Source organism: Pristiophorus japonicus, chromosome 1, assembly GCF_044704955.1.
Source record: "Pristiophorus japonicus isolate sPriJap1 chromosome 1, sPriJap1.hap1, whole genome shotgun sequence".
Taxonomy (NCBI): domain Eukaryota; kingdom Metazoa; phylum Chordata; class Chondrichthyes; family Pristiophoridae; genus Pristiophorus; species Pristiophorus japonicus.
In genome coordinates, this window is record NC_091977.1 from 503,008,490 (window position 1) to 503,080,578 (window position 72,089).

Here is a 72,089-nt window from a genome sequence, read left to right on the forward strand (position 1 = left end):
TAGTCTGTCTCTCTGTTTTTACCACCAAAGTGGATAACCTCACATTTATCCACATTATACTTCATCTGCCATGCATTTGCCCACTCACCTAACCTATCCAAGTCGCTCTGCAGCCTCACAGCATCCTCCTCGCAGCTCACACTGCCACCCAACTTAGTGTCATCCGCAAATTTGGAGATACTACATTTAATCCCCTCATCTAAATCATTAATGTACAGTGTAAACAGCTGGGGCCCCAGCACAGAACCTTGCGGTACCCCACTAGTCACTGCCTGCCATTCTGAAAAGTACCCATTTACTCCTACTCTTTGCTTCCTGTCTGACAACCAGTTCTCAATCCATGTCAGTACACTACCCCCAATCCCATGTGCTCTAACTTTGCACATCAATCTCTTGTGTGGGACCTTGTCGAACGCCTTCTGAAAGTCCAAATATACCACATCAACTGGTTCTCCCTTATCCACTCTACTGGAAACATCCTCAAAAAATTCCAGAAGATTTGTCAAGCATGATTTCCCTTTCACAAATCCATGCTGACTTGGACCCATCATGTCACCTCTTTCCAAATGCACTGCTATGACATCCTTAATAATTGATTCCATCATTTTACCCACTACCGATGTCAGGCTGACCGGTCTATAATTCCCTGTTTTCTCTCTCCCTCCTTTTTTAAAAAGTGGGGTTACATTGGCTACCCTCCACTCCATAGGAACTGATCCAGAGTCAATGGAATGTTGGAAAATGACTGTCAACGCATCCACTATTTCCAAGGCCACCTCCTTAAGTACTCTGGGATGCAGTCCATCAGGCCCTGGGGATTTATCGGCCTTCAATCCCATCAATTTCCCCAACACAATTTCCCGGCTAATAAGGATTTCCCTCAGTTCCTCCTCCTTACTAGACCCCCCGACCCCTTTTATAACCGGAAGGTTGTTCGTGTCCTCCTTCGTGAATACCGAACCAAAGTACTTGTTCAATTGGTCCGCCATTTCTTTGTTCCCCGTTATGACTTCCCCTGATTCTGACTGCAGGGGACCTACGTTTGTCTTTACTAACCTTTTTCTCTTTACATATCTATAGAAACTTTTGCAATCCGTCTTAATGTTCCCTGCAAGCTTCTTCTCATACTCCATTTTCCCTGCCCTAATCAAACCCTTTGTCCTCCTCTGCTGAGTTCTAAATTTCTCCCAGTCCCCAGGTTCGCTGCTATTTCTGGCCAATTTGTATGCCACTTCCTTGGCTTTAATACTGTCCCTGATTTCCCTTGATAGCCACGGTTGAGCCACCTTCCCTTTTTTATTTCTATGCCAGACAGGAATGTACAATTGTTGTAGTTCATCCATGCGGTCTCTAAATGTCTGCCATTGCCCATCCACAGTCAACCCCTTAAGTATCATTCGCCAATCCATCTCAGCCAATTCACGCCTCATACCTTCAAAGTTAGCCTTCTTTAAGTTCTGGACCATGGTCTCTGAATTAACTGTTTCATTCTCCATCCTAATGCAGAATTCCACCATATTATGGTCACTCTTCCCCAAGGGGCCTCGCACAACGAGATTGCTAATTAATCCTTTCTCATTACATAACACCCAGTCTAAGATGGCCTCCCCCCTAGTTGGTTCCTCGACATATTGGTCTAAAAAACCATCCCTTATGCACTCCAGAAAATCCTCCTCCACCGTATTGCTTCCAGTTTGGTTAGCCCAATCTATGTGCATATTAAAGTCACCCATTATAACTGCTGCACCTTTATTACACGCACCCCTAATTTCCTGTTTGATGCCCTCCCCAACATCACTACTACTGTTTGGAGGTCTGTACACAACTCCCACTAACGTTTTTTGCCCTTTGGTGTTCTGCAGCTCTACCCATATAGATTCCACATCATCCAAGCTAATGTCCTTCCTAACTATTGCCTTAATCTCCTCCTTAACCAGCAATGCTACCCCACCTCCTTTTCCTTTTATTCTATCCTTCCTGAATGTTGAATACCCCTGGATGTTGAGTTCCCAGCCCTGCTCATCCTGGAGCCATGTCTCCGTAATCCCAATCACATCATATTTGTTAACATCTATTTGCACAGTTAATTCATCCACCTTATTGCGGATACTCCTTGCATTAAGACACAAAGCCTTTAGGCTTGTTTTTTTAACACCCTCTGTCCTTTTAGAATTTTGCTGTACAATGGCCCTTTTTGTTCTTTGCCTTGGGTTTCTCTGCCCTCCACTTTTCCTCATCTCCTTTCTGTCTTTTGTTTTTGCCTCCTTTTTGTTTCCCTCTATCTCCCTGCATTGGTTCCCATCCCCCTGCCATATTAGTTTAACTCCTCCCCAACAGCACTAGCAAACACTCCCCCGAGGACATTGGTTCCGATTCTGCCCAGGTGCAGACCGTCCGGATTGTACTGGTCCCACCTCCCCCAGAACCGGTTCCAATGCCCCAGGAATTTGAATCCCTCCCTGCTGCACCATTGCTCAAGCCACGTATTCATCTGAGCTATCCTGCGATTCCTACTCTGACTAGCACGTGGCACTGGTAGCAATCCCGAGATTACTACTTTTGAGGTCCTACTTTTTAATTTAGCTCCTAGCTCCTTAAATTCATTTCGTAGGAACTCATCCCTTTTTTTACCTATGTCATTGGTACCAACGTGCACCACGACAACTGGCTGTTCTCCCTCCCTTTTTAGAATGTCCTCCACCCGCTCCGAGACATCCTTGACCCTTGCACCAGGGAGGCAACATACCATCCTGGAGTCTCGGTTGCGGCCGCAGAAACGCCTATCTATTCCCCTTACAATTGAATCCCCTATCACTATCGCTCGCCCACTCTTTTTCCTGCCCTCCTGTGCAACAGAGCCAGCCACGGTGCCATGAACTTGGCTGCTGCTGCCCTCCCCTGATGAGTCATCCCCCTCAACAGTACTCAAAGCGGTGTATCTGTTTTGCAGGGGGATGACCACAGGGGACCCCTGCACTACCTTCCTTGCACTACTCTTCCTGCTGGTCTTCCATTCCCTCGCTGGCTGTGGACCCTTCTCCTGCAGTAAGACCAACTCGCTACACGTGATACTCACGTCATTCTCAGCATCGTGGATGCTCCAGAGTGAATCCACCTTCAGCTCCAACTCCGCAACGCGGACCGTCAGTAGCCGGAGGTGGACACACTTCCCGCACATGTAGTCGTCAGGGACACTGGTGTTGTCCCTGTGTTCCCACATGGTACAGGAGGAGCATATCACGTGACCGAGCTGTCCTGCCATGACTTAACCCTTAGATACACTTAAATTGCCGACAACAATGTTAAAAGTTACTGACTAATAAAGAAAAAGAAAAACTACTCACCAATCAGCAGCCAATCACTTACCACGTTGGCTGTGACGTCACCTTTTGATTTCTTTCTACTTCTTTTTTGCCTTCTCTCCCAGCTGGAGCTGCACCGGTATGTCTCTTTCGACTCCCGCCTCTCTCGACGCTCCCCGGACTGCTGAGCCTTTTATAGGCCGCTGCCTCTCTCGACTCCCGCCTCTCTCGACGCTCCCCGGACTGCTGAGCCTTTTATAGGCCGCTGCCTCTCTCGACTCCCGCCTCTCTCGACGCTCCCCGGACTGCTGAGCCTTTTATAGGCCGCTGCCTCTCTCGACTCCCGCCTGTATGGTCCTGTATGGCCTCTGCCCCTGTTTCTAGGTTTAGTTGCTGTGCCAAAAGCTTTTTTTCCCACTAGAATCACGATTTTCCTCCATGGGAAAGTAATTTCCATTCCATCTACTTTAATTTAGGATAATTAAAGTCACCCATGGGTAACATCCTTCGTTTCACAGAAGTCCCCTCCTAATCTCCTCAAACAACTCCACATCAATTTGATTACTTCCCCATGGAAGTTACTGCAGTTCCCTGTTAGGCTCTTATGCTTGCAGTTACAGACTTTTACCCAAATTGGCTGTGACAATTGTCCCACTGAGGATATGTCTATCCTTTTGTTAACTGTCAGATTCACTATGACTAGCGACACTACCCTTTACCCACAATATGTTTTGCATTCTTTTATTGGAATAGCTGATTATGTCAACTTGATAGTGAATGTATACATTTAAAGAACGACCTTCTTATTCCTCATTCTCCTTCTAAACACTTGTCTTCACTTTTGTAAAGTGTTACATACTTGTTACCCCTCTTTTATTGTTAGCCTCTTTCATTTAATCTCAGTTTATTTTTAGACAGTCAACAGCTCCTTTTTCTCCTCTAATTAATATTTCTTCTGTCATTTTTAAGAGACCTCCCATTTTCTTGTTTGTTATTATAACTCCCTCTGTTACATATCCTGATTATTTTGTATGGTTTAGTCTTGGCTTGCCAAGGTCACAGTTATACATGGAAATACATAGAGAAATACATGGAGGTTACAACATAGCCATGTGACCCAAATAATTTGTATCACCTTTACTATCCATACAGGCAAATGGTACTAATCACATTTACCCTGTTCCCTTTTAAAGAGGTAAAAAGAAAGACTTGCATTTATATAGCACCTTTCACGACCTCAGTTTTCCTAAAGCACTTTACAGCCATTGAAGTACTTTTGCAGTGTAGTCACTGTTGCAATGTGGGAAACGCAGCAGCCAATTAGCGCACAGCAAGCTCCCACAAACAGCAATGTGATAATGACCAGATAATCTGTTTTTAGTGATGCTGATTGACCTTTACCTTTAGTACCTTTAAATGTATCCATCTATGCAATCTAATCTTGAATGGTGACATAGTTTCTGCCTTAAAGTATATTGATAAATTGTGGGTGCACATTGATTCTGTACAGCTTGGAGTCACATGGCAATCTGATTGCAAAAGGCATTAAAACCAAGTGGAGTTTAATACCTAACCCACAGACATGAGGATACTTAACACAACTTTGAGGTTGTACTGGTTGCAGTATAACTACAGATTGGTGCAATCCAACAGTTGAAAATATGTCCAGGCAGTGCATGGGAACTTTAAAGACGTCATAAGGAACTTTTGAATAAAAGGAGAAAGCGTGCATTCCATTTTTACATCAGCTTAACATAAAATATTTGTAGATACTTTATAGATGACATGAGTGCAGTCTGTTGATACTGCATTGTACTCCATACATACTGGTCTGAGAAGATCAGTTTTGGGTATACTACAATAACTTGCATTTATATAGTGCCTTTAATATAGAAAAGAACATTGAGGTACTTCACGGAACCTTGATTAGACAAAAATTGATACTGAGCTAATGATATTAGGAGGGATGATTAAAATCTTGGTCAAATAAATAGATTTCAAAATGCTTTCAAGTACAAAATGTCATTGTTAAAGTGGTAGAAAGAAAGACTTACATTTATACAGCACTTTTCACAGCCACCGGACTTCTCAAAGCACTTTACAGTCAATGAAGTACTTTTGGAGTGTAGTCACTGTTGTAATGTGGGAAACGCGGCAGCCAATTTGCGCACAATGAAGCTCCCACAAACAGCAATGCGATAATGACCAGATAAACTGATGTTGATTGTTATATCGAGATGAAAGAAAGCATGCCAGAGGAATCACGTGAACTAGGAGAACACACGAACCATCAGATCACAGGCACCAGGAGATCACAGCAACAAAGAGATTACAGGCACCAAGAGAGCAGGGGTGCCAGGGAGATTACAGGCACCAGGGAGATCACAGGCACCAGGAGGTTATAGGTACTGTTATGAATGTATGTAAACCTTACCAAAATGTAAGACTTGCCATAGGGGTCACACCTGTGGGAGACCCAAGGGTCACCTGTGCACCCTGGGGCAAGCAGGTATAACAGGTGATTCACCATGCTACTTTCCCACTCTGGAGTCTGAAGAAAGAGACCAAGGTCACAACAGTTTGAGCTTGCGATATAGTCCTGTGGATTTATTCTAAACATAACAAATTGGCGACGAGGATGGGATCACGAACTTTCATGCGGTAATGGCTGCTGTTGGTATTCTTGAGAGATTTGTTGTGGGTGACGATTGGGAAGCCTTCATTGAGCGCCTCGACCAGTACTTTGTGGCCAACGAATTGGACATGGCTGAAACAGCGATCAAGCGCAGGGCGATTCTCCTCACCGTATGTGGGTCATTTTGGTATATGGCCTCCTAAAAATTTGCTGGCACCAGTCAAACCAACGGACAAATCTTACGCAGAGCTGTGCACGCTGGCTAGGGAACACCTCAAGCCAAAGGAGAGCATCCTGATGGCCAGGTATCGCTTTTACACGCACTGTCGCTCCAAGGGCCAGAACATGGCAAGTCTTGTCACTGACCTAAGACGTCTTGCAGGGCAGTGCGAATTTGCAGGATCCTTGGGGGAAATGTTGTGGGATGTTTTCGTGCTGGGAATTGGCCACGAGGTCATTCTTCGCAAACTGCTGTCTGCCGAATCCCTAGATCTGAGCAAGGCCATCACGATAGCCCAAGCCTTCATATCCACGAGTAATAACACAAAACAGATATCGTCACAGAAGCTCACCGGCAAGTACTGTGCATAAAATAATGTTTTCAGCAGGCAAATCTGTGCAGGGCACGGCCCACACGACTGCAGAGGCCAGATCTAGGCCTAGAGTGACTCAGAATCTGCTGTGGGGTGTTAATGCGTATCCATTAGCACCATGGCGCTGCGGGGGCAGCCATAGAACTCATCAATGTCGATTCAAGCCCTGCGTGTGCAAGGGCTGTGGAACAATGGGTCACCTCCAGCGAATGTGCAAACGATCTCTGACTCACCACGTGGCAGAGTCAGGAGAGGACGACCGATCCAGCGAGGATCACGATGAACGAGCAGGAGAGGCAGCTGAAGCTGAGGATGAAGAGGAAGTATATGGGATACACACCTTCACCAACAAAAGCCCTCCGATAATGTTAAAAGTTGAACTTAACAGCACTTCAGTCTCCATGGAACTGGACACGGGGGCGCGTCAATCAGTTATAAGCCAGAAGGTATTCGAGAGGCTGTGGGGCGACGAAGCACATCGACCCAAGCTGATCCCGATTCAGGCAAAGCTGCACACCTACACCAAGGAACTGATACCAGTTATTGGTTGTGCGAACATAAGAGTGTTCCATGAAGGAACAGTGCACGATTTACCACTGTGGATTGTTTCAGGTGATGGGCCAATGCTGCTTGGCAGGACGTGAATGGGGAAGATTCGATGGAACTGGGAAGACCTCTGTGCATCTTCTCCGGCGAACGACGTCTCCCCTTCTCAAAGGCTGAGCAAACCCCCACCTTCAGCTGCATCAGGCATCAAAGTGCAGATTCATTTGCACAGGCCTCTCATCATGACCATGAGGAGGTGAAGATCAACCGAGCAGCAGTACAGGCGCGGTATCCACCACCTGAAGCCGACGACCTCTTCGCGGCGATGGAAGAGGTTCCAGGTCGACCATGCGGAGTGGGACTCCGGCCGAAATGATCTGAATGTGTCTCCCTGACGCCAGAGGCCAAATCCCTGGGGAGGAAGATCGTGGCAGTCGATATCACGGACATGGACGAAAGTGCGTTCAGACCATGAGACACGAGTGTATCCAGACCATGGGATGATGGTGCGTCCAGACCATGGGACGATGGTGCGTCCAGACCATGGGATGAAGGTGCATCCAGACTATGGGACGAGAGAGCGTCCAGACCACGGGAGTCGTCGCAACGGAACAGAGGACTGTGTCACCCAGCAAGGAAGATGGCTGGGTTTGGGGCAAAGGTAAAAGGGCGGCCGCTGAGAAGGCCAGGGACCCACAACGCTCCAATAAATTGTGTGCATTATGTAACCCTTGTGAGCGGACTTTCGCGGCAAATGATGTACCATTATATGGGGTTGGGGGTACCTTGCAACAAGCCAAAGTAGCGGGCGAACACCAACCGGTCCTGTATGTATCTGACAAAGTGCTTGTAGCAAGTGATGTGTTATCACACAGGGTCGGGTGTGTTGTATAGCAAGCCAAAGTAGCGGGGGAACTCCAACCAGTTGTATATGTATTTATCAAAATATTCGTAGCAAGTGAGATGTTACTGCACAGGGTTGGGAGTGTTGTGCAGCAAGCAAAAGCAGTGGGCGAGCCCCAAATGATTGAATATGTATCCAATAAGTTAAACAAAGCAGCAGCCTGTATTCATGGGACTAAAGAGACGTACCAAAGAGTGTCCCAATATGTGCTCGAGTCAGACAAGCTGCTCATCCCACAAGCTTGGGAGAGCATAGGCACCATTATCGATGCGTTGTTTCGAGAATGTCTAACACTGTCTGTGCACTGTAACATGATCTGCCATGGGCCAAGCATTGAGAACAGCACTAATGTCCTCAGTTGGCAACTGTTGCCCACCACTGGGGTGGAAACGGTGCAGCCCGCAGACCCACTCGCGGGCGTGGAAGTGCTAGAAAGCAATGGGTCAACCGTAACGGCCCCCCAGCTTAGGACCTGCCAAAGGTGAACCACTAGATGTGATGTGGCAACCTATCCGTCACAGAGACGAAAGACTCAACCCAACGTTGCAAAGTAAGGCAGGGCAGCTACACATAGTCGGTGGTCCGATGCTCCCATGCTATGGCCCAAGGTCCACGGGGACCACTTGGCCTCCCGCCACTACCAAAAGTCTCAAGGCTATTGCGGCCATCCGGGGCTTGCTAGACCTCAGGGTCAGCGACACTAGCCCCGGGGCAGGCAGCCCAAATTATGTGTGTCACGGTAGACTCCCTACCGACCCGGCTATCCTGGGTGCTACCCAGTCACCAGACAGAATCACTCAGAACCGAGCCTTCCGTATGCCATCAGCAGAGAATGCACCATAATTGCACGGCCCCCCCACGCAACTTCAGAATAAGTGATGTAGACCACGTTCAGGGCCCCAGTTGGGCTGCGAGCACTGCATGAGCCAAATGGGAGAATGGAGTGTATGTGATGATAAAGGAGCGTTTGTTGTGAAACTATGTACTGGGCTAATGAGTAAAGCATTTGGACAAGACCAAACTGCGAACTACCAATAACCAGGAACCACTGTGAAAGGACCTGGCCTCCAGCGACTCACTAACATGATCAACTTTGACGTCAATCAGGAGGATGAACCGACCACGTCAGAACTTCAACCCAGGCGACTGACCTGGGGAGGCGGGACGCCAGATCGCCTCAACTTGCAAATAACTTGCACAATAAGACTTTGGAGGGAAATGATGTTATGTATGTATGTAAAATTTACTAAAATATAAGACTTGCCACTAGGGGGCACACTTGTGGGAGACCTAAGGGTCACCTGTGCACCCTGGGGCAAGCAGGTATAAAAGGTGATTCACCATGCTGCTTCCCCACTCTGGAGTCTGAATAAAGAGACCAAGGTCACAACAGTTTGAGCTTGTGATATAGTCCTGTGGATTTATTCTGAACATAACAGGTACCAGGAGATCACATGAACCAGGAAATCATAGGTACCAGGAGATCACAAACACCAGACTGAGTCTGCCATTATGCCACCAACCATATCTGTAGACTGCAGCACACCAACTTTGCAATGACTGAGGATACCTGCCTCTTCAGTTTCTGGGTCAACAGGGAAACATTTACAGAACTTTAGCCAACTTGCAATATATGGACTTGCAGCTTGCAATCAATGCTCCCCTGCTCTGACTCTGGGTCCTTCCAGGCTACCATAGGTATTATCTGCAATTCCAATCAATGTGTTGCCCATACATGTATCAAACAGGTGAAAAAAGTTTTGGTCATGCTGACCAAGGCATTAATCACTTTTTCAATGAATGGCAATGGGACCTGAACAATTTCACTACTTTGCTGCATTGCCCAAAGTACGGGTGGAATCGTTGATGGCAGCCATGCAACAATCCAGGCATCAGGTTCCTGCCCTCCCCTTACTATTCACTGTGACTTGTCCAGGATAACATCCTCAACCTCCCTAACTCTATACTTTGAGTTTCATACATTACTGATCTGGTGCTTGAAAATGTTGGTAAAATAAACTTAAAAGTATAGTGTTGTATCCATGACCAGCCTCAGTGTGGTAGACTTTTATTTTGACTTATGATGACAGGAAAGCAAAATAAAAAATGTAAGAATGCTAGCTTCAAGAGATACTTTCAAACTGAACTAATAAGAACATAAGAACGCAAGAAATAGGAACAGGAGTAGGCCATACGGCCCTAAAGCCTGCTCCATCATTCAATAAGATCATGGCTGATCTGATCATGGACTCAGCTCCACTTCCCCGCCCACTCCCCATAACCCTTTATCCCCTTAAGAAACTGTCTATTTCTGTCTTAAATTAATTCAATGTTCCGGCTTCCACAGCAATCTGAGGCAGTGACTTCCACAGATTTACAATCCTCTGAGAGAAGAAATTTCTCTGCATCTCTGTTTTAAATGGGTGGCCCCTTATTCGAAGATCATGACCTCTAGTTCTAATCTCCCCCATCACTAACATCCTCTCTGCATCCACCTTGTCAAGCCCCCTTATAATCTTATACATTTTAATAAGATCACCTTTCATTCTTCTGAATTCCAATGAGTAGAGGCCCAACCTACACAACCTTTCCTCATAAGTCAACCCCCTCATCTCCGGAATCAACCTAGTGAATCTTCTCTGAACTGCCTCCAAACCAAGTATTTCCTTTCATAAATATGGAAACCAAAACTGGCCTCACCAATACCTTATATAGCTGTAGCAAGACTTCCCTGCTTTTATATTCCATCTCCTTTGCAATAAAGGCCAAGATACCATTGGCCTTCCTGATCACTTGCTGTACCTGAATTCTTTTGTGTTTCATGCACAAGTACCCCCAGCTCCTGCAGGACTGCGGCACTTTGCAATCTTTCTCCATGTAAATAATAACTTACTCTTTGAATTTTTCTGCCAAAGTGCATGACCTCACACTTTCCAACATTATGCTCCATCTGCCAAATTTTTGCCCATTCACTTAGCCTGTCTATGTCCTTTTGCAGATTTTTTTGAGTCCTCCTCACATTGCTTTTCCTCTCATCTTTGTATCGTCAGCAAACTTGGCGACGTTATACTCAGTCCCTTCTTTCAAGTCGTTAATATAGATTGTAAATAGTTCGGGTCTCAGCACTGATCTCTGTGGCAACCTACTAGTTACTGGTTGCCAATCAGAGAATTAAACATTTATCCTGACTCTGTTCTCTTTTAGTTAGCCAATCCTCTATCCATGCTAATATATTACCCCCAAACCCATGAACTTTTATCTTGTGCAGTAACCTTTTATGTGGCACCTTGTCAAATGCCTTCTGGAAGTCCAAATACACCACATCCACTGGTTCCCCTTTATCCACCCTGTTTGTTACATCGTCGAAGAACTTCAGCAAATTTGTCAAACATGACTTCCCCTTCATAAATCCATGCTGACTCTGCCTGATCGAATTTTGCTTTTCCAAATGTCCTGCTATTGCTTCTTTAATAATGGACTCCAACATTTTCACAACCACAGATGTTAGGCTAACTGGTCTATAGTTTCCTGCTTTTTGCCTGGCTCCTCTTTTAAATAGAGGTGTTACATTTGCAGTTTTCAAATCTGCTAGGACCTCCCCAGAATCCAGGTAAGTTTGGTAAATTACAACCAATGCATCCACAATCCATGCCGTTACTTCTCTTAAGACCCGAGGATGCAAGCCATCAGATCCAGGGGATTTATTTGCCTTTAGTCCCATTATCTTACTGAGTATCACCTCCTTAGTGATTGCGATTGTGTTAAGTTCCTCTCTCCCATAGCCCCTTAACTATCCACTGTTGGAATATTAACATAGAAATGTGGAAAGTAGGTGCAGGAGTAGGCCTTTCGGCCCTTCGAGCCTGCACCACCATTCAATATCATCATGGCTGATCATGCAACATCAGTACTCCATTCCTGCTTTCTCTCCATACCCCTTGATCCCTTTAGCTGTAAGGGCCACATCTAACTCCCTTTTGAATATATCTAAGGAACTGGCCTCAACAACTTTCTGTGGTAGAGAATTCAACAGGTTCACAATTCTCTGGGTGAAGAAGTTTCTCCTCATCTCGGTCCTAAATGGCTTACCCCTTATCCTTAGACTGTGACCCCTGGTTCTGGACTTCCCCAACATCGGGAACATTCTTCCTGCATCTAACCTGTCCAATCCCGTCAGAATTTTATATGTTTCTATGAGATTCCCTCTTATTCTTCTAAATTCCAGTGAATATAAGCCCAGTCGATCCAGTCTTTCTTCATATGTCAGTCCTGTCATCCTGGGAATCAGTCTGATGAACCTTTGCTGCACTCCCTCAGTAGCAAGAATGTCCTTCCTCAAATTAGGAGATCAAAACTGCACACAATACTCAAGGTGTAGTCTCACCAAGGCCCTGTACAACTGCAGCAAGACCTCCCTGCTCCTATACTCAAATCCCCTCGCTATGAAGGCCAGCATTCCATTTGCTTTCTTTACTGCCTGCTGCACCTGCATCCTTCCTTCAGTGACTGATGTACCATGACACCCAGGTCTCGTTGCACCTCCCCTTTTACTAATCTGTCACCATTCAAATATTAATTTGCCTTCCTGTTTTTGCCACCAAAGTGGATAACCTCCCACTTATCCACATTATACTACATCTGCCATGCATTTGCCCATTCACCTAACTTTCTACCTCCTAGCATCTTCCTCGTAGCTCGCACTGCCACCCAGCTTAGTGTCATCTGCAAACTTGGAGATATTACATTCAATTCCTTCGTCTAAATCATTACTGTATATTGTAAATAGCTGGGGTCCCAGCACTGAACCCTGCGGCACCCCACTAGTCACTGCCTGCCATTCTGAAAAGGACCCGTTTATTCCCATTCTTCGCTTCCTGTCTGCCAACCAGTTTTCTATCCATGTCAATACATTACCCCCAATAACATGTGCCGTAATTTTGCACACTAATCTGTGTGTGGGACCTTGTCAAAAGCCTTTTGAAAGTCTAAATACACCACATCCACTGGTTCTCCCTTATCCACTCTACTAGCTACATACTCAAAAAACTCTAGAAGATGTGGCAAGCATGATTTCCCTTTCATAATTCCATGCTGACTTGGACCGATCCTATCACTGCTTTCCAAATGCACTGCTATTTCATCTTTAATAATTGATTCCAGCATTTTCCCCACCACCAATGTCAGGCTAACATTCTACCGGTCGGTCTATAATTCCCTGTTTTCTCTCTCCCTTATCTTTTAGAAAGTGGGGCTACATTAGCTACCCTCGAATCCATAGGAACTGAACCAGAGTCCATGGAATGTTGGAAAATGACCACCAATGCATCTACTATTTCGAGGGCCACTTCCTAGGGATGCAGACTATCAGGCCCTGGGGATTTATCGGCCTACAGTCCCTTCAATTTCTGTAACACAATTTACTGACTAATAAGGATTTCCCTCAGCTCCCCCTTCACGCTAGACCCTTGGTCCCCTCGTATTTTTGGGAGGTTATTCGTGTTTTCCTTAGTGAAGACAGAACCAAAGTATTTGTTCAATTGATCTGCCATTTCCTTGTTCCCCATTATGAATTCCCCTGATTCTGACTGCAAGAGACCTACATTAGTCTTCACTAATCTTTCTCTCTTCACATATCTATAGAAGCTTTTGCAGTCAGTTTTTATGTTCCCTGCAAGCTTACTCTCATACTCTATTTTCCCCCTCCTAATTAAACCCTTACTCTTCCTCTGCTGAATTCTAAATTTCTCCCAGTCCTCAGGTTTGCTGCTTTTTCTAACCAATTGATATGCCTCTTCCTTGGATTTAAAACTTTCCCTAATTTCCCTTGCTAGCCACGGTTGAGCCACCTTCCCTTTTTTATACTGACGCCACACAGGGATGTAGAATTGTTGTAGTTCATCCATATGATATTTAAATGTCTGCCATTGCCTTTCCACCATCAACCCATTAAGTATCATTCTCCTGTCTATTCTAGCTAATTCACGTCTCATAGTGTCGAATTTTGCTTTCTTTAAGTTCAGGATCCTAGTCTCTGAATTAATTGTGTCACTCTCCATCTTAATGAAGAATTCCACCATATTATGGTCACTCTTCCTCAAGGGGCCCTGTACGACCAGATTGCTAATTAATCCTCACTCGTTACACAAGACCCAGTCTAGGATGGCCTACTCTCTAGTTGGTTCATCAACATATTGGTCTAGAAAACCATCCTTTACACACTCCAGGAAATCCTCCTCCACAGTATTGCTACCAGTTTGGCCCAATCAATATGCAGATTAAAGTTACCCATGATAACTGCTGTACCCTTATTGCACGTGTCCCTAATTTTCTGTTTGGTGCCATCCCCAACCTCTCTACTATTGTTTGCTGGTCTGTACACAACTCTCACTAACGTTTTCTGCCCTTTGGTGTTTTGCAGCTCTACCCATATAGATTCCACATCATCCACGCTATGTCCTTCATTACTATTGCGTTAATCTCCTCTTTAAGCAGTAACGCTACCGCACCTCCTTTTCCTTCCTGTCTGTCCTTCTTGAATATTGAATACCCCTGGATGTTGAGTTTCCAGCCTTGCTTACCTTGGAGCCATGTCCCTGTAATCCCAATTACTTTATATCCTTTAACAGCTAATACAAAAGACTGATACAAAATATTTGTTCAGAGTTTCTGCCATCTCCATGTTGCCCATTACTAATTCCCCAGTCTCGTCCTCTAAGGGACCAACATTTATTTTAGCCACTCTGTTCCTTTTTATATATCTATAGAAACTCTTGCGAACTGTTTTTATATTTTGTGCTAATTTACTTTCATCGTCTATCTTCCCTTTTCTAATAATTTTTTTAGTCATTCTTTGCTGGCTTTTAAAAGCTTCCCAGTCTTCTGTCCTCCCATTAGTTTTGGCCACTTTGTATGCCTTTGTTTTTAATTGGATACTATCCTTTATTTCCTTAGTTAGCCACTGATTTCTATCTATTCTCTTACACCCTTTCCTCCTCACTGGAATATATTTTTCTTGAGAGTTGTGAAATATCTCCATAAATATACACCACTGTTCATCAAGCGTTCTACACTTTAATCTATTTTCCCAATCCACTTTACCCAACTCTGCCCTCATACCTTCATCGTCTCCTTTATTTAAGCTTAGTATGCTGGTTAGAGATCCAAATCCATCTGGATTTGAAATTCAATCATGCTATGATCACTCATTCTGAGAGGAACCTTTACTTGGAGATTATTTATTAATCCTGATCATTACACAGGACTAGATCTAAGATAGCCAGCCCCCTGCTTGGTTCCGTTATCTACTGCTCAAGGAACCCATCCCTTATGCACACTATGGGCCCAAGTTTCCACACGATAAAAAACGGGCTCCCCTCCGAGCTGGGCGCCCGTTTTTCACGCCGAAAACGGCGCTGGAAAGAAAACGCGCGATTCTGGAGCGCCCTGCAGCTCCATGTCTGCTTGGCGCGGTGCCCAGGGGGGCGGAGCCTTCCACTCGCGCCGATTTTGTAACTGGGAGGGGGTGGGTACTATTTAAATGAGTTTTTTTCCTGCTGGCAACCCTGTGCGTGCGCGTTGGAGCGTTCGCGCACGCGCAGTGTGAAGGAAACATTGGCACTCGGCCATTTTTGTAGTTCTTTGTAGCGGTTTAATTTTTGAACATTTTTTTATAAAAGCACATTGCCATCAGCACTGAGGCTTCTTGCAGCAGTGAGAAGGCTGCAGGAAGCTTCAGAAAGTTGAGGCAGCCGTTTCCCTCCCCCCCCGCCCGCCGTTGGGAACGGCTTCCTCCTCCCGTCCCCCGCGGGAACGAACGGCTGCCTCCTTCCCCCCCCGCGGGAACGAACGGCTGCCTCAACTTGTGAGGCTTGCTGCAGAATTCTCCCTGGCTGAAGCACTTTCACACAGGTAGGAAGATGGTTTATTTAATCTTTTCTTTGCTTATAAATTTTTATTCAGGTTGGATTTATTTTTATAATATTTGTATAAGTATAATAAGGATTTATTATAGAATTTAATGACTTCCCTTCCCCCCCTCCCCCCCCCACCTCGTTCTGGATGCCTAATTTGTAACCTGCGCCTGATTTTTTAATGTGTAGACAAGGTTTTTTCAGTTCTACAAAAATCTTCACTTGCTCCATTCTAAGTTAGTTTGGAGTACGTTTTCACTGTGGAAACTTTGAAATCAGGCGTCAGTGAAAATTCTGTTCCAAAGTGAAAGTGGTCTAACTGACTAGAACTGCAGAAAAAAAAATGTGGAGAATTGCGATTTCTAAGATAGTCCATTCTCCACCAGTTGCTCCTAAAAATCAGGCACAAATCATGTGGAAACTTGGGCCCTATGAACTCCTCCTCAAGGCTACCCTGACCAATTTGATTTGTCCAATCAATATGGAGGTTAAAATCACCCATGATTATTGCTGTTCCCTTTTTACAAGCCCCCACTAATTCCTGGTTTATGCTCCGAACAACAGGGTTGGTCCTGTTGGGGGTCCTATAGACTACGCCTACCAATGACTTTTTCCCCTTGTTGTTCCATATCTCCACACAAACTATTACAACACCCTTATTATTGTGTTCCTAACACAGATGACGCTGCACACAGGGAGGTTAAAGTAACAGTGACCTCAGTCTTTAACAAGACACTCCAGAGTGAGGAACAGGCCTTAGGGGCCAGCTTATATACAATGCTCCCAAGCGATGCTGGGATCCCTTGGGACTTCAGGGGATGAGGTCCCTGGTGGCGGAACATGGGAGTGCATGCTTTACAGATACACATCATCACTCCTCCGTCAAAGTCAAAGTGAAAACTATTTACAAGGTGAGGGAGTCGGGAGTCTTTCTTTCCTGGTGGAACGCCTCGGTACAAATATCTGTTCTGATGTCTTGGCTATGCCCTCGCTGGGCTGGCATGTTGTTGGCTCTGCAGGGCTGCTAGGTGAGCCTGGCCTTGCTGGGCATGATGGGTTCAATTTCCTGTTCCGGCGTGGTGTCTTTGATCCTTTGGGTGTGTGTTGTGGGCTCGAAAAAGATGGTGTCTGCTGTGGGTTGTTCAGGGCAGTCAGTGAACTGCAGTCTCGTTTGGTCCAGGTGCTTTCTGCAAATTTGTCCATTGTCTAGTTTGACTACAAACACTCTATTCCCTTCTTTAGCTATCACCGTGCCCGTGATCCACTTGGGACCATGTCCATGGTTTAGCACATACACAGGGTCATTCAGATCAATTTCCGTGACACAGTGGCGCGATCATCATTTACATTTTGTTGCTGCCGCCTGCTCTCTACCTGATCATGCAGGTTGGGGTGAACCAGTGAGTGTCTGGTTTTAAGTGTTCTTTTCATGAGTAGCTCAGCCGGGGGCACCCCTGTGAGCAAGTGGGGTCTTGTGCGGTAGCTGAGCAGTACTCGGGACAGGCGGGTTTGGAGTGAGCCTTCTGTGACTCGTTTAAGGCTCTGTTTGATGGTTTGTACTGCCCGCTCTGCTCTGCCTGCCCATTGCAGGCTGGTTTAAACGGGGCCAAGGTGACATATTTGATCCCATTGCGGTCATGAATTCTTTAAATTCAGCACTGGTGAAACATGGCCCGTTGTCACTGACCAATATGTCAGTCAGGCCGTGGGTGGCAAATATGGCCCTCAGGCTTTCAATGGTGGCGGTGACGGTGCTTCCCGACGTTATTTCACATTCAATCCATTTTGAAAAAGCATCCACCACCACCAGGAACATTTTACCGAGAAATGGGCCCGCATAGTCAACATGGATCCTAGACCATGGCTCAACTGAGCACACACGCTGCATTGGCATTCACAGGACTCTAAGTCAGAGTCGATACCGGGCCACCACACGTGGGATCTGGCTATCGCTTTCTTTATTACTATACCTGGGAGTGTATTGTGGAGATCTGAGATGAACGTCTCCCTGCCCTTTTTTGGTAGCATTATGCGGTTACCCCACAACAGGCAGTCTGCCTGAATGAACATCTCGATCTTTTGCCACTGGAACGGCTTGATTAGCTCTTGCATTTCAACGGGAATGCTAGCCCAGCTCCCATGCAATACACTAGGGACAGCAGAGGATCTTGGCTGGTCCAAATCCTAATCTGGCGGGCTGTGACAGGTGATTTATCTTTTTCAAACGCTTCCATGACCATCAACAAGTCTGTGGGCTGCGCCACCATCAACAAGTTTGCAGGTTGTGCCATTTCCACCCCCATGGTGGGCAATGGTAGCCGACTGAGAGCATCCGCACAGTTCTCGGTGCCTGGCCTGTGGCGGATGGTATCGTTATACGCTGATAGCGTGAGTGCCCACCTTTGTATGCGGGCTGAGGCATTAGTATTTATCCCCTTGTTTTCAGTGAACAGGAATGTGAGGGGCTTGTGATCGGTTTCCAGCTCAAATTTGAGGCCAAATGCATTGATGCATTTTCTTTACCCCGAACACACACGCTAATGCCTCTTTCTCAATCATGCTGTAGGCCCTCTTGGCCTTAGACAAGCTCCTGGAAGCATAGGTTGCAGGTTGCAACTTTCCCGCAACGTTAGCTTGTTACAATACACATCCAACTCCGTATGGCGACGCGTCACACGCTAGCACAAGTCTTTTACACGGGTTACACAATACAAGCAGCTTGTTGGAGCCTAAAGTGTTTCTGGCTTTCTCAGAAGCAATTACTTGTTTTTTTCCTCCATACCCAGTTCTCACTTTTGCGCAATAACACATGCAGGGGCTCTAAGAGGGTGCTTAACCTTGGTAGGAAATTACCAAAATAGTTGAGGCGTCCCAGGAACGACCGCAGCTCCGTGATGTTCTGTGGCCTGGGTGCGTTCCTGACAGCCTCTGTCTTGGCGTCTGTGAGCCGAATGCCGTCCGCCGCGACCTTTCTCCCCAAAAACTCCACTTCTGTTGCTATGAAGACGCATTTCGGCCTCTTTAGCCGCAGCCCGATGCAATCCACTCGCTGGGGGACCTCCTCCAGGTTTTGTAGGTGCTCGGCGGTGTCCCGACCCATGACCAATATGTCGTCCTGAAAGACCACCATGTGTGGTACCGACTTGAGTAGGCTCCCCATATTTCTCTGGAAGATCGCTGCAGCTGACCGAATTCCAAATGGGCATCTGTTGTAGATGAATAGTCCCTTGTGCGTGTTGATGCAGGTGAGGCCCTTCGAAGACTCCTCCAGCTCATGCGTCATTTAGGCCGAAGTCAGATCGAGCTTGGTGAAAGTCTTGCTTCCTGCTAGCGTCGCAAATAGGTCATCTGCCTTAGGTAGCAGGTATTGGTCCTCTCGCAAGAAACGATTAATAGTTACTTTATAATCGCCGCAAATTCTGACCGTGCCATCACTTTTGAGTACTGGAACAATCGGGCTGGCCCACTCGCTGAATTCCACTGGGGAGATGATGCCCTCGCGTTGCAGCCTGGCCAGTTCAATTTCCACTCTCTCCCTCATCATGTGGGGTACTGCTCGCGCCTTGTGGTGAATGGGTTGTGCCTCTGGGACCAAGTGGAGCCGCACCTTCACCCCGAAAAAGTTTCCAATGCCTGGCTCAAAAAGGGAAGGATATTTGTTCAGAACCTGGGTACATGGGGCCTCACCGACATATGATAGCGCTCGGATGTTATCCCAGTCCAGCGGATTTTGCCCAGCCAGCTCCTTCTGAGCAGTGTGGGGCCATCGCCCAGGACAGTCCAGAGTGGCAGTTCATGCACCATGCCCTCGTAGGTGACCTTGACCATGGCACTGCCCAGGACAGTGATAAGCTCTTTGGTGTACGTTCTCAGTTTCATGTGGATGGGGCTCAGGGCTGGTCTGAATGCCTTGTTGTACCACAGTCTCTCAAACATCTTTTTACTCATGATGGATTGACTAGCGCCAGTGTCCAGTTCCATGGCTACGGGTAAGCCATTCAATTTTACGTTTAGCATTATAGGTGGACATTTCATCGAAAATGTGTGCACCCCATGTACTTCAGCATCTGCCTCCTCTCTCTGAGGCTCCAAATTGCTTTGATCCACCATGGACCGATCTTCCTCTGCCACGTGGTGGTTAGCAGGTTTTGCAGAGCTTGCAGTTGTTTTGCAAGCTCGTTGGAGGTGCCCCATTGTTCCACAGCTCTTGCAAACATACCCTTTGAAGCAGCATGAATAGGCTGAATGGAAACATCCACAATGCCAGCAAGGTGTGAATTGCCTTGCATTCATCCTTTGTTGGGAATTCTGAGACATCTGGGTCACCTGAGGCCTGCTGGCAGTTGCAGAATCCTGATTTCTGCCCTGTACATTTCTGCTCGCAAACACAGTTCCAGTTAATTTATGAACATTGCTAGCACTTGTGTGCTGAGAGATTTGTTTGCTGTTATCACTGGTGGACATAAACACCTGTGCTATCGCAATGGCCTTACTGAGGGTCGGTGTCTCTACAGTCAAAAGTTTTCGTAGGATGGTCTCGTGGCCAATGCCCAGTACAAAAAAGTCTCTGAGCATTTGCTCCAGGTAGCCATCAAACTCGTGTAAGTTGCCTTAGCTCGGCGACGTAGCTCGCCACTTCCTGACCTTCAGATCGCTGGCACATGTAGAACCGATACCTCGCCATCAGCACGCTCTAACTCGGGTTAAGATGCTCCCGAACCAGTGTACACAGCTCCTCATACGACTTATCTGTGGGTTTCACCGGAGCCAGAAGATTCTTCATAAGGCTGTCGGTCGGTACCCCGCAGACTGTGAGGAGGACCGCTCTCCTTTTTGCAGCGCTTCCTTCTCTGCCCAGCTCGTTGGCTACAAAGTACTGGTCTAGCCGTTCGACATAGGCTTCCCAGTCCTCACCCTCCGAGAACTTCTCCAGGATGCCCACAGTTTGCTGCATCTTTGCGTTGGATTTGTATACTCATCGCCAGTTATTGTATTCCTAACACAGATGAGGCTGCACACAGGGAGGTTCAAGTAACAGTAACCTCAGTCTTTAATGAGACATTCCAGAGTGAGGAACAGGCCTTAGGGGTCGGCTTATATACAGTGCTCCCAAGCGATGCTGGGATCTTTTGGGACTTCAGGGGATGAGCTCCCTGGTGGCGGAACATGGGAGTGCATGCTTTACAGATACACAACACTTATCATCTTGTGAGACACTTTGTGTGGTGTTTTTCATGTGGCCATGTCTGATTGAATACATAAGGCATAACATGAACAGGATGATGATACTATCCACCATTGGGTTTTTCTAGACTAATTGATAAAGATACTGAAGTCAACAACTTCAGTATCACTGTATCATAAGATAGTAGATGGCGAGCTAGATGGACCTTGGTCTTTTTTTCATCTAGCAATTCCTCTGTTCCTATGAGCTTGGAGGGAAGTCTATGGCCTCACCTTCCCCAAATCCCTCTATGCTCTTATAGTCAAGGATGTCTACGTGGCCTCCAAATCTGTTCCTTGTGTTATGTGCCATCATGGCCTTCAAGTAGGAACAGTGGATTCAGGCTCTGTACTCCTGCATCACGTGCCCGCAAACTCTGTCACCTACTTCCATATTTGTGATGCCATCCAGTCGATTTGCCATCCTTTTCTTTGACCCAACACACCCTTTTGAAAGCCAAGAAAAATTTTCACTACAAATTAACTTTGACAGCCAAGATTCTTATTCCTCTGAACATACGGCCATCTACCTTTAAATTGTCAAATGTTTTTAAATGCATGCTGCTGCCCCTTAAAATTTTTTTAGCAGTGCCAGACATTCTGTGGCTACCTTTGTGAACTCATCGGAAGAGACTAAATTCAGACCAGGAGCTTACCATATATATCAAAGTAGATTTAACCCAGAAGAATGGACAAAACCAGCTGTGCCCAGCATTTAGAGAGAAATATAGAAACATAGAAAATAGGTGCAGAAGTAGGCCATTCGGCCCTTCGAGCCTGCACCACCATTCAATATGATCATGGCTGATCATGCACTTCAGTACCCCATTCCTGCTTTCTCTCCATACCCTTTGATCCCTTTAGCCGTAAGGGCAACATTTAGCTCCCTTTTGAATATATCTAACGAACTGGTCTCAACAACTTTCCATGGTAGAGAATTCCACATGCTCACAACTCTCTGAATGAAGAAGTTTCTCCTCATCTCGGTCCTAAATGGCTTACCCCTTATCCTTAGACTGTGACCCCTGGTTCTGGACTTCCCAACATCAGGAACATTCTTTCTGCATCTAACCTGTCCAATCCCATCAGAATTTTATATGTTTCTATGAGATTCCCTCTCATTCTTCTAAATTCCAATGAATATAAGCCTAGTCGATCCAGTCTTTCTTCATATGTCAAAATGTCACCCCAGGAATCAGTCTGGTGAACCTTCACTGCACTCCCTCAATAGCAAGATTGTCCTTCCTCAGATTAGGAGACCAAAACTATACACAATATTCAAGGTGTGGCCTCACTAATGCCCAGTACAACTCCCTGCTCCGATACTCAAATCCTCTCGCTATGAAGGCCAACGTGCTATTTGCCTTCTTCACCAACTGCTATACCTGTAGGCCAACTTTCAATGACTGATGTACCATGACACCCAGGTCTCACTGCACTTCCCCTTTTAGTAATCTGTCACCATTCAGATAATAATCTGCCTTCCTGTTTTTACCACCAAAGTAGATAACCTCACATTTATCGGCATTATAGCGCATCTGCCATGTATTTGCCCACTCTTCTTGGAAAATCTGCCTTAAAGTGTTCAAGTGAAGATTGACTGATATTGCTGAGGATTCAGTACAGAATAGAGCATGATAAACATTCCAATCAAAGGGCAGTTTCTGAAAAACAATCTTCATGTACAACATATGCAGTGACTTTGACACTGGCCCATAAGAATATATGGCTAGAAAGTGCTTTTGGTGATAAAAGTTTAACGTGTTCATTTGAGTCCCTCTGCAATTTTACCTGAGGCTTCAACCCATTTTAATAAATGGTTCAATGAGTGGGTTAAACTAATGGACATAGAAATGTTGCATGAATATGTTAACCATTCATGACCTGACACTGTCAAAAGTCATTTTTAAATGATACATCTTTTTCTATAGGTGGCAAATTAGTAATGCCCTGATTTCACATTTACTTTGATATGATATTCACAGAGCCATAAATATTAAAAACATAAGAAGCCCACAATTTGCAAAGAAAAAAGGCCATCTGTGCTCCTGTGCAAAAGTCATCTTTCCTTAAGAATAAAGTAATCATGATACTAAAAGGCAGACAATTGGTGTCCTCAAATAATCAGGCCTTCCTCACTTTGCCTTCAAGACTATTTGAAGATTCTTGAAGCTTCGTAAGAACTTAATGGGAACATATCAAGCAGATGTTTAAACGTAGACAGAAAGGCTATCAGGAGAGAAATCACAAGATGTCGCTACTCTGCCAGATCTAATGTATCAGTAATGTATGTCCCAGAGCCCTGTTAAGCAACATCACTCAATATTTCTCCAGCAGGCTCGTTGCAAACCTTTTGCCAGTAATTATTTGACTGCAGCCCGTGAGTTTTCCCAACCATCAGTCATTCCTCAGATTTTGGTATCTGAATCGAGGTCTTCATTAGTTGTATGAATTAAATTAGAAGCAAGGAAAGGCTGATTTAAAAAGCTGTTTAACTGAGCATCTGCATTTTTCAACACGGTTATCAATTAATGGAAGAAACCGTTCTATTCCTCTACCTCTACCAGACATTAATCTAATGTTGTGTCATAAGCTACTTTGGCATAGATTTTGCTCTATGTGGACCCCTACGTTATGCCAGATGTCTTCCAATAAATGGAACATTTCCTACAAAGTAATAGAAAATATAGATATATAATTTACAGAAAAGCAATTAAAGGAGGGACAACATCGGAGAGCTCTCTGTTCTTTTTTTTAAGCTGTTAGCAGATCCTCCATGGAATTGCTCACACTGATAATGCACTCTTTTTTTAAACAAGAAGATTATACCATGAGAGATAACCAAATGCATGTCAGAAAAATACATATGGAAGATGCCTATAAAGGTAGGCAGAAAAGGACCAGGAGAGAGGTCAGAGCCAAAGATATATAGAGCATAGGCTGGAAAATAGAGTTGGTAGGGTTTAGTGAAGCCAAGAAAGGATTTATAAATGAAGAAAATAATCCCAAATTCATAGTCAATTTAATGCTTTGGGAGCCAGGGAGAACATAAGAACATAAGAAATAGGAGCAGGAGTAGGCCATACTGCCCCTCGAACCTACTCCACCATTTAATACGATCATGGCTGATCCGATTATGGACTCGGGTCCACTTCCCTGCCCGCTCCCCATAACCCCTTATTCGCCTATTGGTTAAGAAACTGTCTGTCTCTGTCTTAAATTTAATCAATGACCCAGCTTCCACAGTTCCCCGAGGAAGCGAATTCTACAGATTTACAACCTTTTGAGAGAAGAAATTCCTCCTCAGGTTTAAATGGGCAGCCCTTTATTCTAAAATTATGCCCCCTAGTTCTAGTCTCCCCTATCAGTGGACACATCCTCTCTGCATCCACCTCGTCAAGTCCCCTCATAATCTTACGTTTCGATAAGATTCTGAATTCCAATGAGTCAAGACCCAACCTCCTCAACCTTTCCTCATAAGTCAACCCCCTCATCTCTGGAATCAACCTAGTGAACCTTCTCTGAACTGCCTCCAAAGCAAGTATAACCTTTCTTAAATATGGAAACCAAACCGTACGCAGTATTCCAAGTGTGGCCTCACCAATACCCAGTATAACTGTAGCAAGAATTCCTTGCTTTTATACTCCATCCCCTTGAAATAAAGGCCAAGATTCCATTAGCCTTCCTGATCATTTGCTGTACCTGCATACTAACCTTTTGTGTTTCATGCATAAGTACCCCCAGGCTTCGCTGTACTGCAGCACATTGCAATCTTTCTCCATTGAAATAATACCTTGCTCTTTGATGTTTTCTACCAAAGTGCATGACCTCACACTTTCCAACATTATACTACACCTGCCAAATTTTTGCCCACTCACTTAGCCTGTCAATGTCCTTTTGCAGATTTTTTGTGTCCTCCTCACACATTGCTTTTCCTCCCATCTTTGTATCATCAGAAAACTTGGCCACGTTATACTTGGTCCCTTCTTCCAAGTTATTAATATAGATTGTAAATAGTTGGGGTCTCAGCACGGATCCCTCCGGCACCCAACTAGTTACTGATTGCCAACCCGAGAATGATGGACTCTCTGTTTTCTGTTAGTTAGCCAATCCTCTATCCAACCCCGTGAACTTTTATCTTGTGCAGTAACTTTTTATGTGGCACCTTGTCAAATTCCGTCTGGAAGTCCAAATACACCACATCCACAGGTTCACCTTTATCCATCCTGTTTGTTACATCCTCAAAGAATTCCAGCAAATTTGTCAAACATGACTTCCCTTTCATAAATCCATGCTGGCTCTGCCTGACTGAATCATGCTTTTCCAAATGTCTCGCTACTGCTTCCTTAATAATGGACTCCAGCATTTTCCCAACGACAGATGTTAGGCTAACTGGTCTATAGTTTCCTGCTTTTTGTCTGCCTCCTTTTTTAAACAGGGGCATTACATTTGCAGTTTTCCAATCTGCTGGAACCTCCCCAGAATCCATGGAATTTTGGTAAATTACAACCAATGCATCCACCATCCCTGCCGCTACTTCTCTTAAGACCCTAGGATGCAAGCCATCAGGTCCAGGGGATTTATCTGCCTTTAGAAACATCGAAATTTACAATGCAGTGGGAGGCCAATTTGACCTATTGTGATCCCGCCGGCCCTCCGTCAGCAGCCCTGAAGGTTACATATAAACCTATGAACAATGAACAATGGCGGAAAGGCAAAGAGCACCCAGCCCAACCAGTCCGCCCCACACAACTGTGACACCCCTTACACTGCAACGTTCTACACTCCACTCCAACCGGAGCCATATGATCTCCTGGGAGAAGCAAAAACCAGATAAAATCCCAGGCCAATTTAGGAAGAAAAAGTCTGCGAAAATTCCTCTCCGACCCATCCAGGTGATCAAAACTAGTCCAGGAGATCACCCAGGCCGTATTCAATTCCCTGTAGTACTTACGATTATATCTGCGCTGACCAACAAGAGGCCATCCAGTAATCCCAATTACCAGCTCTACGTCCATAACCCTGCAGGTTACTGCACTTTAAGTGCCCATCCAACCATCTCTTAAAAGTGGTGAGGGTTTCTGCATCCACCACTCTTCCAGGTAGTGAGTTCCAGATCCCCTCAACCCTCTGCGTAAAGAAGCCTCCTTCAAATCCCAGCTAAACCTTCTACCAACCACCTTAAAACTATGCCCCCTCGTAATAGACCCTTCACCAATGGAAATAGGCCCTTGCTATCCACTATGTCCAGGCCACTCAATATTTTGTACACCTCAATGAGGTCTCCTCTGTTTCAATGAGAACAAACCCAGCCAATCCAATGTGTCCTGATAACTAAGATTATCCATTCCAGGCAGCATCCTAGTAAATCTCCTCTGCACCCTCTCTAGTGCAATCATGCCCTTCCTATAATACGGTGACCAGAACTGCACGCAGTACTCCAGCTTGGCCCAACCAAAGTATTATACAATTTAAGCATAACCTCCCTGTTCTTAGATTCGATGCCTCGGTCAAAAAATGCAAGCATTACGTCTGCCTTCTTAACCACCTTATCCACCTGGCCTGCTACTTTCAGGGATTTGTGGACAAGACTCCAAGGTCCCTTTGTTCATCTACACTATTAATTGGCCTACCACTTAATGTGTATACCCTTTCCTTATTAGCCCTCCCAAAATGCCTTACCTCACACTTCTCTGAATTAAATTCCATTTGCCACTGCTGTACCCACCTGAACCAGTAGATTGATATCCCATTATCTTACTGAGTACCACCTCCTTAGTGATTGTGATTGTGTTAAGTTCCTCGCCCCCCCATAGCCCCTTGACTATCCACTGTTGGGATATTTTTAGTGTCCTCTATCGTAAAGACTGATACAAAATATTTTTTCAGAGTTTCTGCCATCTCCATGTTCCCCATCACTAATTCCCTGGTCTTGTCCTCTAAGGGACCAACATTTACTTTAGCCAATCTTTTCCTTTTTATATACTTATAGAAACTCTTGCTCTCTGTTTTTATATTTCATGCTAGTTTAGCAATAACGGTTGATGAGAATGGGGATAATAGGTAAGCGGAACTTAGTGCGGGGCAGGATGGAGGTGATTTTGGGCAATTTGCAGCTTATGTCAGATGGTGGTAGAAATCCAATAAAATGTGGCTAGCGTGTTCTAGTGAAAGTGGGATGATGTAAGGGAAAGGTAGACAGTGCTGCATAGATGGAAATAAGCAATTTGTGATGGCTAGGGTATAGAGTTTGAAGAATATTGACAATATCAAGCAATATTATTCTGAAACCAGGAAATGGTAGGATAGTAGGCCGGGACTGATGATACAGAGACGTGAGTTAAAATCTCACCATTGCAGCGGGGGAATTTAAATTGAGATAGTTAAATAAATCTGGAATAAAAAAGTTAGTATCAGTAATGGTGACCATGGGCCCAAGTTTTCTCCGTCAGTTAAAACACTGCAACTCTGTGAGGTGCTCCGACTTTCTACACTAAAAATGGCACCAAAAACTTACCTAGGTATTCTCCCCGCTCTGCTGTGTGTCCTGGGTCCTGGCACAGTGCTCCTCGTGGAGTGGGGGGGGGAGGGCGGAGCTACAGCCCTGCGCCAAAAACAGTGCCGTCAGCTGCGCGCATGCCCAGTAGGGCGGTCGCGCATGCGCAGTAGCTACTCCCATGATTGAAATGATCACGCCTGCAGAGCGCGTCCCACCCTATCCCAGGCCGAATGGCCTGCAGCACAGGCCGGCCGCTGAGAGCTGGAAGAAACAGGTTGGTGCGGGGAGACTGAGTTTTGATCGGGAGGAGGAGGAGGAGTATTGTGAATGGTAACTTTTATGTGAAGGAAGAGGAGAAATCGCATTAATTTCAAGTGATGAATCAGGAAATTTGAAGTTGCAAGCCTGTGTTTTCTTTTAATGACTAATATTTTAGATGCAATCATGTCAATATACGCTTGTATTTTAAAATAAATATTTTAATATGAAGGTAGTTATAGCAGCTGTATATTAACACTTAAATAATTTGAACAACCTGCCGATTTTTTCCCCCGCTTTTCTCCTTCACCCTCCCCCCATCCTAAAGTGGGAAACCTTCAACCGCAGGCCCGGTAAGGCAGCCGAATCCGACCTCATTGGACTTCCAGAAATGGGGATTTTGACTCTCTCGGCTATGACTGGCCTCAACCCGGCCTCAACCTTCAGCTTTGGTCGTTTTGTCTCTCCAGCGACCTCTGGTTAATGATTTATCCAGTCTGGCACTTAGTTTCTCAGCCGACCAAATCTCGACTTTTGGTTAATGATTTGACCTGCCCCCAACCTCCCCCAGGGGTGAACTCGGGCGTGTCGGCCGATCTCCGAACTCCCTTTGGAGCTAAATGGAGTCGTCTGCGGTCCCTCATGCGAGATTTCAGGCTGCCGTTTTTAAAGCCCGACCAAAAACCCGAAAAATGGGCAAAAAGGGAAAAAATTCCCGCCCGAAAAAGGTTGAGAGTCGGTGGGGCGGCAGCCCTGGTCGGTCACTGCAGACCTTAGTTTCTGCTACTCTTTCATAAGGAAAGAAGAGGGAGCAATGTTTAAACTTATCGCAAACAAATCTCTCAGTTTGTGCTTTAGGCGCAGGGTTCCTTCTATTTTTTATTTGTTAATTGCCGATTACTTTTTGTGCTTTGTTTAGTGCTTGGTGCTTTAAATGTATTTACCTGCGCTGATTTCTGCGCTCACCGCAAGGTTTTTCCTGTGCGGCCACAAGTGGCCACATACGTTGGCCTAAGTTAGTTTGGAGTAACTTTTAACTGTCTAAACTTGCTTAAGTAGCCAAAAGAGGTATAAGTGGCTGGTGACACCCCCTTTTGAAAACAAAAAACGAAACTTAAAAAAAAAACATAACTCACTTACACTGGAGAAAATTAAATGGGCAGAATTGCGATTTTTAAGATACTCCAAAAAAATCTAGTTGCTCCAAAAAAAACGGGGCAACTCCTGGATAAACCTGGGCCCCATGAACCTACCGGATTGTTGTAAAAACCCATCTGGCTCTTTAGGGAAGGAAATCTGGCACCTTTACCCTATATGTGACAGCAATGTGGTTGACTCTAAACTGCCCTCTGAAAAGGCCTAGCCTAGCAAGCTACCCAGCTGTAACAAACCACTATGAAAAACACACCGCATGGACTACAGCTCACTATCACCTTCTCGAGGGCAATTCGGGATGGGCAATAAATGCTGGCCATGCCAGCGATGCCCACATCCCATGAACGAATTAAAAAAAGAAGTATTCATAGCTGTTCCGCATCAGAGTAGATGAAAAAAGGAGTACCAAAAAATACTGGTCTGGACTAAGACATGCAGCCCATGGGACTAGAACACAAGTGAATCCTCAAGTGTCTTCTGAAGTAAATAATGCAGCTAAGTAAAGCAGTAATTATTGCACAAATACCATATCCATTCTTCTTTCAGTAGAAATGTGTGGTATCTCAATCCATGTTCTTTCCATTCCTAATCTAACTGGTTTGGCAGAATCAAACTGGGATTATGGTCTGCCAACATCACGAAGCATTGATTACAGTTTGCATAAAAAAAGACGATAGGTTGTGGCTTGTGTCATGACATAGTGCATGGTCGTTATCCTTTATAGTTGACACTAGTGGAAAAATCAATTCACCTGATTATACATTCAAACTCAGTATTTAGGTTTCCCAGTAAAGCAGCCCAAACTCCCACATCATTCTATAGCTGATTTCCAGTAACGGATTGTCTGTTCAGGTTGCAGGGTGCGCTACAGAATAACACCTACAATATCTGCACACAGTAACGGCTCAACCAGAAGGGGCGACTGACTCACCTCAAACAACTATGGCACCCTCCGTGACTCAGTACTTACACATCAAGCAACATTAAATGTTCATATTATTCTCTTAAAATGTTTAATCATTGGATAGACCCTAGGGCTCACAATATGATATGGAGTTTATACAATGAGCAGGGCAAAGCACAGTCTCATAGCAACATCTATTCCTAAACATTAACAAAATGTTCTGACAGATCATTAAACAACACAAGGACACAGTGAACCGTAAAACCTCTAGTCTATACCCGTTTTCTAAAATGTCTTCATTATACAATTATGGGTCTACTTGAGGAGAAATGCTGCAAGCTTTCATTCAGGATAAGCTGTTAGAAGCCTGCAGCTATTTGACAGTTGGTGTGTTCAGCAATGTCAGACCTGTCAACTTGACTACCATACGTACAGTTGGATGCCCTTAATCAGGTGACATTATGCCGACTATTCATCAATAGATTTGGTGCAGCAGGATGTGTTTCTTTTTCACTAAATGAATTGAAGGTTGCTCTGAGTGCTTACCGTGCAAGTTTAAATGGAAATAAAAATAATTTCTTCCATATATTACTTATCAAATACTAATATAATGGAACATAAAGACTGAATAATCCCTAAATCAATTAAGTCTTGGGTTTCAAGGTGAAGGTTTCCAAATATGTTGACCTTCCAATCCTGCAGAGAAATACATCTGTTCAAACCACCTCTGCTATGTCAAAACATTGTCACCTGATGCTTAATTGCTTGAGGCAAATGACAGGATGTGGGCTTTTTTATGTAGATTGAATACAGTGACTGGAGTTACAGAAATCAAAATTGATAGAGATTGAATATTCTTTGTTTTCTTTCAATGTAAAAGTAATTTAAACATAAATATGGCAGGGGAAATAGTTCATCCAACAAATGAAAGCTTGTACTGTACTTATTATTATTATATAATACAAAAATATAAACTTAAACATTTTCTTTATTAAGTGTCAGCTTGCATCAGCTCTGAGTCAGAGCAGAAGGATTCCTGCACTCCCTCAGCACTGCACAGAGATGTCAACTTTGTTTACGTGTTCAGGTCTCTTGAGTGGGGTAAGTGGGATCCCTGGCAGTTAATCACCCCAGAATGCAGACAGGGGAATCAAAGATCTATAAAGCTACAATCGATAATACCTTACCTCTTGAACAGTGGAGCCTAGCTGGAGGGCTTCTTGAAGGAGGTAGCTCACAATAACCTTAGTTAATTGCAACTTCTTCAAACACTGCTGCTGTGACATATTGAGGTCATTTTAGCACTAGCAATACACCTGCTAGCAGAGATAAAAGGCAAATGCAGGTGAATCCAATGGAGTCGGATTTTATCAGCTAGAAGCTACTGCTGCAGCCTCTGCTCTTCCTCCTCCAGCTCCACATGGATGCTGGATCCATGCCCCATGACTCTTCATCCAGCAATCTGAGCAAAGAAGCCGAACAGTTTGGAAGATTTAAATCAAAATGAAGCAAAAAAAACAACACAATCGCGTCACCAAAAATAGAAACAGTCGTGAAGAAATAAAGAACATGGAAACATCAAAAAAAGCACTACCAGACATCAAATGGAAACAATGGTAAGTCCCTAGCAAAAAAAAACCTAGTAAAATCACACAGCTGACCGAGAAAATCACTCTATCCCCAAATTTCATTGTGCAAGATCCTCACCAAGTTCCTGCATTAGTATTAAGCTAATATCATCGTTTCTCATGATGTTCTCAAATACCAAATATAAAGCAATTAGCAGTCATGCACGCAATCTAAATTATTTTTCAGAGCAGCAGTTCATGTTAAAGGGGAATTTCAGGACTGACATCCAATACATGAGTTTTCGCAATCGTCTGGCTGCTATCCTAACTGTCCCCTTCACAGCCTTGAACTTGTATCGTCCAGCCCTGCTATCTTGGCATCTCTAATAGTAATCTTAGGATATACTCGTTCAATCCCATTGATTTTTTTTTTCTGCGCAGCTGTATTGCAAGATCCTACAAATCCCCAACGTTAGCGTCCTCATCCAGGCCAACATCCCCAGCATTGAAGCACTGACCACATTGAATCAGCTACGCTGGGCAGGCCACATAGTTCGCATGTCAGACATGAAACTCCCAAAGCAAGCGCTCTACTCGGAACTCCTTCATGGCAAACAAGCCAAAGGTGGGCAGAGGAAATGTTACAAGGCACCCTCAAAGCCTCCCTGATAAAGTGCAACATCCCCACTGACACCTGGGTGTCCCTGGCCAAAGACCGCCCTAAATGGAGGAAGTGCATCCAGGAGGGCGCTGAGCACCTCGAATCTCAATGCTGAGAGCATGCAGAATCAAGCACAGGTAGCGGAATGAGCGTGCGGCAAACCAGTCCCACCCACCCCTTCCCTTAACGACTATCTGTCCCACCTGTGACAGAGACTGTGGTTCTCGTATTGGACTGTACAGCCACCTAAGAACTCAAGTTAAGAGTGGAAGCAAGTCTTCCTCGATTCTGAGGGACTGCCTATGATGATGATGATTGCCACTTTTAGATCAATATAAGGAGAATTTCTGTGGTCAGGATATGCCCATGCCGATCAGGCGAGTGGGGAAGGGAATCAGGGGCGCATGTTTCCCTCAGGCCTGTTTCCTGCATGTGCAAAGAGCAGAGTGTGCCATTTTGCAGCCAGTCAGCAAGTTTAGTGCAAATGGTGATTGCACTTTTCGTACAACACCCTCACTAATGATTCATAAATGATCTTCATTACCTGGTGACTAGCACTAGGAGTGCACTGAAAATGTTGAGCGCCTGTTTACAACAGGTGCAGCACAGAAGGGATTTTCAACAATTTTGAAGATTGCACTCTTAAAAGCAAAATAGCAATTTGAACTTTGTTCTGTTGCAATACTCGCTTTTCATTCACTATTTTTGTGTTTTTCCTTTGCATTTGTTATCAGTTTTGGTTGTGGCATGGTTGGACTTTTCAGCAGCTCCCTATTTTCTGTCAGTTGCAATGTATCTTGCAGGAAACAGAACAGTAAAGGTGGGCATACCAATAGATATATGTGGAGGAGGAAGACCTGAGGAGTACTGTGAAGTCCTGTGACTCTGTATTTTAGTAATCCATAGTAATGGAAATGTATTCAACAAAAGATGATGATCATAAAGCAAAATAAGGTTTAACGTCGCAACTTTCTGGAGAGGACACTCCCCATAATTGTCTCCATAACTTGGTCTATCACAATCATGAAAACAACTTGAGATGTAAAATAGTTGGCTGAACAAAAGGGGCAAGGAATTGTGCCAACTTTGGAAACCAGAAAAAATGCCTATTCCCCTTAACATAGTGACTAATGCCTGCTGACAGACCAACTTCACACATCATCAAATCAGTTGACTTGACAGGGCAAGCCACCGTCCAATCATTTAGGCACAGATAGTCCAGCGCAACATCCCTAAATAATAAATCCTGACCCACAAAGGAACATTAAATCAAAAAGCAAAGGAAAGAAGACTGAATCACCAGATAATAGAACACCACCTTCAGATAGAGGGTATATACAACACAATGGCTCAAATTGAATGTATTCATTATCTGATGGCATTTTGTTCACTACGTTGAAAGGTTCAAATATCATCGTACGAAAGTTAAAAATTATTACGTCAGGATCAACAAGGGAAGTCAGTTGGAACTATTTCACCTGAAAGGTAATGGACCTGTGGAATATATCACTAAATAAAGGTTCCTCAATGACTCATTGGCCTAGAAATCTGATTGAGCAGCATTTACTTTTCGACTGTGCATGCTCAGTCCGCACCAGAAGTGCACAACATACCATATTGTCAGTCGATCAGGGTGCCCATTAAAAACAGGCATTAACCTCATTGCTTATACAAATTGTGGACCTAACGTCTGTTTCAGGCCCCTTTGCAAAATTGGATTGTGACTGACCATATCTCCATCCACCTCCACAGCCCTCCCACCCCACACCCTCCAGTGACCGGTGAGCTGTATCCAGTGCCATGACTGGCTCCCACAGCTCCTTGTAACATACTTCATTGACTGTAAAGTGCTTTGGAATGTCCTGAGGTCGTGAAAGGCGCTATATAAATGCAAGTCTTTCACTCTTTTGGCTCTGATGCCCTTTGTGATCTAATAGTTTGACAACGCCATTTCACCAGGAATTTCCTGGAGGCTTCTCCTGTTTACAGGGGCTCCGCTGAGCCTCCATCAAATTTACGGTGGCAGAGCAGGAGAAACCCCTTGAGGAAATTCTCGGCAATTGTGTTTGATATATTGGCTTTCACTTTGAATTCAATCATAAGTGCCAGTGAAGCCAGAATTCTTGTACAATTTTGAAACCATGTTGTGGAGTTTGTTCTTGTGGTCTCCATGGTAACAGATTTGAGAAAAAGAAGGAATTGAGAGATATGGTGAAAATGTGGAATGAAAAAGACTTCTTGGATTTAATAACGTCAAAATAGAATAGAGAGATTGGGAGGAAAAACGATTGAGGCATTGCATTGGTTACCTTCTTTAATAAAAATATTTTGCAATGTTCCATGAATTTGTACATTCTCCAGTGTCTGTGAGAAATATTATGCAAAACATACAGCTGCAGGTTTGACAGTGACTTAATGGTTAAACTGATCTACTATTGATGCATCATTGATCTCAGTTGGGGCATCAAATTAAGATTTTTTTTAATTGGAATTTTCCAAAATAGATACTCAAAATCCAGGATGTCATCAGGAGAGGAGAAGATTGGAGGATTCCTTTAAGAGAAAATGTTAATAGTTTAAAAAGGAAAATCAAAAGTTGTACTCCGAATGGAACTGCATCTCTCCACAGAAATTGCTAAACCTTTGGCCTTATTTATGAGTCTATTTGCATTAAATTCACAGTTTCAAGAGAAACTATTACTTGACAATGGCAGTAAAGTGGCTGGTAATTTTGCAAGATTTCGATTCCCTTTTAAAGCATGTAGTGGGATTGCTTCATTATAACTTTGCTTTCAATTTCAGACAAATGTTTGTCATTTTGAAATATATCAAAGCTCACGGTGAAAAAGATGTATTGTATATAAACAGCCTGATTGCAAAATGTTGCTTATTAAGTAATTTAACGGGATGTATTGGGAGCAACTGTGCAGTTGAGGATGGGAAATAAAAAACAGAAAATGCTGGAAATACTCAGCAGGTCAGGCAGCATCTGTGGAGCTCACGTTTCGGGTCGATGACCTTTCGTCAGAACTGGAAAAAGTTAGAGATGTAAAAGATTTTAAACGAGTGCAGGGGTAGGGAAAGTGGTGAGGGGAGGAATGAACAAAAGGGAAGGTCTGTGATAGGGTGGCAGGCAGGAGTGAGTAAATGACAAAAGGTGTGATAGAGCAAAGCAAAAGGAGATGGTAAAGAGACAAGTAAAGAAACAAAAGGTGAGTCTAGAAGAGATGTAAATGGGAATGGCAGAATCATCAAAGCTGCCATGTGAAAAAATAGCTGCAGAGGTTATGGTCTGAAATTGTTGAACTCGATATTAAGTACAGAAAGCTGTAAAGTACCTAATCAAAAGATGAGGTGCTGTTCCTTGAGCTTTGTTGGAACAGTATAAGAGGCCGAGATCAGAGAGGCCAGAATGGAGTGGAGAATTGAGGATGGCTTTCCCGGTAGATCAAATAAAGAGAGGGGGCAAAATTTATTTCGTGTGATAGAAAGAAGAAATGTAATTTACATAGCACCTTTCATAGCTTTGAACTGAAACTTTGATTTTGAACTATAGTCACAGTTCTTTTAGTGAAATGCAATAGCCAGTCTGCACACAGCAAGGCCCCACAAACAGCAATGAGATAAATAACGAGGTAATTCTTTTGGGGGATTTGTTATTGAGGAATAATGTTGTCCAGGATCTGGAAGAACCTTGGCCCTTAAATTCCAGTCGAGCTCTTCCCGCGGGCAAACGACAGAAAAAGCGAAAAAAGATGCGCACTTACCTGTTGCTGCTGCGCCCATTGGAAATTCAGAGCCTGAGGCCTCTTGTGACTGCGCGTGCACTGGGGACGTGCGCAGGCCGGGAGCTGGAGACAGCAGCCAATCAGGTGTAGTATAGATTCCCATTCATAGTAATAGGAATTCCGTAAGTCCGAAACTCCTATTACTATGAATGAGAAATACCCCCCAAACACCCAAAACACAATAAAAAATAGAAAATAAACTACATATTTAACATTCATTTAAATTAAAGTTGTTCCAAAAAAATATTTTCCTGACTTTTTAAAAAGTTTTTTTAATTAAGCCTTAAAATAAACTTACTGTAGTGGGGAGGGTTTTTAACAATAAAATGTGTTTTTATAACTTTATTTTAAAATGTTTTTGTGTATTTTTAAACACTTGCACCTGTAAAAGTAGGCTATACGCCTGCTTTTTCAGGCGCAAGATTTTAAAGGACATTTGCAGGACAAGATATTCGTAAATATCGGAAATCTTGCCCTGCAAGTGTCCTCGCTCCAGAGATACGGAGGATCCATCAAGCCAGAAACTTGTCAGATCGGAAAAGCCGGTTTTCAGCGCATACACATTGCGTGCTGAAAACCGGCTTTTCCGATGCCTTCCCGGGTCCGTAAAAACTTCGTATGGACCTGGGACATCAGAATTTCAGGGCCATTGTTCTTCTTCAAATCACGCAATACGATCTTTTATGCCGATATGAACAGGCCACAGTTTAATGGCTCATCCAAAGGTCAGCACCTCCAGCAATGCAACACTCCCTCAGTATTGTGACCTTGTACTCCATGATGTTGGAGATCTCGGCCTAGAAATTGGATCATGCTGCACGCGTTCTACAGGTGTAAAATGGGCCCCTCCGGGTCCAAGGTGGCTAGTCATTTTAATGGTGATATTTATTTAATGCTGTGACTGAGGCACATGATTTGGTGCAACATGGCATCCCTTAATGAACTCTGCAACCTTTCTACATTAATCCGAATGTGATTAACTGTCCGAGTATTGCAAATTTGTATTAAACATCCCAGAGGCTGTAAGAACATAATAACATAATAATTAGGAGCAGGAGTAGAACCTATGGCCCCTCAAGCATACTCTGCCATTCATTAAGATGAATCATCGACCGTAACTCCACTTTCCCAACCGGTCTCCTTATCCCTTGATTCCCCGAGAGTCCAAAAATCTATCAATCTTAGACTTGAATATATTCAAAGACTCAGCATCCACAGCCCTCTGGGCAGAGAGTTCCAAAGATTCACAACCCTCTGTGTGATGAAATTACTTCTCAACTCAGTATTAAAGGAACCAAAATTGCCTCATTTTATGCTCTGATACCATCTCCGGGAGGCGCTAATGGGGCGCGATGGCCTTTCATTCACCCAGGGGCAAATGGCAGTGGCACCTTGGACGAAATTGCCTGAGATGTTTGGGGCAACTTTCTGGTAGCGCCGTGCCCCGCTGTTAGAGCCCCAAACCGGTGAGCAACAGGTGATGACACAATCGCATGAGCGCTGACCCCTTTGCGGCCTGTGGGGGAAATTGCGGGGCACTGACATCCGCCTGGGGTGCCCCTTAAAGGGGAAGCCGTGTGTCCCCCGGGTCACCATTTTATTTTGTCATCCGAATCTTTGGTTGGCCCGACATTTGTGACCCTCGCCTCAACTGGGCTGCCATCATGCAGCGCAGCACTCCCTTTTGGCCCAGCCAATATCCCGGTCGAGCCCTTCCCTGGTGGCGCAGTGACGGCCACCGAAGGGCCTGCAGAGTGCACAGCGGCCCTTCCCTTTAACTGAAGGGAGGGGCATGTAGCGTGTCAGCGGGGTAATTTCAGCCCCAAAATTTCTAAACAAATCAGACTGAAAGTAAGTACTTACCGCAACAAATCATGACCACAGCTATGATGGAGCAATCTTCCTCATCTTTTCTGTTAATGAAATTGCACCCACAGTACAAACAGGACCTGCATCAGCATGTGGTACTAAACACAAATGTTATCTTCAGCTCGACATTACAACTATGACCATAATTCAAAAGTACATCATTGGCTGTAAAACGCTTTGCCACGTCCTGAGGTTGTGAAAGACACTCCATAAATGCAGGTCTTCCTTTTTTCTTTTCGACATCATTTGTTGTCCAAATTGAAACAAACTCAGAACCACATTAACATGAAATAAACCAATCCTGGAATGCTCATTGCCAAATATTTCATAGAGTGGGCGTTAAGTAAACACCAAAAAGGTGCCATTTAGCTTTTAAGTCCAGTAGTATTTTTTATGTAAACAAAGGGTTAACAACTTCTTTTGGGAATATATTTTTTTTAAAGATAGCATGAATTGTTTGAAGCTTTTAACAAATGACTTCTGGTTGTGAAGCCAGTTAATGGAACATGTTATTTTATTGTCCATTATAAAGTGCTGAACCGAAAACAATAAAATACTTTTAGTCACCACGAATCTCTGAGATTTTGCCTTAAAGGCATGGGTATTACATTTGGACAGAATGAAAACCAGTGATTTTACAAGAGCAACTCTTAAATTGCTCTTTGATGTTTTCATTTTTCTCTGCTTTTTCTCCTTTGTTGTCCTAAGATGATTATTTTGGGTCATGAGTTTCACATACTGGCCCCTCGTGCAACAGGCATGGCCTGAGGCAGTGAGAGTGGGCAAGCCACTTGAATTCGAGGGAGGCATCACAACTGAACTCAACCCTGCACTCACACAAATTTTGCATGTTGCATTTTGTAGTAGTAGTTCCTGAATAGTGATTTCTGACTTCCAACCCAGAAACATTCAGGATAACTCTCACATCCCAACAGTGTCCCTCACTGAAATGAGCAAATATGGCAAATAGGCTACCAGGTACCCGGCTTGGAATTTACCTGAGATCTTCTGGTAGTATGGCTTGATTTTATACCAGGCATTGCCTTTATAATGGGACTGTAACTTTGGCTCCGATTTTAGTTGCGCAACGTGCTGGGAGCGGGGAGTTCCCATAACGCGCAGGAAACCCAGAAGTAAATGCAGCGTGTCTATCAGTGGCTTTTTAACTCAACCACCTCATTATAATTTTACTTCTGGGGGTTTCCTGTTCAATCAGCAGCAGTGGGCCTGCAGTTATTAATACAATTGCAGATAGATTGGAGGAGTCCAACTCAAACAGTAGGCTAACAATTCAGGGCTAAAAGTTCAAGGTATTACTGCTGGTCATTACCATCTGATTCAGGGAGTAAATTGGTGGCCACTGTACTTTTGCCAGCTCTCGGCGAGTCCCACGATGGCCACCATTTTCGGGGGTCAAGAAGTTTCATAAATACTTGTTTGGTCATAAGTTTACCACAGTTACTGACCATAAGCCACTGACAGCAATCCTCCATCCAAAGTTCCCAGTTCCAACCTCAGTTGCAGCCCGAATGCAGAGATGGGCTTTGATTTTGTCAGCATATATATATGACATTGAGTACAATGAGCTTATCACAGTAATGCTGATGCTATGTCCAGGTTGCCATCTCTATCACAAGTTACACCCAATAGGGAAAAAGTGCTCTATTTTTCATACATTGATGAGCTGCCAATCACAGCTGAAGAGATTGATAGGGCAACCAAATGTGACCCAGTTATGTCAAAGGTGCATGATTACATAGTAAATGGATGGCCAAACCAGGTATCAGAGGAAGGTACTTCATATTTCATTTGTAGGAATGCATTGTCAATGGATAAAGTTTGTATCATGTGGGGAGCAAGAGTGGTTATCCCAAATAAGTTCAGGTCCAAATTGTTATGAGATCTTCATGACCAGCACCTGGGAATGTGCTTAACCAAGAGTTTTGCACGCAGCTACTTATGGTGCCAACATGTCAATTGGTGAGCAAGAAACCACCATCAGTACCATTACAGCTATGGAAATGACCTCCCAAGGTGAGGCAAAGGTTACATGTAGATTTTGCTGAGCTAGAAGGACAGCAAATGTTCATCGTGATAGATAGTCATTCGAAGTGGGTAAAGGTGTTTCCGATGCAGAAAATAACAAGTAAAACACTAGACAATTTGCGAAGATTGTTTGCTTCATATTGCCTCCAAGAAGAAATTGTGTCTGATCATGGGCTGCAATTTTGTTCAGAAGAATTTGCACAGTTCATGAGCAGAAACAGTGTGAAAAATACCAAAGCTCTACCATACCACCCTGCTTCAAATGGTGCAGCAGAGTGCACAGTACAAATTCTAAAACGTGCCCTCATCGACCAAATGTTGGATCCAAATCGAAGGAAACTGACAAATTTTCTGATCAGAATACTCCTCATACCACTACTGGGGGAACACCAGGAGAGTTGTTTCTCAAACGACAGCCACAAACCAGGTTCTCATTGTTAAAGCCAAACTTGGCACAGTCAGTAGACGAGAAACAATCAAGGCAGAAAGAGTCATGATAGAGGTAGAATGAAAGACAGAAGTGTGACATTGAATCAGAAGGTTAGATTGAAGAATCATCAACATAAATGGTTGAAGTGGTTACAAGGAAGAGTAGTGAATACATGTAGCCCTCACACATTTTTGGTCAAGATTTTTGGTCATGGAAAGGTTAGCTTTGTTCACATTGATCATATTTTACCTACAGATGTGGAAGGAGTTGAAAGTTGGAATGATTCAATTTATTCTTATGAGTCAGAAAGTCTTGTTACAAGTAGAGTACCAGTAGTAAATTCTACATCAGATGTACTAGAAACAAGTCCAAGAGAAAGTCAGAATTTAAGTCTGAGTCAGGCAGACAAACAGTCTGAAGGTGTAGTGAGTCCAAATGTAGATCAAGGTCAGCCCTTGGAGAAAAACTCTCCTGTGGTGCAGCCTAGAATGAGTCTAAGTCCTACAACAATATTGGAAAGTTTTGTTCAAGAACTAAGGTATCATCTTCAAAACAGAATACCAGTGGTTAAGTTTGATTTGTAAATATGGAAAAATAAGTTTATATCTTTTGTTGTCTATACAATGCAAGTTATATATAATTATTTTATTGTGATCAACCTCTTCAATAAGGAGGGAGAAGTGTAATTGTGCTCCACTTAGTGGACTACTGATGTAATAACAACTACTGATGTAATAACAATAAAAGGTCATGTGGCAAGGTAATGTGATCAGAGTTCTGTTAGGAGCCATCTTGCAAGTGTGTGTGCTTGTGTAGCTGTGTCTAAAGATATCATAGGCAGTGCTGCCATTGCCAGCACTCACCGAAAGTATTGTCATGATATCAATCGGCGTGAAATTCCGAATTGATACCCGCTCATCCATTTTGGATATTGCAGCTCTTCTTGCCGCCCTCTCTAAAGCATTAGCCATTAAAGGCGCATCAGCAGCGTTAATAGGCATGAAGATGCTTCAACTGTTAAATGTAAGACAGCCAGGACTGGCAGGACTTGGCAGATTGTAGATGAACATGGAAGCTGACAAAAAAGATGGATGCCGGAACTTCAGATGTCTCCTTTGTGATGGGTTACATTTTCAGGTGGCTTTCCGGGAGACCTACGGTGTTTGTGTCAATAAATCAATGGGTGAAACCTTGTGGAACAAAAACTGAACACCTGCACAAAACTACAAGTCCCTCGGTGGATTCCCAGCAAATAAAAAAACAAATTCCTAAAGAGCATCAGATTGCATAGAACTCCACTGCAATATTTGAAGATCATCCCTGATCAGACCTTTTTTAGCTTTATGTCACCAGAACGTCACCCGCTAGCAAATCTGGACTCAATTGCTTAAAATTTTAAGGAATTATAATGAATTTATTCAAAATTCCATAACCATTTATTTATCAAATAATTATTTTGTGTCGAGTATGCAAGGCCCACTAAATTAATGCATGATTACTACACATTTAAACTCTGTCAAGAGTAGCCATTGGGGAAAGGTTAGTGTTACAGAGAACACAGATGCATTCATTCCATGAACTTAAAAAAAAAAAAATCAACAAACATAGTTAATAATCGGGTGGCAGGTAATATTGTTGTAGCAAGTACGGCAACTGTTCCGTACATGGCCTACAGGTTTGTTCCTTTCTTCCCCGTTCTCCTTCACTGCAAGCAGCAGACCGACGTGAGCTTCGATCATCTACTGAGCTTAGCGCTGGAAAGAGCGCATTACACCACAAAATCTCCGCACCGTTGATAATTAGCAAGCAACACCAAAATACCGGTGCTGCCTGTGCTCTTTCAGTGGGCAGCTGTTAACCTTGGCCAGCGCTGTTACCAGCAGGATTTCAGCACATTGGAATTTTCAGCCCTGTGTTCTTCTATACCGAGAGTGGCGAGAGGCATGGATTGTCATATGCTCCAATCAAATGAGTCCATGCAAAGCTTCAACACCATTGTGCAGACTCTGGATGCCAACATGTCTGCCACCTTAAATAGATTGACAGATACTTTAGCCTTGGCCTGACAAGGCTGCACTGATCTGCACCAAAGTGCTCTCCAGCACAGTGCTATCCATGAAGTGCAGCTGGATCATGAGAGGGGATGATGGTGAAAAGGGGCATGGAAGTTGGGTCTCCACTCAATGCCCTTTGAATTCTCACCCATAGCCCACCTCTCAGTCAATAGCTCACACGTTGCCTCGTCTCCCAATCGCCGAGTCTGCCCCTGCACATGTGCAGGTGGGGCAGTCTTTGGCGGGGCCCTCATGGAATCCAAAACGCAGAGGATGTCGGTCAAGAGCATCTCAGCAGTCAGAGCAGGAATGTGAGCAGCCTGCCTCTACGTCTGCTGAAGCCACAGGGGTTGCAACATGTAGGAGTAGCAGAAAAATGAAGAGTTAGGCTTTGTAGTTGCACAAGGGTATGCACATGGGTGTCTGAGAAAGTGCTGTGTTGCTAAGTTTTTGTTATTTATTCAGAACTTCTAGCCAATCCTTTAGTTTCTTTAAGACTGGTATTCAAAAGTCCAAAATCCTTCAATGGGTTTGAAATTTTCCAGTAATTGATCACATAATTAATAGGTTGTTTTATTATTTTTCTTATTCGTTTTAAGCATTAACTTTATAGTTTAGAGTTAGTACTGAAAGAAAAGAAAGACTTGCATTTGTATAGCGCCTTTCATGACCACCGGATGTTTCAAAGCGCTTTACAGCCAATTAAGTACTTTTGAAGTGTAGTCACTGTTGTAATGTAGGAAACGCAGCAGCCAATTTGCGCACAGCAAGCTACCACAAGCAGCAGTGTGATCTGCTTTTATTATGTTGATTGAGGGATAAATGTTGGTCAGGACATGATGGATAACTCCCCTGCTCTTCTTCGAAATAGTGCCATGGCATTTAATAAAGCTGATTTTGATACTTGTGTGGATTATTATTATATTAGTTTAGTTTGATGTGAATGAAAATTGAAACCTAACAATGCCAACTTAAAGCAAAGCTGAAAAATGTGAGGAATTGCAGATTACGGAGAAGCAGAATAGACAAATTTTAAGTAAAGATGGAAGCAACAGAAAATGTGAAGGGGTAGCAGTATAGGAAATCTGAGAGGAGAGGTGAGACTGGCAAGTGAGACAATGGGGGTAAGTTTAACCTCCCAAAATGGATGGGTTGGGGTTGGGTGAGATATAAAATTTTGAAAATCTCAATCTCGATCCCAACCTGCCTCCAACCCGCCCATTTGGCAATTCTGTCTCCTAACTCCAGATCATTCTTTATCAGACCACAAACCTGCAGTGCTCCTTGGCTTCCACAGCTGTTCCTTCCTTTTACAATTTACAGGATGTTAAAGCACAAGCTAGATGCCAGCTATTACTGCTTCTTAATTTATCTCGTCAATGCTTCTATTCTTTGAGCCGAGGCTGTGGCCTTTTCTAACTAGGTTCCCCAATAAAAATAAATGAATAAGGCAGAAAAAAAATGAAGACTTTTTTTCAAAACCATCTCGACTCATAAATCTCGTGACTGAAAATGGCTTGCATTCCTATTAACTATTATAATGAATTAAGCATTTAAGGCAGTGAAGAAGAACAGCTGCTGCACTGGAGTTGATTTTTATGAGTTAGCTATTTTAGTTTTTACCACCGTTCAATTGCATATCTGACTAATCAAGAAAGGCTTAACATTTGAGTCCTACCCTCTATTAAAATTTATGAGTGGGTTCAATTTATATGTATGCTTATCTGTGCCATCCAGAGTCGTAACCTGGGCGAAGGGGAAAAAATCTAAGGAAAACTTGAAATAGCAGGGTAAGCAGAAGAATCACTGAAGTGCTTGTGATGGCTAAGTAGGCATATACTCAACTCAATGAAGTAATGAGTCATATTGGCTTGGAAAATCCTAAATTCTAACTCTGGTCTTTCCTGAGACAGCTGATCTCTAACTGGCAATAGTTAGAGCAATATAATTGACTTCAGTATCGACAGATTAGGCAGGGTAGATTAAGTTAGCAGGTCCCCTACTTCTCATTGTTATCCATTGGCTCCTGCTGAATGCACATGAGTGCAATGGATGCGAATAGGATCCATATTGGCTGTGAAGCTCTCCATGGAGAATAGCCTCCTTTCAGCTATTGGGTTCCACATGAAAAATTGTCATTTGGGGACGTACTGGACAGAAAGTACTTGTATTTGCCTTTGAGTAAGAACGTTATGGTTTGAAGTCGCACTCCCGGTTTGAACGAATTATACAGGGTGATACTTCAGTATAATACCGAGGTAATGCTGCATCGCTGTCTTTTAGATGAGACATTAAACTAAGGTTCCATTTGCTTTTTTAGGAGGATTTAAAAGATCTTGAGGTACTCCTTTTGAAGAAGAGCAGGGAGTGCTTCTGGTATCCAGATCGACAGTCATCCCTCAACCAACACCACTAAAACAGGTTAACTGCTCATCGATCTTATTTGCTGTTTGTGGTTATTTATCGCTGTTTCTGGGCCTTTGCTTTGTTCAAATTGGCTACCGTGTTTGCCGATGTAAGAATAACTACACTTCATAAGTAATTCATTGGCTGTAAAACATCTGTAAAATGCCAGTTCTTTATTTCTAGATATATTTCCAGGGTTGCTCCGCCATAGTCTTATAGGTCACACTTGGGACGTTTTACTACATTAAAGGCACTGCATAAATGAAACACAACAACTTGTATTTATATAGTGTCTTTAATGTAGTGAAACATCCCAAGGTACATCACAGGAGTATTATGAGACAAAAAATTGGACACTGAGCCACATAAGGGGAAATTAGGGAGGTGACCAAATGCTTGATCAAAGAGGTAGGTATTAAGGAGCGTCCTCAAGGAGGAAAGGGAGGTAGAGAGGCAGTGAGGATTAGGCAGGAAATTCCAGAGCTTGGGGCCTAGACAACAGAAGGCACGGACAGCAATGGTTGAGCGATTATAATCAGGGATGCTCGAAAGGGCAGAATTAGAGGACCACAGATATCTCAGTTGGGGGTGGGGGTTGTGGGGCTCAAGATGACAGAGACAGGGAGGGGCAAGACCATGGAGGGATTTGAAAACAAGGATGAAAATTTTGAAATGGAGGAATTACTTAACCAGGAGCCAATGTAGGTCAGCAAGCACAGAGGTGATGGGTGATTTGTGCGAGTTAGGACACGGGCAACGGGTCACTTTTCGTTTACGTGGGGTAGAATGTGGGAGGCCAGCCATAAATGTGCTTTGGAATAGTCAAGTCCAGACATAAGAAAGGCGTGGGTGAGGGTTTCAGCATTGGATGAGTTGATGCAAGGGCGGAGACGGGCGATGTCACGGAGGTGGAAATAGGCGGTCTTAGTTATGCTGCAGATATGTGATCGTAAGCTGATTTAAGGGTCAAATATGACATCAAGGTTGCAAACAGTGTGGTTCAGCCTCAGACAGAAGTTGGTGAGAGAACATAAGAACATAAGAAATAGGAGCAGAAGTAGGCCATTTGGCCCCTCGAGGGGTGGATTCAGTGGCTAGGGAACGGAGTTTGTGGCGGGGACCGAAAACAATGGCTTTGGACTTCCCAATATTTTATTGGAGAAAATTTCTGCTCATCCAGAACTGGATGTCGGACAAGCAGTCTGACAATTTAAAGCCATGGAGGGGTCGAGAGAAGTAATGGTGAGGTAGAGTTGGGTGTCATCAGCATACATGTGGAAACTGACACTGTGTTTTCGGACAATGTCGCCAAGGGACAACATGTGGATGAGAAATAGGAGGTGGCCAAGGATAAATCCTTGGGGTACACCAGAGGTAACAATGCAAAGAAGCTGTTGCAGGTAATTCTCTTGCTATTGTTTTGTGATAGTTTTCTTGCGATCTTGTGATGTTGAGCACAGAATAAATTATATCATGAATACTAGTCAAATAAATATATGGAGAAGTTCCTCAACTCTTCAGGCACATTGAGCTTCACTGCTGCCAAGATATTTTCGTAATGCTCACTCTTTGTTCTGCTCACTTAAAAGGTACACCACAATTAGCAGTGAAATAACTATCCCTCATAGCTAGAAACATAGAAACATAGAAATCTACAGCGCAAAAGGAGGCCATTTCAGCCCATCGTGTCCGTGCCAGCTGATAAAGAACCACACAGCCCTGGTCAGCCACAGGTCAGCAACCCTGAAGTTTACATATAAACCAATGAACAATGACAGAAAGGTAAAGAGCATCCGACCGAACCAGTCTGCCCCAAACAACTGCGACACCCCTTGCAACGCAACCTTCTACACTCCACCCCAACCGGAGCCATGCGATCTCCTGGGAGAGGCAAAAAAAACAGATAAAAACCAGGCCAATTGGGGAAAAAAATCTGGGAAAATTCCTCTCCGACCCAGCCAGACGATCAAAACTAGTCCAGGAGATCACCCTGGCCGTATTTGATTCCCTGCAGTACTTACCATCATATCTGTGCCGGCCAACAAGAGGTTATCCAGTCTTATCCCAATTACGAGCTCTAGGCCAGTAACCTTGCAGGTTACGGCACTTCAAGTGCCCATCCAAGAACCTTTTCAATGTGGTGAGGGTTTCTGCATCCACCACACTTTCGGCCAGTGAGTTCCAGACCCCCACAACCCTCTGTGAAGAAGCTTCCCTCAAATCCACTCTGAACCATCCACAAACCACCAGAAAACTATGCCACCTCATAATTCACCCCTCCGCCGAGGGAAATAGACCCTTACTATCCATTATATCCAGGCCCCTCAAAATTTTATACACCTCAATGAGGTCCCCTCTCAGCCTCCTCTGTTCCAATGAGAACCATCCCAGCCTATCCAATTTGTCGTCATAGCTAAGATTCTCCATTCCAGGCAGCATCCTAATAAATCTCCTCTGCACCCTCTCTAGTGCAATCACGTCCTTCCTATGATACGCGACCAGAACTGCATGCAGTAATCCAGCTGTGGCCTAAGCAGAGTATTATACAATTTAAGCATAATCTCCCTGCTCTTGTATTCAATGCCTTGGACAATAAAGACAACCATTCAGTATGCCTTCTTAACCACCTTATCCACCTGGCCTGCTACTTTCAGGGATCTGTGGACAAGCACTGCAAGGTCCCTTTGTTCATCTAGACTTCTAAGTGGCCTACCACTTAATGTGTATACCCTTTCTTTATTAGCCCTCCCCAAGTGCATTACCTCACACTTTTCCGAATTAAATTCCATCTGCATCTGACCAGTAGATTGATATCCTCCTGCAGTCCATGGCTTTCCTCTTCATTATCAACCACACAGCCAATTTTAGTGTCATCCGCAAACTTCTTAATCATACTCCCTACATTCAAATCTAGATCATTGATGTATACCACAAAAAGCAAGGGACCCGGTACTGAGCCCTGCGGAACCCAGTGAGAAACATCCTTCCAGTCACAAAAACATCCATCAACCATTACCCTTTGTTTCCTACCTCTAAACCAATTTTGGATCCAACTTGCCACTTTGCCCTGGATCTCATGCGCTTTAAACTTCCTGACCATGTGGGACCTTATCAAATACTTTACATCATATGCACTACCTTCATTGACCCTCCTGGTTACCTCCTTGAAAAATTCAATCAGGTTAGTCAAACATGATCTTCCCTTAACAAATCTATGCTGACTGTCCCTAATTAATCCTTGTCTTTCTAAATATAGATTTATCCTGTCTTTCAGGATTTTTTCAAATAATTTTCCCATCACTGAGGTTAGGCTGACAGGCCTATAATTACTCGGCCTATCCCTTTCTTCCTTCTTAAACAAGGGTACCACATTAGCAGTGAACACTTTTCCTATATATGAGTGATTATTTTACCATCTCTATCACGTTCCTTGTTACATTACAAGGAAAAGCCTGTCATCTGATTGCTCTTTCAGCTCCAAGTTCTCTTGTATTCTACTCCCAGCATCCTGCGTTAAAATCAATAATGCACTGTGTCCTACTCTAAATCATTCTTTCTGAGAACTTGTGAATTGCTTAACTCCCTCATTATTCCTATCTTTCACATTCTACAGGCTTTTAAAAGCCACGCTTGGTGCCAGCTAAACATTACTTCCTAATTTACCTTGTTCTCTCCTACACTTTTCAGTATGTGACCCCTGTGTTCGTCAATTTAAAAAAATCCACAAATGACTGAGAACCTTATGTTCAGCCTCATAAGTGACAAATATGTCATAATTCACACCCGACCACAATATTCTATCATCTTTTTTATATATTTGTTCCGAGTGGGTAATACTGGCAAGACCACATTTGGGGCCCAAGTTTCGGCTCAGTTGCTCCTGATTTTTTGGAGCAACTGGTGTAGAACGGAGTATTTTTGAAATTCAAATTCTCGGCATTTAGTTTGCTCCAGTTCTAGTCAGTTAGAACAGTTTCACTTTGGAACAGAATTTTTTTTTTCAAAAGGGGCATTTCCGGCCACTTACACCTGTTTTCAAAGTTTCGGCAGTGAAAACTTACTCTAAACTAACTTAGAATGGAGTAAGTGAAGATTTTTGTACCCTCGAAAAAACCTTGTCTACACTTGAGAAAATCAGGCGTAGGTTACAAATCAGGCGTAGGGAATGGGGGGGGGTGATTTAAAGGGAAGTTTACAAACATTAAACACTTCAGTTTTACAAATAAAGAGCCATCATCAATAATAAATGATAAAAACATCAATAAATCAACCAATAAATCAATCAAAAAAAATTAATAAGAAATAATTTTTTTTTAAAATCAATAAATAAAACATTTTCTACTTACCGACTGCAGCACCGGGAGCCCTCTAACAGCGTGCTGGGATGCCCCCCCGCCCCCCCCCCCCCCCCCAGTGTGTCTCTGTCAGTGTCTCTATCTCTCTGTCTGTCTGTCTGTCTGTCTGTCTGTGTGTGTCTCTCACTCTCTGTCTGTCAGTGTCTGTGTTTCTGACAGCGAGGGGAGGGGGAGAATGGGGGTAGAGGGAGGGAGGGGGGAGCAGGGGAAGGGGAGGGAGGGGGGAGCAGGGGAAGGGAAGGGGGGGAGGAGAAGGGGGAGGGGGGGTGGAGGAGAAGGGGAAGGGGGGAGGAGAAGGGAAAGGGGGGGAAAGGAGAAGGTGGAGTAGGAGAATGGGGAGGGAGACTGAACGGGCCGGGCCCGGCCGGGCCCAAGACTTCGGGCAGGGCCCGTCTCCAGCACCAAATTTACAGGTAGGTGGCGTTGGGTCGGGTCCGGGGTCGGGAGCGCGGGTCGGGTCAGGGGCGTGGAGGAGGGAGGTCGGGTTGGTTCGGGTAGTGGGTGGGGGAGGGAGGGAGCGCGGGTCGGGTCAGTTCGGTTCGGGTCAGCGGGGGTGGTGGGGGAGGCAGAGGGAGGCCGGGTCGGTTCGTGTCGGGGGCGGGGGGAGGGAGGTCAGGTTGGGTCGGTCCAGTCCGGGCGGGGGGGAGGGGGCCGGGAGCACAGGTTGCGGTTCGTGTCGGGGGCGGGGGGAGGGAGGACAGGTTAGGTCGGGTCTGGGTGGGGGGAGGGGCGGGGGGTCGGGAGCGCGGGTCGGGTCGGGGGGAGGGTGGTGGGAGGGAGGTTCGGGTCGGAGGGGGGGGGGAGGGAGAGGGAGGTCAGGTCGGGGGGGGGGGTGGGGGAGCACTGGTCGATTCCAGTCCGGGGGGTCGGGTTGGGTCGGGGCGGGGGGGGGGGGTAGCGGGAGTCGGGTCGGGAGGAAGCAGGAGCTGGGCGTGGGAGGCAGCTTTATGTACGCAGCCCCAGTGAGGCCATTGGGCCAGGGCTAGGGGCTGTGTGCTTTGGGCCCCTTCCACACAGTTTTGGGCGCCTGGAGCTACTGCACATGCGCGCCCACTGTAGCGCGCTTATGCAGAGGTCCCGGCACTGTTTTCAGCGCAGGGACCTAGCTCCACCGCCACAGCTCGTGCTGCGCCACGCCCGGCTCGAGAGGACCAGCAGGTTTATTTAGGCGCACTTTGTGGTACGAAAAACGGGCGTCCAGGTCGGGGCTGCACCGTTCTAGGCGCGGCCCGAAACGTGGGCCCTTAGTTTCTCTGCGAAGTTGGTGTGCCTTCTTGATGACTATTCCTAAGTGACTTGTTACACCAGGTCACTTCAGAGGCCATAAAGAGTCGAGCACAGAGTGGGGATTAGAGTCATGTGTGATCGTTTGTTCCTTTCTTGGAAATACATTAGTAAACCAGTTGTGTTGTTAGCACAACTCATGATAATTTTATAGTGGTGGGATATGAAGTTATGACCTTTGATTTGCAAGCACAGTTACTGTACCCCTCACATATTTGCTATTTTAAAGGTGCATGTGTTGTCAAAAAAATTATTTCCTTAACTATATTAGAAGCTCCATTCAGCTATCTTCCATTCTTTCTGCACCTCAGATGGACAGATCCACTAACTAAGCATAAATTGCTTCATGATAGTTAACAAGGTAGCTAATCTTCATCTATTTCCCTTTAACATTTCTTGTCAATTGAAGAAGCCTTGTAACATCCTCTTGCACACCACTGTTTCGTAAATCTAATTGAAAATATTTATCCAACAGATCTGTAGCAAAACTGCAATATTATAATTAAGTAATATCTTGAGTCTGTCCCAAATGTATAAGACAAGAAACTACTTTCATACTAATTACGAGTAAATCTGTGGAAGCTGGTTGTTGCGAAGAAAAATTCTAAATTTAAACTTTAAAATAAGTTGGTTAAAAAGGGCTAAAAATTCTCTTAATAATCCTTAACTTCATGAAAAAAAATATTTGGAAATCTTTTGCCAAAAGGAAAAATAATATTTTGGCAATTGCTTTTCCACATGTTTTTATCGTGAAGTTAAGGATTATTAAGAGAATTTTTAGCTTTTTTAACCAACTTATTTTAAATATTACAACATCAATCACTTGGATAAGTGTAGGTGAGTATAGCTCTTTGACCCATCTGCTATAGAAGCCTATAGTTTCCCCATTACAACATCCAATTACCCCTTGAATGATTAGAGAGATTTTGCCTCAACTAGACTCCAATTAATTAATCACTGTTTGTCTGAAAAAGTGCTGAACTTGTCTTTTTATAAATTTGTTCCTGTAACCCCCTACTCCTGCAGTCATGGTTTAACAATATAATGCTTAGAATTGATCGTTCCTACTTCACTTAGTATCTGACATATCTCTATAAGGGACCCTCATATTCACATCCTTTTCATCTTTCCTTCACAAGAACATAAGAACATAAGAAATAGGAGCAGGAGTAGGTCATTTGGACCCTTGAGCCTGCTCCGCCATTTTAATAAAATCATGGCTGATCTGATCTTGGGCTCAGCTCCACTTCCCTGCTCGCTCCCAGTAACCCTTCACTACTTTATAGAAACATAGAAAATAGGTTCAGGAGTAGGCCATTCGGCCCTTCGATGCACTGCCATTCAATGAGCTCATGGCTGAACATGCAACTTCAGTACCCCATTCCTGCTTTCTCGCCATATCCCTTGAGCCCCCTAGTGGTAAGGACTACATCTAACTCCTTTCAAAAATCTGTCTATCTCCATGTTAAATATATTCAATGACCCAGCCTCCACAACTCTCTGGAGCAGAGAATTCCACAGATGTGTGACCCTCTGAGAGAAGAAATTCCTACTCATCTCAGTTCGAAATGAGCAACCCCTTATTCTTAAACTATGTCCCCTAGTTCTAGATTCCCCCACGAGTCGAAACATTCTCTCTGCATTTGGCTTGTCGAACTCCCTCAGTATCTTAGATGTTTCAATAAGATCAACTCTCATTCTTCTAAACTCCAAAGAGTATCGGCCCAACCTAGTCAACCTTCTTCATAAGTCAACCCCTTCATCTGAGGAATCAACCCAGTGAACCTTCTCTGAACTGCCTCCCTCCTTAAATATACGCAATACTCTAGGTGTGGCCTCACCGAAATCCCTGTACAGTTGTAGCAGGACTTCTCTGCTTTTATACTCTATCGCCCTTGCAATAAAGGCCAACATTCCATTTGCCTTCCTGATTACTAGCTGTACCTGCATGATATCCTTTTGTGTTTCATGCACAAGGACCCCCAAGTCACTCAGTACTGCAGCATTTTGTAATCTCTCTCCATTTAAATAATAATTTGCTTTTTTGTTTGTCCTGCCAAAGTGGATAACCTCACACTTTCCCACATTATACTCCAATCTGCCAAATTTTGCCCACTCACTTAGCCTGTCTATATCCCTTTGCAGTTTCTTTTTGTTCTCCTCACAAATTGCTTTCCCACCCATCTTGTAACATCAGCAAACTAGGCTACATTACATTCAGTTCTTTCATCCAAGTCATTAATATAGATTGTAAATAGTTGACGCCCCAGCACCGATTCCTGCGGCACGCCACTAGTTACCGTTTGCCAACCAGAAAATGACCCAATTTTCCCCACTCTCTGTTTTCTGTTAGTTAGCCAATCTTCTATCCATGCTGATAGATTATCCCCAACCCCCATGAGCTCTTATCTTGTGCGGTAACCTTTTATGTGGCACCTTATCAAATGCCTTCTGGAAATCTAAATGCACCACATCCATTGGTTCCCCCTTATCCACCCTGCTCGTTACATCCTCAAAGAACTCCAGAAAATTTGTCAAACATGATTTCCCTTTCATAATGCCATGCTGACTCTGCTTGACTGCATTATGATATTCCAAATGTCCTGCTACCGCTTCCTTAATAATGGACTCCAACATTTTCCCAATGACAGATGTTAGGCTAACTGGTCTATAGTTTCCTGCTTTCTGTCTCCCTCCTTTTTTAAATAGGGGCATTACATTTGCAGTTTTCCAATCCGCTGGGACCTCTCCAGACTCCAGGAAATTTTGGTAGATTGCAACCAATGCATCCACGCCAGCCACCTCTTTTAAGACCCTAGGATGCAGGCCATCAGGTCCAGGGAACTTGTCCACCTTTAGTTCCATTATTTTACCGAGTACTTTTTCTTTAGCGATAGTGATTGTATTAAGGTTAATCCTCCCTACAGGCCTTTATTAGCTGAGGCATAGAATACAGGAGCAGAGAGGTTATGCTTGAACTATATAAAACACTGGTTAGGCCACATCTAGGGTCCTGTGTGCAGTTCTGGTCACCACATTACAGGAATGATATGATTGCACCAGAGAGGGTACAGAAGACATTTACGAGGATGTTGCCCAGACTGGAGAATTTTAGCTATGTGGAAAGATTGGATAGGCTGGGTTTGTTCTCTTTGGAACAGAGGAGGCTGAGGGGAGACTTTAAAATTATGAGGGGAATAGATAGAGTTGATAGGAAGGATCTATTTCCCTCAGCAGAAGAGTCAACAATCAGAGGGCATAGATTTAAAGTAATTGGAAGGAGGTTTACAGGGGATTTGAGGGGAGATTTTTTCACGCAGAGGGTGATGGGGGTCTGCAACTTATTGCCTGAAAGGGTATTAGGGGCAGAAACCGTCACCACATTTAAAAAGTGATTGGATGTGCACTTGAAGTGCCGTAAGCTACAAGGCTATGAACCAAGAGCTGGAAAGTGGGATTAGCCTGCACAGCTCTTTGTCGGCCGGCGCGGACACAAAGGTCCGAAATGGCCTCCTTCCATGCTGTAAATTTCTATGATTCTATGATCAGTCATTTGACACTCGACATCAGCCTCAGGGCTCTTCTCTGCACCATTCCCTCAGTAGGGATGTTTCCCTTGTACATCAGTGACAAGAGCTGAATGCAGTACTCAGATGTGACTAAAGCAATATACAGCTTCAGCATCACTGCCTCCAATGTCTATTGTACTAATTTTGCAATATAGCCCATCATTTTCTGTTCTTTGCAAAAGTAAAATACTGCGGATGCTGTAATCTGAAATAAAAACAGAAAATTCTGGAAATACTCAGCAGGTCAGGCAGCATCTGTGGAGAGAGAAACAGAATTAATGTTTCAGCACAATGAGGTTAACCCATGTATAATCTCTCATCATTTCTTGGAATCTATGCTCCATTGCTTTATGTACTCTGAGATCTCAGTTGCTCTTGTTACTGCTGCCACACTCTATGATGATGGTACTGCCAGTACCCCAAGATTCCTCGCCCATCTTACATCCCATAAGATTTCAATTGCGTATTCCCATTCTTAGTCTATTTGGGCTCAAGTTTCAGACCCCCACTAGAACGGAGCACATCGGAGATGCCCGCTTAATTTGTGGAACAGAAATTGCGCTGAATACTTACCTCATGATTCTCCAATATCTGTAGGCCCCGTTTCTAGCTCAGTGCAGCGCAGCAGGAGCTGCTGGGGGCGGAGCTACAGCCCTGCACCAAAAAGAGTGCCGGCAGCTGCGCGCGTGCGCAGTGGAGACTGCGCATGTGCGCAGTAGCTCCTGGCCCTCCCAGCGCGTCCTGTCTCCAGGGGATGACCCTATCCCTGGCCAAAGGGACGTCGCCTCTATCCCAGACCGACTGGCCTGACTGCTCTTACCTCTTCCGCGGAGGGCCCGACCGGCGTCTCGCTGGGGGCGGGCCCTGCCTGGTTCTCGTCGGCATTGGGGCCCTCTTGACTGGCATCTCCTGGGGGCGGGCCCCGCCCTAAGTCCTCGGCGGCAGTGGGGCCCTCCCGACCAGTATCTCCTGGAGGCGGGCCCCACCTGAATTCCTTGTCGGCGGTGGGGCCCGCCCGACCGGCATCTCCTGGGGGCAGGCTGTTGGAGGACTCCCGGTGCTGCAGTAGGTGAGTAGAAACTTTTAATTTTTTACTTATTGATTTATTTTTTAAATTATTTTTTTATTTTGAATTTTTTTTTTGATTGATTGATTTATAGGTTGATTTATTGATTTAATTATCAGTTATTATTGATGATGGCTCTTTATTGGTAAAAGTGAAGTGTTTAATACTTTGTAAAATCCCCTAACTTCCCTCTAACTTCCCTTTGCCCCCCCCCCCCCCATCTCTCGTTCCCTGTGCCTAATTCATAAAATGTAGGCAAGGCTTTTCTGAGCGTACAAAAATATACACTTACTCCATTCTAAGTTAGTTTGGAGTAAGTTTTCGCTGTCTAAACTTTCCAGTGGCTGGTAACGCCCCCTTTTGAAGAAAAAAAACGTTCTAAATCTAAACTATTCTAACTAACTAGAATTGGAGCAAACTAAATGCCGAGAATTGCAATTTCTAAGATATTCCATACTAAAGTAGTTGCTCCAAATTGGAGCAACTCGAACCAAAACTTGAGCCCTTTAATACACATTAAAGATTGGCACTCACAGCCCAATTTCCCATTTTATCTACATTTTTCTGTATTTTGTCCACTTCTTTGCAACCTACTTTCAGTCTAGTTTTGTAAATCATTATTCATTTATTCATCCCTATGATTAGGGAAATAACCTTATTACTTGATCTAACCTTGAGTGGAGACAACAACTGCAGAAACTGGTATTAAGATTACTAAGCACTTTATTCAACTGTTGAACAGCAATAAGCAACAGCTCTAAGCAATACTGTACTCACAACTGTGGAGTATGGTTCAGAATCCAATTAACCAGACCGTTTTTCTGGGGAGGCCCGTGACTGTCTACTGATGATTCTTCCTTGGTTTCATCTTTTGCCTCTTCTGATGATACGATTCGTTCTTTTTTATACACATTTTTTTGGGGCGAGCCTGGTCGATACTGTAATGTATGCAACTATGAGTGTGCTCACAGGTTTGTAGAGCTGTTGCATTTCTGCAGTCTGGAGGAGTCCATGTTCCATGTGTATGTACAGTGTGTGAGGTTGCAGCCCATCTTCCATTATTTGAAGGGGCTGCTCCTTGATTTCTGGCTGCACTTCAGTCCCACGTTCCTGATCTTTGGGCACCCGATGCGGAAGGGAGCAGGCAGGTGTGGAGGGCCTCCTCATAGGACTTCTCTTGGGCCTGGTCTAGGTGACCATTAACAGGTCCAGGCAGTGTGGTCGTTCAACCTGACTGTCTGCCTCTCTTCCGCGTTTACATTCATGCCAGGGTGTCCCTGGAGAAGGAGGACGTGGTGTCCACCGATATGCTTGCTGCCTTCCGCGAGAGGTGGGCCAGAGGGACAGGACTGCATCATCACCTCCGGGAACAGAATTTTAATTTGATTGACAAAGTGCCCAGTTAATTTCTAAATTTATGCGTTCTAGTGCCCTTCCCAAAAGGGGTGCTTGATTTAAAGTTTAGTTTAAAATAGTTGTAGAGCTGTTGCATTGCAAGTGGCTTAGCCAGTCATGTAATATTCACAAGACTCAATAAAACCCCAGTCAGTTGGGTTGAGGTCACCCACAATGCGTATGCGGGTTGAGGTCATCCACAATGCGTATGCAGTTGTGAGCATAGTGGATTAACTGGTAATGTGTAGTGTGATTGTTAAACCTTTGTTAATAAACCAACTAGTTCTTAATAGCAATGTGTTGCTATGAATTCTTAAGGAAGAACCCAGGAAGCAAATAAATTACAGATACCGTTTAAAGCAATATTCTTTATTTCTTCTTTGTCATTTTGTTGATGTAGTGTCCAAAGTTGTGATGAAGGGTCATCGCCCTGAAACGTTAACTCTGTTTTGGACGACGCCTGCATCTGTGCACATAGAGGCCGAACTCCAGGATATAGTCGACGTATTTACTGAGGCGTACGAAAGTATGGGCCTTATGCTAAACATCCGTAAGACAAAGGTCCTCCACCAGCCTGTCCTCGCCACACAGCACTGCCCCCCAGTCATCAAGGCCCTGGACAACGTGAATCATTTCCCATACCTCGGGAGCCTATTATCAACAAGAGCAGACATTGACGACGAGATTCAACACTGCCTCCAGTACGCCAGTGCAGCCTTCAGCCGCCTGAGGAAAAGAGTGTTTGAAGACCAGGCCCTCAAAACTGCCACCAAGCTCATGGTCTACAGGGCTGTAGTAATACCCGCCATCCTGTATGGCTCAGAGACATGGACCATGTAACTGCAAAGGATAGATTTGTGTCTGTTGCTTAAAAAAAACACAGGAACACACTATGGGCTAGATCCTCCACTTTTTTTTGCATATTTAATGCCCATTTACCGCTCATTTTACGACTAAAATGACATATAATGTCCATATATCGCCCATTTTGGCACAAAATGGAAACTGACGGGCACTCTTAGGAAACTTATCGCCGAGCCTTACTTTCCCCATGTGCTTAACACCGGGAAAAATTATTACCGCCCGCCCACTTTTTTTGGGTGGAATTATCAGAATGGGAAATTCAACGCCCATAATATCGCCCAGCGTTACTTTCTGCACAGAATTAATGCTGAGATTCAATAATACTGCCTGCCCATTTTTTTTTATCGTAAAGAGCACATTTGGCGAAACTAACACACATGAGATCGCCCACCCACTTTCACTACCTCGCACACATATAGCCCACAATATCGCTCACCCAAAAAAATGGCCAGAAAAAGTGGAACTGTTCTGAACGAACGCCGGTGGTGTGGCTGGCATTTTTAAAATCATAGGTCGCTTCATTCAAAAGGCTACCTCAACTTGCATTGACTCTGGAGTTCTTCTCAGGTGAAGTGAACATCTCAACAGACGTATTTTCAGACTCTGGACAATTGGGGCTTTATTCCAGGTGTATTTTAGTGAGGAAAGCATTGCTTCTGATCAATCGCAATTATATTTTCAATACAATGGGGCCACCAAAAAATAACTGTGCTTAAGCAGCGCTTCAGATGTCTTGACCACTCAGGAGGGGAGCTACAATACAACCCTGAGCAAGTAGGTAAATTCATGGCCGTGTGCTCCATGCTGCACAATCTGGCTATCAGGAGGGGCCAAGAATTGCCAATAGGCACTGATGCTCCATGTCAGGAGAGGACGACGAGAGGCTGGACGCTGACCTAGGGCCAGACAATCGGGCTGGCTATGCAACCATGCCCACGACCCCCTCCAGACTGCAGGAAAGGGCCCGTGGTGGCTACATAGTTGCTAGACACTTATGTGAGGAGCAGATATCTGAACGATTTGCCTGAAAAAACGTTGATGTGAGTGACAACTCTGACACACTGCTGTGTGTGTGCAGCTCAAGACATCAATGGTGGCCATCACCTTGGTGCCAGTTAAAGTTTACGTTGATTGATGTTAAGTTGTATTTAACCCTTTCATGTTAAGGAATCACCAGTGTGTAACGGTCCAGCGAGCTGAGACAATGTGCAACAAGGTTATGTTCAATAAAAAAAAATTTATACCGACATTGGTCTGAAATCATAAGTATCACAGGCAATAACACCCAACCCCCGCCCACACCCCACTTTTTCCACCATTGACATCAATTAAATGTTCAACATGTCCAGTAACACAGAATACAAAGGCAAAGCAGGAGGGTGCGCCCCAGCCCCCATACATTACAACAAATTGCGTACACCCAGATGGAGATATAACACAGCCATTACCTGCGCACATGCACCTCACTTTCCTTCCCCCATCCCCTTCTTCTCCACACCTCTACCCTTTTCCCTTCTTGCTCCACGGCGCCTGGCCGCGGAACTCCTCAGACAATGTCTCATTGGGGGGGATGAAGGCAGATGCGGTCGTTGCACGGGTACAGGAGCGGGGGAAGTCGAGGAGGCACCATTCTCTCATGCAGAAGCAGGATCTTGGTCCTTGCTCTCATCAGTTGTTTGCAATGTGGTGAGGAACCTAGAGGTGGAGTGCCGCAGTTGGGGACCACTGGAAGTCCTGTGGCAGCAGTGTTCCTGGCTATCGCATCCAGGGCCTCTGCCATCCGTGGAATGTACTCGATCATGGTGGCCAGCTGTCAGGATATGCCCCCCAATGCTTCGATGAGCTGGTCACCAATGTCTACAGTCCTCTTGGAAAACTGTACCATCTCTCCACTGTCATGTGGTGCACGTGGAACAACCTGCCACGTCCACGAGACCTCCACGGGGTCGGCGCTGTCCTGGGGACAAATGGGGTGCCCTGTGGCGAGGTGCTTGAGGCCAGTACCTCCAGAGTGGAGGTGGGAATGACCAGAAGACCACTACATGGCCTTGAGGTGGAATGGCTTCTGGAGTATGGCAATGCAGGTTCCTTGTAGTCCGCGCTCTCATCCGTGGAGAACAGACCCGCGGATTGACGGGCGAGAAATGGAGCTCCTCAGCACTAGATGTAGGATTGTTCGGAGAATCGGGCCCCGTGCCCCCACCTTCTGACTTTTGTGGACTTGCCTGGGGCCGCGCTGCTGGCTGAGCTGAAAAAGAAAAATTAGGTTATTAGAGGAAAAGGGGGTGCTAGGGTGACAAGGTGAGTCCAGCGCTACACACAGCATATGCACGACAAAAGCACCACCATTCTCAAAATCATCGCAGACATCACGTTTCATGATCATCAACACATTTGCATTGCAATGGTTTACATTAGGCCATCATTATTTCTAGGACAATTTTAGAAATCATCTATCATATATGATTGTTCGGATATGAGTGGGTGTGGCATCTATTGACTTTACATTACACAATGGTGTAAGCTTTACTCACGTGGCATCACTTTAGGATCTGCAGATGCATCCATGGTTGTCCAAGGATGCTACCCCATGAGTGTGAACACTCACTCCTCCATCTCAGTGATGTCGCTGGGGACTGGTGGCCCCCCACCCGTTCACCTCGGCACGGACCTCATCGTCGATAGCTTCTTCTGTAAAAGGTGACAGGACGACATGGCATGAGATCATTGCGTAATATCATTGCTACGTCCTCTCAGAGACTGATACAACACATAACCGACAGATGCAATCATGATTATTATGAAAATGATCATTACTTACCTAAAGATGTACACCGTGACCGCAGGCTTTGAGTAAAACATTCCCGGTAAAAGTGAAAGACCTCACATCTGCTGATAGTCACTCATGACTGTTACAAATCAAATTATATAAATACATAAGTACATGTATATCAATGTAATACTTACTCTTGCAGATCCCACAAAGTCGCTCCATCGTTTGCTACAATGGTTTCCCTCATGCACCTCGTTGATCGCCGACGAGACCATCTCTGCTATCTTGGTCCATATCTTCTGGTATGCCTTTGGGGTGGGCTTCCCATGCCCTCACTGTGTCAAATTACCCCAGCGTGTCTCGACCTCCTGCAGGAGGGAGGCATTTGCCTTGTCCAAGAACCTCCTGGCTCTTTTGCGGCCTCCAAAGTGCTCCTCTCCCACCTCACTGCTTTCTCCAGTGTCAGTCTCCACAACGTGCTGTGATGCCTCTTCCTCTCCCACCATCATAGGCCAAATTCGGGCAAATATGTGGCTGGTAACAGCTAATTTTTGTTTGTCTACTTGCTGTGAAGCTCTAAAGTCTCCCTCCTTCCTCGCAAAGCAGACACACCACACCCAGACATGCCTTCAGTCCCTCTGAGCTCCCTCTCTCTCTGTCTCCTCTTCTGCGCATGTCATGATGATCCTTGACCTCCTGAATCATGGGAATCGAGCGTTGCCATGTCGTTGCTAAGGATGACCACACTTTACAGCAGAAGGTAAAAATAATTTAATGCGACCGCTCATTTTATATCGTTCACGGTAATGCCCATTTTCAAAAATGGAGACTATGTGCTTTGAGAATGGGCGAGAAGCCGGCGATCTGAAAACCCTTGTTTAACGCCCATGCTGGAAATAATGCCCATTTTTGGGCGATAAGCCCATAGAGCAGCAAAAAGGTCATCAACAAAATGACAGAGAAGAGACAAAGAATATTGTTTTAAGAGGTATAGACCCCACGCTTGCCCCCAAAAAATGTATATTGAAAAAACAAATTGTAGTATCAGAAGAGGCAAAAGATAAGACAACGAAGAATCACTTCAGTAGACATTTACGGCCCTCCATACACCACACTTGTGAGTATTGCTTAGAGCAGTTGCTTATTAATGTTCGGCAATTGAATAAAGTGCTCAGTCATCTTAACACCAGTTTCTGTGGTTGTTGTCTCGACTCAAGATTAGATCAAGTAATAAGGTTATTTCCCTAAAGATAGGGATGAATAAAATTAATAATAATCTTGCAAAATTAAACTGAAAGTAGGTTGCAAAGAAGTGGACAAAATTCAGTAAAAATTAGATAAAATGGGAAATTGAGCTCATGAATGCCAATCTTTAATGTGTATTAATACAGAACTAATGAATGGGAATAAGCAATGGAAAAGTTAAGGGATGTAACATGGGAGAGGAATCTTGGGGTACTGGTGGTAACATCATCATAGAAACATAGAAAATAGGTGCAGGAGTAGCCCATTTGGCCCTTCGAGCCTGCACCACCAATCAATAAGATCATGGCTGAACATGCAGCTTCAGTACCCCATTCCTGCTTTCTCTCCATACCCCTTCATCCCTTTAGCCGTAAGGGCCATATCTAACTTCTGCTTGAATATATCCAATGAACTGGCATCAACAACACTCTGCGGTAGAGAATTCCACAGGTTAACAATTCTCTGAGTGAAGAAGTTTCTCCTCATCTCAGTCCTAAATGGCCTACCCCTTATCCTAAGACTGTGTCCTCTGGTTCTGGACTTCCCCAATATCAGGAACATTCTTCCCGCATCTAACCTGTCCAGTCCCATCAGAATCTTATAAGTTTCTATAAGATCCCCTCTCATCCTTCTAAACTCCAGTGTATAAAGGCCCAGTTGATCCAGTCTCTCCTCACATGTCAGTCCTGCCATCCCTGGAATCAGTCTGGTGAACCTTCGCTGCACTCCCTCAATAGCAAGAACGTCCTTCCTCAGATTAGGAAACCAAAACTTAACACAATATTCCAGGTGAGGTCTCACCAAGACCCTGTACAATTGCAGTAAGACCTCCCTGCTCCTATACTCAAATCCCCTAGCTATGAAGGTCAACATACCATTTGCCGCCTTCACCACCTGCTATACCTGCATGCCAACTTTCAATGACTGATGAACCATGACACCCAGGTCTCATTGCACCTCCCCCTTTCCTAATCTGCCGCCATTCAGATAATATTCTGCCTTTGTGTTCTCGCCCCCCAAAGTGGATAACGTCACATTTATCCATATTATACTGCATCTGCCATGCATTTGCCCACTCACCTAACCTGTCCAATTCATCCAGCAGTCTCTTAGCATCCTCCTCACAGCTCACACCGCCACCCAGTTAAGCGTCATCTGCAAACTTGGAGATATTACATTCAATTCCTTCAACTAAATCATTGATGTATATTGTAAATAGCTGGGGTTCCAGCACTGAACTCTGTGGCACCCCACTAGTCACTGCCTGCCATTCTGAAAAGGACCCGTTTATTCCACCTCTCTACTTCCTGTCTGCCAACTAGTTCTCTATCCAAGTCAATGCATCATCCCCAATACCATGTGCTTTTATTTTGCACACCAATCTCTTGTGTGGGACCTTGTCAAAAGCCTTTTGAAAGTCCAAATACACCACATCCACTGGTTCTCCCTTGTCACCCTACTAGTTACATCCTCAACAAATTCTCGAAGATTTGTCAAGCATGATTTCTTTTTCATAAATCCATGGTGATTGGACCAATCCTGTCACTGCTTTCCAAATGCGTTGCTATTTCATCTTTAGTAATTGATTCCAAGATTTTCCCCACCACCGATGTCAGGCTAACCGGTCTATAATTTCCCATTTTCTCTCTCCCTCCTTTTTTAAAAAGTGGTGTTACATTAGCTATCCTCCAGTCCATAGGAAGTGATCCAGAGTCAATTAACTGTTGGAAAATGATCACCAATGCATCCACTATTTCGAGAGCCATTTCCTTAAGTACTCTGGGATGCAGCCTATCAGGCCCTGGGGATTTATCAGTCTTCAATCCCATCAATTTCCCTAACACAATTTCCTGACTAATAAGGATTTCCTTCAGTTCCTCCTTTTCGCTAGACCCTTGGACCCCTAGTATTTCAGGAAGGTTACTTCTGTCTTCCTTAGTGATTCTGACTGCAAGGGACCTACATTGTCTTCACTAATCATTTTATCTTCACATACCTATGGAAGCTTTTGCAGTCAGATTTTATGTTCACTGCAAGCTTACTCTCATACTCGATTTTCCCCCTTCTAATTAAACCTTTTGTCCTCCTCTGCTGAATTCTAAATTTCTCCCAGTCCTCAGGTTTGTTGCTTTTTCTGCCAAATTTATATGCCTCTTCCTTGGATTTAACACTATGCATAAGTTCCCTTGTTAGCCGCGGTTGAGCCACCTTCCCCGTTTTATTTTTACGCCAGACAGGGATGTACAATTGTTGAAGTTCATCCATGTAATCTATAAATATCTGCCATTCCCTATGCACTGTCAACCCTTTAAGTATCATTTGCCAGTCTATCCTAGCCATTCACGTCTCATACCATCGAAGTTACCTTTCCTTAAGTTCAGGACCCTAGTCTCTGAATTAACACTGTCACTCTCCATTTTAATAAAAAATTCTACCATATTATGGTCACTCTTCCTTAGGGGGCCTCACACAACAAGATTACTAGTTAGGTGGTGAAGGCAAAAATCTACCCCATGGACTCAAGATCAAAGGCCAACAGTTTGGATTTAATTATCTGACATCGGGGCGGGAGGATAATAAAAGTGTGGATGCACCTTAAAATCTATCTCTTTGAACAAGCTTTTGGTCATCTGCCTTAATTTCTTCTTATATGGCTCAGTGTCAATGTTTTTACTCTTCTAAAATACCTCTGATGCGCCTTGGGGCGTTTTACTACATCAAAGGTGCTATATAAATACAAGTTGTTGTTGTTGCAATGGACCATCTACAGCGAGATTGACCTGGCTTTTAGCTAGTAGTTGTATTCCGTTCAAGGGGGTTGTTGTGACATCAGGAAACCCAGAAGAACGGGTTTCCCGAATGTTCTGCAATTTTTAAATGGAAAGCTCTTTTAAATATTTTCTATTTGATTCTTGCCCACAGACAGCCTGATTGACAGGCAAAAGGCCTTTTAGGCAGGAAGCCTGCTTCACAAGGCCGAAGTCAAGGAGATCAGGTCTAGCAGTGGGATCCCAATCACGGTGGTTGAGGGGGGGAATCACAATCGCTAGCAGGATTGCACTGGTGGTCAGGGAGTATATGGTGATCAGGGGAAGTCCGATGGTAGTCATGGGGGAGCAGACAGATCGCAGGGGTTGGCGGGATGTTTACTGGGTAGCTTGTTAGTCCCGGAGGAAGCACTCCTACTCTTCCTGGCCCACAAGCAGTGCTGCAAAAGCGTTTGCCATATGGATTCATCGCTCTTCGCCTCCTTTAGCTGCTGGGTTTCCTGAGGCCTGGGAGGCCCAGCCAACATGAGTTAACAATAGACTGACAGCTAAAATGAAGGCAGGTAGCCTCATTATAATATTTAAATGACCAACCCGCTACCCGTGAGTGGATTGGTCGCCCAACCCTGGTTTCGCCTCTGTGACACCAAACAACCTGTTTTTGGAAGTTAAGATTTCACCCATTAGACCTAAACTCAAAGGGGAGCTAGATGGAAATTTGGCAAAAGCAAGTGATTGTGGGGTGTGAAAGAGTGATGCATGATAATTACATGACTTTAGCACCAGTATGATGAACCATAATAGTCTGCTCTGCTCAAGTGCATTCACGTCTTCCTACCTACCCAGTTACATACAAACATAGCGGGAGAGCCTCTCCATTCAGCACATGGAAAGGCAGAAATTGTTTTTAAAGTTCTTTGCAAAACTCATCATTGTTTCATCAGTAGTTCCCGACCAGACTATGATGGAAAGTTACCAATTAAAATCCTCAAAATCTCAAAATGGATTCTCCCAGAATGCTTCCTCCAAAATCAATCACTATGGCAATGGAGAGATGTATCATTAGTTGCACTAATATCACTGCTCAGGAGAATGGGGGCTAAAAATTTGTGTGTTTGATGCCACCCGTTACTGTAAGGGGTTCTCAGGGAGTGTTGTTGTGCCTTGGGTGTCTCTCTCTGGGCTTCTGCCCTCACAGCTTATGCCTGGCCTGTGAGGTACCCTGAGTGCTGCAAGAGCACCCCTGGAGAGACTGTGTCCACAGCTTATGAAGGGGGTTTTGAGACTCGTGTGTCCCCACAGCTTATGCCTAGCCTGTGAGGCACCTGTGAGTGTCAAACACTCCTAACCCCTTCTTCCCTAGCCTGTGACACACAGTTGAGCATTTTCGAGGCGATCCTAGCTTCCCTTACACTGTTCTGACATAAGACTCACGATCAGGAGATTTAATACAATAGAACTGAGACAAGGTGATTCAAAGAGGAACTTAGGCTTCCAATTTATTTGACAAGGTGTATCTCAACAAACAGCAATACACCAACAAAACAATCCCCCTAAATCCCACTAAACGGACACAACGAAAATCTTTACACAAGTTTAGCAATACAATGCCCAACCTCCTACCTTTCCTGGCCTAACTGAGTTGGGAGTTCTGGGGACCAGAGGTTATACTCACTATTGTGCCTTCTGCAGTCTGGTGGTTTATTTCTTCTTCCTTCAGTGTCGAGAGGCTTGCTGGTTGTTGGATCATGAGAGCAGGGAACCAGCCACACTACGTCAGAAACTCCTTTTTATAGCCAGATTATCCAGTCCACCTCTCCTGCTGAAATCAATTCTTCCCATTGGTGGGCTTTGTGATTTTGAAAAATGCAGCAGTTTTAGATTATTGCGGGTTTTTTCCACTGATGTTAACCTACTCCAGGTTTGAGTGGGTGTTGATTGCGTTGGCCTCCTGTAGCTATAGTGTAGGCCCTTGGGTTGTTTTGGGTTCCCTGGTTTCTGAAGGTCTGCATAATTTTCCTCCAATTCAGTTTTTCTAACCTACTCAAGGTTTGAGTAGGGGTTAATTGGGTTGGCCTCCTGTAGCCATTGTGTAGGCCCTTGGTTTGTCTTGGGTTCCCTAGTTTTCTGAAGGTCTGCATAATTTCCTTCCATAGTGTAAACATGGGGAAGACACTAGCCCGATAATGGCTATGAGTCAGACCCACAGTTTTCGACCAAGTGCTCTCCCATTGCCTTGAAAGCCCCATGCTTCGGGCTGACTCTGTCCCACCATTGGCCCTCCGGTGTCCTCCCCCGTCCAATCACTGCTCTGCCAAGGTCAAACCGTCTCCGTTTCAATTCACATTGCAACATAGACAGATCCCACAGCCCTTTTCCTCCTGGGTAAAATGAGGGTTTTTTCGTCCTCCCCTACATTACCGGCAACATTTTGCGAAACATCGGCGTCTGCCACGCTTTTGCCAGCTGCTGGCGGGTTCTGTGGCTTCCGCCATTTTTCGAGGTGCTGTCAGTAAAAGCATTGCCTGTGAAAATTAAAATTAGAGAGTGGGTGATATCAGTCAGTATGCAACGCGACTTACATCACCATGGCGAACTTGGACCTTAGCGCTGCGTTCAGCGCTGGGTCCTAAACCCGCCATGAAAACCCAGCGTTCAGCAGACTCTCAGAGTTGCTGTCAGCACCTCTTAAAGGGACACACACATCTTTCAGGTAAGTTTGCATTTAAGCTTTTAGACTGCTTTAAAACATTTTTTTCATCATCATCATAGGCAGTCCCTCGGAATCGAGGAAGACTTACTTCCACACTTAAAATGATTCCTTAGGTGTCTGAACAGTCCAATGCGAGAACCACAGTCCCTGTCACAGGTGGGATAGATAGTCCTTGAGGGAAAGGGTGGGTGGGACAGACTTGCCGCACGCTCTTTCCGCTGCCTGCGCTTAATTTCTGCATGCTCTCGGCGATGACACTCGAAGTGCTCAGCGCCCTCCCGGATGCACTTCCTCCACTTAGGGCGCTCTTTTGCCAGGGACACCCAGGTGTCAGAGGGGATGTTGCACTTTTTGAGGGAGGCTTTGAGGGTGTCCCTGTAATGTTTCCTCTGCCCACCTTTGGCTCATTTGCCATGAATGAGTTGGGAGTCTCGTGTCTCGTATGTGAACGATGTGGCCTGCCCAGCGTAGCTGATCAAGTGTGGCCAATGCTTCAATGCTGGGGATGTTGGCCTGGTCGAGGACGCTAATGTTGGTGCCTCTGTCCTCCCAGGGGATTTGTAGGATCTTGCAGAGGCATCGTTGGTGGCATATCTCCAGCGACTTGTGGTGTCTACTGTACATTTTTATTGAAGCAGTAACTTACTGCTGTACGTGATATAAGTTTTTGTAAGTATGCCGAAAGTGCTGCTGGATTCTTGCAAGATCTTGGATGGTTAAGGAAGGCTTCTGAGAAAACAGAACGTGCAAATATTCAGCAGGTCAAGCAACATCCATCGAGTGAGAAGCAGAGTTTATGTATCAGGTCGCGATGCCACCTGACCTGTTGAGTATTTTCTGCTTTCATTTCAGATTTACAGCTCTGCTCGCAGAGGGAAGAGGAAGACACAAAAGTGGAAGACGTGGAAGAGGAAGAAACAGAAGAGAAGGAAGCAGAAGAGGAGAAAGCAGAAGGGAGGATGCAGCCCAGACAGTCCCTTTCTGGCCAGGATATCTGGGATGAAATTACCTGCCTGCCATCCCAGTGACCATAACCTCAATTCCCCTTTCAACATTTGTCTCACAACTTGGCCACGATTTCGCCACATGTGGCCAGGGTTGGTGACGTGTGGTAAGCCCGCTCTCGACTCGAGCCCACTCTCTGTCCCGGATCTTCTGATGATTGTGCTTGTTAAGCCTGGCCTGTGGGCTTCCCGGCCAAATAAGAGGATGGTGGTCTGATGACATCATTTGATGACGCGTCATCAGCCAGTTTCCTTAAAGGGAGCATGCCCACATGGCTTCTGACAGTTCTTCTGTCAGTGTTCTGCAGCATTGATCTTCTGCGAACACTGACAAGCACTGCACAGAGTTAATGTCTGCACCCAGGCTCTGTCATGACTCCCTGCAGATGCTTATAGAGGGAGCCACAGCACCTAATGAGGTCCTCTTCCCTTCCCATGGGCAGAAGGGACCTCCCCAGGCCACCAAAGCAGCCGGGTTGCACATTGTACACAAGCGTACAAGCATGGATGTTTTCAGGAGGACCAGGCTGCAGCGGTGCAAACCTTTCAATGATCTCAGTATATCACAAAACGTTACTGCAAAGCCACACTCAACCTCATCCTACTGTGCCACTCATCACATCCCCATCATTCTGCCTTCCCTACTCAACATCCTTACTCACACCAACTTACCTTGCACCTCCAACCATCCCCCTCTCTCTATCTACATTATCAGTTCCTCATTTCTCTAGCCACCCCTCATAGTCACCCTCATCCTTGTCCAATCATACCAACTAACAACACAGAAGGGTAGGCACTTGAGTCCTTTAGCCAATGTTCATGTATAGTTAATGTTGATGTGTTGTCAAACATTGAAATCTTTATTTTCAGCATTCTGTATTCTTGGTCAGATGTGTGGGCACTTTTGGAAGTGGCTTAGGGAGTTGTAGTGAATGGTGAGAAATATAAAAACAGATAGCAAGAAATTCTACGTGTGTATAAAAAGGAAATAGAAACATAGAAACATAGAAAATAGGTGCAGGAGCAGGCCATTCAGCCCTTCTAGCCTGCACCGCCATTCAATGAGTTCATGGCTGAACATGAAACTTCAGTACCCCCTTCCTGCTTTCTCGCCATAACCCTTGATCCCCCGAGTAGTAAGGACTTCATCTAACTCCCTTTTGAATATATTTAGTGAATTGGCCTCAACTACTTTCTGTGGTAGAGAATTCCACAGGTTCACCACTCTCTGGGTGAAGAAGTTTCTCCTCATCTCGGTCCTAAATGGCTTACCCCTTATCCTCAGACTGTGACCCCTGGTTCTGGACTTCCCCAACATTGGGAACATTCTTTCTGCATCTAACCTGTCTAAACCCGTCAGAATTTTAAACGTTTCTATGAGGTCCCCTCTCATTCTTCTGAACTCCAGTGAATACAATCCCAATTGATCCAATCTTTCTTGATAGGTCAGTCCCGCCATCCCGGGAATCAGTCTGGTGAACCTTCGCTGCACTCCCTCAATAGCAAGAATGTCCTTCCTCAAGTTAGGAGACCAAAACTGTACACAATACTCCAACTGTAGCAACACCTCCCTGCCCCTGTATTCAAATCCCCTCGCTATGAAGGCCAACATGCCATTTGCTTTCTTAACCGCCTGCTGTACCTGCATGCCAACCTTCAATGACTGATGTACCATGACACCCAGGTCTCGTTGCACCTTCCCTTTTCCTAATCTGTCACCATTCAGATAATAGTCTGTCTCTCTGTTTTTACCACCAAAGTGGATAACCTCACATTTATCCACATTATACTTCATCTGCCATGCATTTGCCCACTCACCTAACCTATCCAAGTCACTCTGCAGCCTAATAGCATCCTCCTCGCAGCTCACACTGCCACCCAACTTAGTATCATCCGCAAATTTGGAGATACTGCATTTAATCCCCTCGTCTAAATCATTAATGTACAATGTAAACAGCTGGGGCCCCAGCACAGAACCTTGCGGCACTCCACTAGTCACTGCCTGCCATTCTGAAAAGTACCCGTTTACTCCTACTCTTTGCTTCCTGTCTGACAACCAGTTCTCAATCCACGTCAGCACACTACCCCCAATCCTATGTGCTTTAACTTTGCACATTAATCTCTTGTGTGGGACCTTGTCGAAAGCCTTCTGAAAGTCCAAATATACCACATCAACTGGTTCTCCCTTGTCCACTTTACTGGAAACATCCTCAAAAAATTCCAGAAGATTTGTCAAGCATGATTTCCCTTTCACAAATCCATGCTGACTTGGACCTATCATGTCACCATTTTCCAGATGCACTGCTATGACATCCTTAATAATTGATTCCATCACTTTACCCACTACTGAGGTCAGGCTGACCGGTCTATAATTCCCTGTTTTCTCTCTCCCTCCTTTTTTAAAAAGTGGGGTTACATTGGCTACCCTCCACTCCATAGGAACTGATCCAGAGTCAATGGAATGTTGGAAAATGACTGTCAATGCATCCGCTATTTCCAAGGCCACCTCCTTAAGTGGCTAAAGTAAATGTTGGTCCTTTAGAGAACGAGACCGGGGAATTAGTAATGGAGAACATGGAGATGGCAGAAACCCTAAACAAATATTTTGTATCAGTTTTTACGGTAGAGGACACTAAAAATATCCCAACAGTGGATAGTCAATGGGCTATAGGGGGGCGAGGATCTCAACACAATCACAATCACTACGGAGGTGGTACTCAGTAAGATAATGGGCCTAAAGGCAGATAAATCCCCTGCACCTGATGGCTTGCACCCTAGGGTCTTAAGAGAATTAATGGCAGGGATAGTGAATGCCTTGGTTGTAATTTATCAAATTTCCATGGATTCTGTGGCGGTCCCAGCAGATTGGAAAACTGCAAATGTAACGCCTCTAATTAAAAAAGGAGGCAGACAAAAAGCAAGAAACAATAGACCAGTTAGCCTAACATCTCTGATGGGGAAAATGTTGGAGTCCATTATTAAAGAAGCAGTGGCAGGACATTTGGAAAAGCATAATTCAGTCAGGTAGAGTTAGCATGGATTTATGAAAGGGAAATCATGTTTGACAAATGTTCTGGAATTCTTTGAGGATGTAATGAACAGGGTGGATAAAGGGAAACCAGTGGGTGTGGTGTATTTGGACTTCCAGAAGGCATTTGACAAGGTGCCAAATAAAAGGTTAATGCACAAGATAAAAGTTCACGGGTTTGGGGATAATATATTAGCATGTATAGAGGACTGGCTAACTAACAGAAAACAGAGAGTCGGGATAAATGGTTCATTCTCGTGTTGGCAATCCGTAGTAACTAGTGAGGTGCCGCAGGGATCAGTGCTGGGACCCCAACTATTTACAATCTATATTAATGACTTGGATGAAGGGACCAAGCATAATGTAGCTTAGTTTGCTGATGAGACAAAGATGGGTGGAAAAACAAGTTGTGAGGAGAAAACAAAAACCTGAAAAAGGACGTAGACAGGCTAAGTGAGTGGGCAAAAAATTGGCAGATGCAGTATAATGTTGGAAAGTGTGAGGTTATGCACTTTGGCAGAAAAAAATCGAAGAACATGTTATTATTTAAATGGAGAAAAATTGCAAGTGCTGCAGTACAATGAGACCTGGGGCTCCTGGTGCATGAAACACAAAGGGTTAGTATACAGCTACAGCAAATGATCAGGAAGGCCAATGGAATCTTGGCCTTTATTGCAAAGGGGATGGAGTATAAAAGCAGGGAAGTCTTGCTAAAGTGATACAGGGTACTAGTGAGGCCACACCTTGAAAACTGCGTACAGTTTTGGTTTCCATATTTAAGAAAGGATATACTTGCTTCGGAGGCAGTTCAGAGAAGGTTCACTAGGTTGATTCCGGGGATGAGGGGGTTGACCTATGAGGAAAGATTGAGTAGGTTGGACCTCTAGTCACTGGAATTCAGAAGAATGAGAGGTGATCTTATCAAAATGTATACGATTATGAGGGGGCTTGACAAGGTGGATGCAGAGAGGATGTTTCCACTGATAGGGGAGACTAGAACTAGGAGGCATAATCTCAGAATAAGGGGCCGCGCATTTAAAACTGAGATGAGGAGGAATTTCTTCTCTCAGAGGGTTATAAGTCTGTGGAATTCACTGCTCCAGGTAGCTGTGGAAGCTGGGTCATTGAATAAACTTAAGACGGAGATAAACAGATTCTTAACCGATGATGGAATAAGGTGTTATGGGGAGCAGGCAGGGAAGTGGACCTGAGTCCATGATCAGTTCAGCCATGATAGTATTAAATGGCGTAGGAGGCTCGCGGGGCTGTATGGC

At 44.6% G+C, this 72,089-nt stretch overlaps 1 long non-coding RNA gene across 1 annotated transcript; it reads left to right on the forward strand.

Moving 5' to 3' along the window:
* The first annotated feature begins 27,795 nt into the window (after window positions 1-27,795).
* On the forward strand, window positions 27,796-56,889 carry LOC139260329 (uncharacterized). Its single transcript, XR_011592769.1, has 3 exons — window positions 27,796-27,886; window positions 44,666-44,766; window positions 56,821-56,889. It is a non-coding gene; the product is annotated as an uncharacterized lncRNA (long non-coding RNA).
* The last annotated feature ends 15,200 nt before the right edge of the window (window positions 56,890-72,089 follow it).